The 61,031-nt window shown below is 47.4% G+C and overlaps 4 protein-coding genes across 4 annotated transcripts; 1 reads left to right on the top strand and 3 right to left on the bottom strand.

Moving 5' to 3' along the window:
- Positions 1–8,082: 8,082 nt before the first annotated feature.
- On the bottom strand, positions 8,083–8,796 carry LOC133898665 (serine/threonine-protein phosphatase 7 long form homolog). The gene is made up of 3 exons (XM_062339344.1): positions 8,583–8,796; positions 8,267–8,504; positions 8,083–8,178 (listed from the first exon to the last, which is right to left on the bottom strand). Exons 1-3 carry the CDS (start codon positions 8,780–8,782, stop codon positions 8,083–8,085), a joined length of 534 nt encoding a protein of 177 aa, XP_062195328.1. The 5' UTR covers positions 8,783–8,796.
- A 7,884-nt stretch (positions 8,797–16,680) lies between these two features.
- LOC133899379 (uncharacterized) lies at positions 16,681–20,344 on the top strand. Its single transcript, XM_062340370.1, has 11 exons — positions 16,681–17,079; positions 17,649–17,743; positions 18,180–18,237; positions 18,352–18,546; positions 18,718–18,794; positions 18,940–19,022; positions 19,125–19,176; positions 19,359–19,427; positions 19,526–19,612; positions 19,782–19,846; positions 19,961–20,344. The coding sequence occupies exons 1-11, from the start codon at positions 16,953–16,955 to the stop codon at positions 20,058–20,060; spliced, it is 1,008 nt and encodes a 335-aa protein (XP_062196354.1). The 5' UTR covers positions 16,681–16,952; the 3' UTR covers positions 20,061–20,344.
- Positions 20,345–21,201: 857 nt separating this feature from the next.
- LOC133899309 (ankyrin repeat domain-containing protein 2A-like) lies at positions 21,202–25,643 on the bottom strand. Its single transcript, XM_062340293.1, has 8 exons — positions 25,452–25,643; positions 24,303–24,412; positions 23,570–23,779; positions 23,305–23,453; positions 23,060–23,231; positions 22,400–22,492; positions 21,701–21,840; positions 21,202–21,624 (listed from the first exon to the last, which is right to left on the bottom strand). Exons 1-8 carry the CDS (start codon positions 25,483–25,485, stop codon positions 21,525–21,527), a joined length of 1,008 nt encoding a protein of 335 aa, XP_062196277.1. The 5' UTR covers positions 25,486–25,643; the 3' UTR covers positions 21,202–21,524.
- A 23,834-nt stretch (positions 25,644–49,477) lies between these two features.
- Positions 49,478–60,261, bottom strand: LOC133898285 (ADP-ribosylation factor GTPase-activating protein AGD3-like). The gene is made up of 19 exons (XM_062338914.1): positions 59,866–60,261; positions 58,700–58,776; positions 58,411–58,511; positions 58,047–58,117; positions 57,387–57,449; positions 57,250–57,294; positions 56,792–56,857; positions 56,655–56,702; positions 56,464–56,559; positions 56,340–56,381; positions 55,039–55,254; positions 54,823–54,954; positions 54,478–54,699; positions 54,303–54,389; positions 53,891–54,226; positions 52,699–52,841; positions 52,507–52,600; positions 50,734–51,230; positions 49,478–49,995 (listed from the first exon to the last, which is right to left on the bottom strand). The coding sequence occupies exons 1-19, from the start codon at positions 59,908–59,910 to the stop codon at positions 49,881–49,883; spliced, it is 2,496 nt and encodes an 831-aa protein (XP_062194898.1). The 5' UTR covers positions 59,911–60,261; the 3' UTR covers positions 49,478–49,880.
- Between the last annotated feature and the right edge of the window lie 770 nt (positions 60,262–61,031).

The following is a 61,031-nucleotide window of genomic DNA, read 5'->3' as shown; positions in this document are numbered from 1 at the left end:
CTCAGTTGCCGAATTCAGTACATCATGTCACTTTCACGTCCTGTCGATGCTTTCGGTGTGTGCGTGCCAGCGGGATGCTGCTTTTGCGCTTAATAAAAGCCCTGGCTCGCAGAAGAGAGAAGGGAGAAGAGAAGAGAGCAGCAAAGGAGAGAAGGGAGAAGAGAAGAGAGCAGCAAAGGAGAGAAGGGAGAAGAAAAGAGAGCAGCAGTGGAGAGAAGAGAGTAGCAACGGAGCAACGCTAGGAGAAGCAGCTCGAGCAGAGGGGGCAGCCGGAGAGGATCAACGCGAGCAGCAGCCGCGCTCAATTTCCTTAAGGTAAGTTTTTAGATTACGTAGTTAATTAGTAATTATAATTAGATTTTTCTTAGTTCGTTCAGAAGTATATTAATCATTTCGTCACTATATTGTTAAATTCATTCAAGTACATTTGATTAATTATATTATTTTGGTAAATTAGAGTATTTAAATTAATGATTTAGTTGGGTTATATAATTTTTATTAGTAAGTGTGATTAGATTCTTTACTTAATATAGTAACATGAATTTACGGGATTTAATCTAGGTAATTAGTTTTATTAAAGTAATATAATTACGTAGTTAATTAGTAATTATAATTAGATTTTTCTTAGTTCGTTCAGAAGTATATTAGTCATTTCGTCAGTATATTGTTAAATTTATTCAAGTACATTTGATTAATTATATTATTTTGGTAAATTAGAGTATTTAAATTAATGATTTAGTTGGGTTATATAAGTTTTATTAGTAAGTGTGATTAGATTCTTTACTTAATATAGTAACATGAATTTACGTGATTTAATCTAGGTAATTAGTTTTATTAAAGTAATATAATTAATCAATTAACTTGATTAATTAGTTTAATCACTTAGGTTTGGTAGAACCGTAGAAGATAGTGTCCAGTAGCAACAAAGATGCATATTAGTTGTATATTGCACTATTTAATTAGTATTATTTTTGTACTTATTATTTATTACATGTATATTTATTTAGAGATACGGTATGATTTTTCATATTTATTATGGAGAACGTCCCACAGTTTTGCACGGGAGACTTGTAACAATTCAGAACTGCCAGCACATAGAGAGTTCGGTTGAGGTACCTATTGATCTAGATGGCCTGAAATCACATATTATGCGTCTTTTGCGTGTGAACCAGCAGTCCCATACTGTTGTCTTAGAGGGTGTACGGCCGCGGCTTGTTCCAAATAGCTCGGTCATTGTCCATACGTTGTTCGAGATGAGTAGGAACAACGCATGGGCTTTGTACTCACGCAAGGCATTGAAGGAGAACTTTGATATGGCGGTGTATGTAAACATAGTGTCACGACTGGTGCAAGGTGATGCAGTGACCACTGTGGAAGGCTCAAGCCAGGAGGTGATGCATGAAGAGGATGGAGGGCATGTCGGGGAGGGCAGTTCCAGTAGAGAGGGAGGTAGAGTGGACCCTGGTGAGGTCGATGCAGGATGCATGGATAATGAAGACGGTGGTAGCGGGGATGAAGAAGCTGCTGACAATGATGACCCGGTCCCGGCGATCCAGTACTTTCGTGGTACTGGGCTCCTGGAGTGTGTCGTCGTTGAGTATAACACCTTATCTAACTGGGGATACCAGAATAGCGACATTCAGGTCGGGCAACAGTTTCGTAACAGAGGGGAGGTCATCCACTTTATTAGCAACTATGCTGTAATAACAAGAAGGGACCACAAGTGCGCCCGGTCTAACCCTACGGAGTATGAGGTCAGGTGTACGAAGCACCCGAATTGCCCTTACTTCGTACGAGCACATCAGCCGAAATATGAGAACTATTTTGTGATTAGTAGACACACCCCACATACATGCAGCGAAGAGGCTATTAGGAATGTGAGCCACGCCGTTGATGCGAGGTTCGTAGCCCAACTCCTCATCACGCTTATTGGCACAGAAATTTGTTTGTCGCCAAAATCGATTATGGGGGAGGTGCACACTAAGACTGGCATGCTTATCAATTACCACACCGCGTGGCGAGCGAAGCAGAAGGCGTTGAAGATGCTGTTTGGAAGCTTCGAAGAGTCATACAACAATGCTCCGAGACTGCTGCAGAAGATTGCCATGACGAATCCAGGGACTCAGTGGGCCATGGCGGATGAGCCGATCAGGCTAGATGATGGGTCATATAGCACCACTGACCGATACCTCATTAGGTTATTCTGGTCCTTTGGACAATGCATCGAAGCATTCAGGCATTGTAGGCCGGTTGTATGCGTGGATGCCACATTTCTAAGCGGCAAGTTCCATGGTACCCTTATGACAGCAATGGCGGCGGATGCAAATAATCAGATCATTCCTCTCGCCTTTGCAATGGTTGAGAGTGAAAACAATGATAGTTGGCTGTGGTTCCTCACCTTGGTAAGGACACGTGTCGTGGGAAATAGGGAACGAGTTTGCGTCATCTCAGACCGCAACAATGGTCTTCTGCATGCGTTGGACGTGCTGCATGATAGCACAAACTGCTCCATTGCATGGCCTGATGTGGAGAGAAGATGGTGCATGCGACACTTGGGCGCGAACCTGTACACAAGGTACCGCAGCAAGTCGCTTGTAAAGAGATTCAAAGGGCTATGTCTTCAGAACCAGCAGGCGAAGTTCAATGAGATATGGAGAGAGTTAAATGAGACCACTCGCAAGATGATGGCAGACCAGCAAGTAGGGGAGGATCAACTGCGGGCGCAAATGGTTGGGGGCCAAACTATCGTTAGTCGTTCACGTGGTACATTTAGCCAGTGGATAACTGTTTGGATGCAAGAAATCCATCTAGAATTTCTCGGCCCTAGGTGTAAGGGTGCGGGCGTGCCAGTGTACCTAAGTACACAGAATGAATAGACAAAAGACAAAAGGTAGGGAACACATTTTATTTATATTAGATAATACAAATATAGGTTCCCATATATGTGCGCGTGCTCCATAGCCTGCTGACGGCAATCTGACTTGGGCGACGTTGTCCTCTAGTTCCCAGGGACTCGAAAGGCTCCTAGTTAATTACATCCGCGAGTCGAGCTCACAGAATACCTCTGATTAAGCTGTGTACGTGATCGTCTTCTTCAGTCTTCGCTTTGCGTTCTCCATGCATGTGATGATGTGGTTGGTGTAGATGAGGGCGTCAGCGTCATCCATGGCCTCGTAGGTCCATGAGCTGATGGTAGCGCAGCTAATGCGTTAGCTGCACCCGCCCTGGTCGTCTGGACTCGTCGGTCGCGAACGACACGTAGTCATTGTAGTAGATGGGAGAACATGCATGGTGATGCTCGGCTTGTCCGATTCGATGACTTGGTAGTGTCATCGGGATGAGAAGATAAGAGAGGCAATTAGTAAAGATGAACATCCGGGGAACACCATCCGGGAAAGCCTGCGGACTCCACTGCTTGACTGTGTGATCTAGTAGCAATACGTGCATGCATGCATGCACTAATACATGCGTATTTGTATATACACATGCACTAGTGTATCTAAATACTGGGCCGGCCTTCAGGTCGTGCGCGATGCCTCCGGCGGCCAGCATGGTGATGTTGAGGTCTCGCCAAACGGTGCGACATCTTGGTAGCCTCGGCATCGTCCCTGACGGTTCACTGTCACCCTTGGTAGCGCCAGCGGCTCCATGACCTGTATAGTCTTAGCGGGATCTTCAACTTCACCTCGGAAGCTGCTTCGCCAGATGGCGCCGTCTTAAGCTTGACAACTTGGACGGCGAGCCTCGGCGGATCACGGACGGGTCATCGTGATGGAGCGCTTCTCTCCGGGCGGCGTGAGGGCGAACTCCATTAGCGTCCGTGGAGGTTGCGAGCATGACGACGTCCTTCTCTAGGAGGGTGGCCTGCGGCTCGGAGTCTCGGCGGCGTCCTTCGCGACAGGCTCAGTGTCCTCGGCTGCAGCATCCACGGCACCATACGGGCAGGCTACATGCGCTCCCATGCATGGATGCGATATGCGAGAGAGAGAGAAAGGAAGAACAGATCATGGGTTGTGCTCACCCATAGCCGACGTGAACATCATCTTCCTCCTTGACTTCACGTGTGCTTCTAGCAGATGGCTTTTCTGCCTTTCGATCCTTGGCAAATCGATCTCCAAGCTCCGGCTGATAGTCCGCGCCTGTGTAGTCGTCCGTCGAGGATGTCGGCTAGTCGGAGATCAGCAGGCTCCCGGCGGCGTGCGCCGTGGTGGTGGCAGGATGACTGCGTGCGCGTAGATGTCAATGCGACGGGCGTGGATGAAAATGGATGTCTTGGGATCTTCTCCTCTCTCCTGGCGTGGAGAGAAGATGTCCTTTTATAAGCAGCAGCTGGGGCAGCCCGTGTGGAGAGGGCATCGCGACGGAGCGCCGCCGCCATTCTGTTTAGCAGGCGCGCGATTCTCGAAGGTAGTTGAGCTAATCCGCTGGACGGTGTGCGAACGAGCCAATCAGATCATGCGTCGAGAGATACGAACAACCCGTCGAGTCGAAAAGCTGGTAGCTTCTCGGTGCTCATCTCATATTGGACGTACGCATGCATGTACACTCTAGCTAGCTCAAACTGCCACACGTAATGCATGTCCCATGCATGAAGTTGCTTTGCTTTTTTTCCTCTCTGCTCATCTCGTATTGGATGTACGCATGCATGTACACTCTAGCTAGCTCAAACTGCCACACGTAATGCATGTCCCATGCATGAAGTTGCTTTGCTTTTTTTCCTTCTCCTTGCTTCGTGCAATCGTGCGCAGGCTAACTCGCGGGTTAAGAACAGGTGCTGTCCCATGACTCCGGCCGTGCTGTACGTATTTGGTATTCATGTACGTATTTTGGAGAGAGAGAGAAAAAAAGAATGTGGTTTGTGAATGCATGCACTCTTTATTATGCATGTACGTGGATGCATGACGAATGACCATGCAAGTGCTTGCTTTCTTTCTTTCTTTTTCCTTGCTTCTTGGATAGCACACATGTGAGTATGCATATCATCTTTTAACACATATATTGATGATAGAATATATCCCAAGGTTATGAACAAAATATCATCAAACAATAACGGGGAAGCCGGCGGAGCGTTGGGCCCTTATCCATGACACTCATGGTGCCAGGTTAGCGCATAGAATTGTAATGATCATATTGTACCGATTCTTATGCAAATAGCCATTCTAAAATTATTGTATCCCATGTTAGGTACTCCATCATGACAACGAACATAGCGGAGGCGTTCAACAATGCCCTGAAGGGAGTACGGGGCCTCCCGTTGTGTGCCATTATTGAGCTCACATTCTACAGAACGGCGGACTACTTTCGAGACCGTGGTAATGCTGCTATGAAGTGCAGCACACGGTTTTCACCTAAGGTGGAGCAAATCATATCAAGAAGGAGGAGCAAGGCACACTTTCATCGGTCGAGGATCTACGACTTGGCCAACAATGACTTTGAGGTCATGTGCCGCCGTAGGTATGCTTCAGGGTATAGCGCCGGGGACACCGTGCAGCAATGTCAACTTGGACCTAACGAGGTGAAGTGCACATGCAATAAGCCAAAACTGCACCATATCCCGTGCTCGCATGTCTTAGCCGCTTGCAGGGACATAGGTGGCAATGACGGATCACAGTACGTATCACCGTACTTCACGATCGATGCATTGAGGAGCACATGGCTTCCAAAGATGCGGTCCTTTAACATCGGAACCAACTACAAATCGATCGAGGGCCCTAAGTGGGTACCTTATCCACGAGCACGACGCACAGATCCTGGAAGGCCTAGATCTACGAGGCTGCAAGGTGACATGGATGCAGCAGATGCTGTTGATGGCCTTCGCAGGTGCAAACTTTGCAAACAACCTGGACATGACAGGAGGACTTGCCCGACCCGTCAGTAAACTATCAGCCCACTGTCAAACTGAACTGTCTTAGAGACTTTGTATTGTAAAATGTTATTCACCTGTTAGTTGTACTACTTATTGTGCATTATGTGGTTTGTACTGTACCCCTTTAGACAAGAAGTGACCATTGTATTGTAAATGTAATTTTATTTATTTATTTCGTGTTTCTTAAATATTCATGGATCCGTGTTTTGATGCAGAGACAGAGCGTAGGTAGTCAGTGAGCAAGAAATCTATGGCGGGATCCTCTAGTACAGGCTTTCCATGGACACCTGCAACGATCGCTATAGCACTTAATGCCTCCTTACAGGTTGTGCGCGAAGGAAACGATGATCCGTTAAAGGAGAACAACATAATCCAAGCCGTGGCGAAATTGCATGCAAGATCCATATGTTCTAGGTTAACCGCGCCACTCCAATGTGTAACCACCGAGGACCTTAGGGCCCTCTTGTATCACCGGCGTCAAATGTATCTGAGGGTCCGCGAACTGGCCGACCATCCTTCTGTGATAGGTTTCTCTAGGAGGCAAAGAACGATAGTAATGTCGCCAGACCAGTATGCATCCCATATTCAGGTATGTCATATAAACATTTGGTCACCCTACTTATCTTATTTCCATTGATTCGAACGGTCCTCTTCTGCGTCAGGCTTTCCCGGAAGACGAACAGTTGATCAACAAAGAAATCTCACACTTCTTGACGATGTGTATGCTCTTCGGCGGGGGTGTGATGCCTGGTTCGCGTAGAAGACGACGACAGTCAGCGAATCAAAGGGGTACAGAGGCGACCTCTACGAATCATCCAGATAATGACGAGGACGAAGACGATGACGATTTCATGCCCCCCATGCCTAGACGTTCGAACAGAAATACAGGAGAAAGTTCTAGGAACACTGCAAGAGGACGTTCACGCACAACATCGAGATGCCATACAACTGATAGGGAAATAGGACGTGGTACCACCTCGGAGAAACCTCAAGATGACGACGACGACGACGATTTCATGCCACAACGACCCCGCCCTCCGAGGCTTCCATCTCCGGAGATGATGGATTTGCTCGTACTCATTTTTACAACTTCCCAGAACCACCTCGGAGACGACAACCATCTTACCCGGATAGCTTTGACCATCGCACCTGAAATTCTTACGCTAATTTGCGTCGCCACTTTCCTTCGCCCTAAGCATCTATTGTAACCCTATATATTTTATTCCCTTAAGGCATGATATTATGTTCTTTAGGCGTATCGTACATGATAATGTTTGTTGTTGTTCGCTCTTTATGTGTAACCTCTGTACCGGGTTCCATGCTACTTATGCTTTACAACTACTATTGTTTTCTCTGTACTGAGAATTTCTTAAATTAACAATACAGTGAATAAGACATAATAGGGATGACCTCGACATTAAAATCAATAATACATGTGTCATGACAAATTGTCCTGGCTACTCAACGGCGACGATGCCTCACACAATCTCCAGGCGTGTAAGCGTCTGGCGGGTGTGTGGCTCTCATCCCAGCAGCCTGCGCAGGCCCCTGCCTTGCGTGACCTTGGTCATCTTCATCATCATCTGCCTGCCCTGTGGGAACCCCACCGAACGTGTATCCCGCCCCGCTTACTCGGCTATGCATGTACCATGCCGAAGGATCCTCGTGCGGAAGTGTGGACGGCCCTAGAACGTGCTCCGATGGAGTCCAGTGTGCCGAAGGCTCGCCATGCTGGTACCAATGTGAACTTTCAGGTTCATTGAGATCATGGGAGGACTGTCCGCCGAGTAGATCAGTGAAGGTGGCGGTCGCATGCATTGCAGCACCCCAGTCAAAAGCATTAGGGTCGCTCCAGCAAGGGGTCTGCTGCGTGTAGTCAACGACGTCCTCATGATGAGTAGATGCTGCAGCCGGAGGTGTCATCGTAGCCGGAGGTGCTAGTGAACCCAGCGTAACCTGCTCGGGCGCAGGAGGCTGCGTGCACTCCTCGGCCTCAGCACCGGAACACGAGACATGACGCGCCGAAGCTGAAGATGTATGTCGTGATTCTGACCGGACGGGTTCCTCACGAGCACTGGATGACCGCCTGCTGTGGGAGGACCGCCTGCTGTGGGAGGCACGAGACTGGTCCATGGCATGTTGGTCGTACCCCCTCCATTGCGGGGCACACCCACCTAGACCACGTATAGCGTTTAGGAAGCGAGATCCTCTTGTCCTCATGTACTCCCGGAGAGGGTTACGATCCCTCTGCGATGATGACCTGCTTGGTTCCCCAAAAGGTTGATCCGCTTGCGTATGCATCTCATACGCCTCTTCAGTTTGTATAAGATGAGGGACATGTCAGTAATACACAGATTTTCCAAAGAAAACCAATATAAGTAACGCATCACTTACCACAACATGAAGTAGGCGGGCACGATCCTCGGGGAAGGGTCTGGGGCCCGGCTGTACAGGTCCGCTGAGTAAGGTGGCACGCGTGCGCGGACGGTACCAAGCAAGGTAGTCCCAGTACGTGGCCTCGTCGTATTGTCCAGCAGTAATGATGACATCCACCGCAGCTGATTCTGTCCACCTCCGTATGTACTCGGCATTCTTGGATGCCCAGTCCTGCGTGCCTCCGCCCCCCTTTGAGCTCCACCTGTACGTGACATAAACAGTTATAATTTGTTAACATGGATAACCAATGTACTAAGGCAACATACAATAACACACTTACTCATGCGCCCGTCCGGCGTCTCGTGGTGCTGGAACAGGCACCACCTGTCGGTACCCGAACTGCCTCTGTACACGTTCTGGAGAATATACTTCCACGCAGTTCATGTACAACAAGAAGCATGTGGTCAACCATAAGTCTGCGTCACGGCTACAAGAGGATGCCAGGAGTCCACCATCTGCAATTTCTTTTACTCGTGCCATACGCCATGGATCCCAATCCACTAGATCAGTGCTAAGGATGTCCAGGTCACTTATCACCCTGGAGTAGTTACCATGGTCTTGCTGCTGACTCCATCTTAGCCTGGCATGAATCCACTGATACCCCATCGTTGGCCTTTTGTCATCTGCAATGCCATCAGAGATGTGAACTGGGTAGTAGCACTTGAGCACCCAAGGTCTAGAAATCGGGAGGTACTCCCAACTCCATAACTGTAAGAGATGTAAGCACCCTGTAATGGTTGCCTTCCTCTTTGTTCGCTGGGTTGCATCACACAATCCTCTGTAGGTTGCAGCCAACACTGCAGATCCCCAACTGTAAGATGTAGGCTCATAAGGATGTGACGCGAGGTGGGTGCTAACCATACAATATGTGGGACGACATAATCGCCTGCCGTGTTGCAGAACATGATGCCTCCGAGCAGGACGTATAAGTACACCTCATAGTGTTGCATAAGTGTATTCTCGTCCGCATTCAGTGGGCATGGACCGAACTGTGTCAGCCCATGAACCCAGGACATGGAGAGGCCAGCATCCTTCCCGTCGTATTGCACACCAAACCTATAAGATGCAGATGGTCAATGACGCTTTAATAGCACTGTAATATTTTAAATGCATTACATAACAAATAATTACCTATCTGCAACATAACCCTTCCACTGCTCCCTTGCGGGTCGCGAAACTATTAACGGGGCACCCCTTATTGGCAGCCCGGTCAGCATGGCCACGTCCCGCAGTGTTACTGCCATCTCACCAAAAGGAAAGTGGAAAGTGTGTGTCTCAGGACGCCAGCGGTCGACGAGACCTGTGAGCAGTGCCTCATCAATTGCCGGGAGAGGTGTCCTACCACCGACCTCCATGGGAGCTCCGGCCATCATGAGAGCGAAAGGTAGTAGTCCCGCCCGTGCGAGTGGCTCGTGGAATCGAGGGTCCAACTCCTTAATCTTGTGCACACTCCGGGCTCGTAACGGACCCAACTGCATGAGTTATCCAATACATGTACAGCGTTAGTTCAAAATTCTCGTACCAATGAAATAGCACATATAAACGTGGTACCTGTTGTCCTGTGAATATCATCCTTCCCCTATGGTTCTCGTCGTACCGCTGCTGAAGAAGCTCGGGAAGACCACCATGAGCCATGATAATGATTTAAGGCTTCATGGTTTAACAAATAGGTGAACAACAAATTGGAATATATTACAAGCTTCATAATATTGTATCTGCTAAACAAAGGTACACGTAATGTTTTCTAATTTTACCGGATAAGGACATTCATATAATTATACTAAGGACACAATCTAATTACAATGTTGAAAGAAATTCATGATATCAAACTAATTAAATAATATAATTATATAGACTAATCAAATTCATATAATCAAACTAAGCATCGTAATTAATTAATCTAAGTACTCTAATTTATCAAATAATTTAATTCATTTAATATAATTAAATAAACTAAGTACTCTAATTAATTAATCTAAGTAATCTAATAACGTAATTAAATAATCTAATTTGTATAATCTAAGTACTCTAATTAAATAAACTAAGTACTCTAATTAAACTCTAAGTACTCTAATAACGTAATTAAATAATCTAATTTATATAATCAAAGTACTCTAATTTATCAAATTAATATAATTAAAAAAATGTAATTGAACGGATTAAACAATCTACTCTTGAAAAACTAATCTACTTCGAAACGGACTAACCAAATAAGCTAATTACTCTAAATAATATTACTAACCTAAGTATTAAATAGGTAATATAAGGACTAACCGGTACGAAAGCTAATTAAGTGCTTGCGTTGCTCCTCTTCTGCTGATGCTTCTCGCGTTCCTCTGCTCCCTTCTCTTCTCCCTTCTCTGCTCTGCTGCTGCTGCGACCTCAATTTATTCAGCAGACCAGCGATCTCTCCGCGTGTGGCGCCAAAACAACACATGCATGCACCGGCCGAAAGCATCACGGGAGGGAAGGGAAAATTGATTGATGTGACGTAAAAGAGATTGATGCGACGCAGCAAAAAGCGGTGGCAAATCGGTCGGCCGGCGTATTCGGCAACTGAGGTGCCGAATACGGCACTGTGGGCCGTATTCGGCACCTCAGTTGCCGAATACGGTGTTTTCGGATTTTCAGTTTCCGAAATTCAAATTTCGGTATTTGAGATACCGAATACGAGTGCTAGATTTGTAAATACGTCGACATGTTGTCTATTTTCGCAAATACGGTCACGTATGTTGTCTAAATTCCCAAATTTGCCGTAGGCTCTTGGGCCCACCTACATGCCACTTATTTTAGTAAGGGCATAATTGCCCTTGGGCCCACTTGCAGGCCCGTCGCTCTCGTCTTGTGTCGGCGGGCGTCGCATCAAACCGGCAGCGCTGCAGATCGTGTCGGCCGGTGCGTCGTCTTCGGCAGTGGCTTCCTCGCGCTGAAGCTTGGAGCAGGAGCTGGACGGCGGCGTGGGCGAGCTCCAGGCGGCGCGGAAATCAGGCGCACGGAGGCGCGCGACAGCGCGAAGAAAGGTGGTGCGACGGGGCCCGCGGCGCCACGACGGCGAGCGCTGTGTGCGATGAACAGATCGGTGCGTGGGCAGGGAGTTACGCTCGGTTGGGAGAGGACGAGCGAGGCCGTCCGCGCGGGCGAGCAGCACGCGGACGGCGTCACGAAATCCGGCGACATCGCAAAATCCGACGAATGGGGCAGACCGACGAAATCCAGGCGGTGCGAAATCCAGCGAGACCTGCGCTTGGCTTGGACAGGGGAGTCACAGTGCGGTCACTCGATGGCAGCGTGACGGAGAAACTTGCCGGTGATGGAGAAAACGGCGGGGGCGTGCTACATCCGACGGGGAATCAGCATGCTTCGGCCGCCCACGGTCGCTCCTCCTCCGCCACCGGCGTCCTCTCCTGCTCGTCCGCGCCTCACCATGGCCCCAGGCCCCCTTCCTCGCCCCAGGCCCCGCCGACCGCCTCTCCATCGCAGCCTTCTCAGGCGCCGCCAAGCGCCTGCTGCCGCTGCGCCAGATGACTAGGCAGGGCTAGCGATCGGCGCACCGGATCGTCGTCCGACTGGTGGTCTGCGCCGCCGCGCAGTGGCAGAAGCAGGCGCATGCCCAAACGCGCGAGCAGGCAGGAGGAGGAGGGGCATTTTGGTCTATACTGAAATACAACCGCCTATAGGTGGCCTAAGGTCGTCGTATAAAATGGCATTTTTTTTAAGCCGCACAAATTTTAATAGCACCAGCCAGGTATCGCCTTTTGTAATGATATTTTTCTAAACAAACGTTTTTATAATGTCATTGAAAAATTTACCCTTACAGTAAAGCCTCGTTCAAATCACTCTCCGTACTTCCAAATCACCATTAAAAAATATACGAGGATTCATCATACCAGGTAGTGCAGTATCCTGTCGTCATGCAAAGTTTTTTTTAATAATGAGTAGGAGCACTCATTTAATAAGAGTGGAAAATATAGTTATTATATAGTCGAGATTACATAAGGAACACTAACACACTCGATTAGAAGAAACATAAAAGAGCAGACTATCCTACCAACAGTTGCCTATACGCCAAAGAGTATAGCGATCTCTTCCTTAATTTACCTGAATACCTCTACTAGTTGTATGAAGCTGCCATCAAAGACACATCTATTCCGCTCTTTCCATACGTTCCAAAGTGTGAACATGATGATTGCTACCATTGTCCTTCGCTATTTATGATGAACCTCCTTCATCACTTGGCACCGCCATTCTTTGAAGCTTTGATCCAGCTGCTGAGCTACCTTGAAAGCATCCTGCGACCACTCTCTGGCCAGCTTCCAGCTTCCAGACTTCTCCTCTGCAGGGGAGAAGACAATGTATTTACCGTAGCAACTGAACAGTAAATGTGGGTAGGTGAATAGTTACTTGCAGTGGCACTGTAGCCAAAACACTGTAGCAACAATATTTCATTATGCTGTAGCAACGTTTTTATTGTTCATGGGTACTGTAGCAGCCGATCTAATCTTGTTAGTTTTTATCTGAAGGTTAAAGAGGGATCCTAATGCATTTTACTGTAGCCATCTGTAGTTGCTAGTTACAACTGCAGAGGATCCCGATCGCCTTGACGTGGCTACACTGCATGCAAATATGAGTAGCAGTTTCTTGCTCTTGGTCGCACAAAGCACATGTCTAATTGCATGGCTAATTTCTTCTCACAAGTTTGTCTGCTGTCAGGATTTGGTTTTGCACTGCCAACCAAGTAAAGAACTTGTGTTTGCCCGCTGTGTGTGCCCGCCAGATTGCTTTAGCGTTGAAAGCGTTGTATGAACCTTGGCATTGGGTCAGGTAGGCTGACCTGGCTGAGTACTGCACGCTTGTCGTCCATCTCCATATGATGGTGTCTGGCTGCTCTGTTAAGGTGACTTGGTCCACCAGACACCAGAGCATGACAAGCTCTGCCATCTCTTTAGTGCTCGTCATGCGCAGCAGGCCTCTTGTCTAACCGTGTCCCTCTGGTTCATCCTGTACAAAATCAGTTCTTTCTCCAAGCCAACTTGTATAAGCGTGGTGCAATGTCCATCAGAGCACGGCCATTTACCCAGGTTGATTGCCAGAAACGAGCCTTTCGTCTATCTCCAAACTTTATAGTAGTGCTCACCCTGAAGAGTTGATGATCAATGCTATCACATGGCAGGTTTGCTCCGACCCATGGTCTCTCTTCATCGACCCATTGGTACCAAAGCTATCTAAACCTGAGTGCCCTGCTAAACATCTCTAGGTCAAGTATACATAGGTCTCCTTACTTCTTAGGCCTGCACACTCGCTTCCAGTTAACCAAACAATGTCCACCATTGCCCTGTTTCAAGCCCTTCCATAGGAAGTTTCTTCGAATACGGTCAATTTTCTTGATTGCCCACTTCTTTGGCGTGAAAACAGTGATGTCATAGATCAGGATTGCTGATAGAACCATGGACACCAATGTGAGCCTGTACGATTTGTTGAGGAGTTTCCTTTTCCATGAAGGTAGTTTGGCTGCAATGTTATCAATGACCGGTTGCACATCTCTCTTTGTCAGTTTTTTTATGCTCAATGGAAGCCCTAAGGATTTGAACGGAAAGCTTTTCACAGCGTATGGGAATGATTCCATGACCTCTGTTAGGTGCACTTCCTCATAGCGAATTGGATATACTGCACACTTGGCCAAATTCGTTTGCAGTCTTGATATGTTGCCGAAAATCTGCAACAAGTCACTGATCACCTAGATTTCCTCTTTTACTGGGTTGGCGAAAATGGCAGCAGCATCAGCATACATGCTAATGCGCAGCTTCGCAGCCCTATGTTGGATCGGTTGCAGCATGCGTGTCTTCGTGGCTATCTCCAAGAGTCTCTGTAAAGGGTTTATTGCTAAGATGAAGAGCATGTGAGATAGTGAGTCTCCCTGTCGCAAGCCGGTTCAACGGTGAAGACTTTTGCATCGGGTTCCATTGAGCAGGACCGATGATGAGGCTGAAGACAGAAGGGCTGAGACCCATTCCCTCCATCTCACTCTAAAGCCCATCCTTTCCAAAACTTTCAGCAGGTAATCCTATCTTACTGTGTCAAAGGCTTTAGCTAAGTCAATTTCAGGAGGAGGGCAGGTATCTTGGCGTGGTGCAATTCTTTTATTAGATTATGGGTGTAAAAAAGTTGTCATGAATGCTCCGCTTCTTTATGAAAGCACACTGGCTCCGTGACATAATGGATCCGAGGCAGGCTGCCAGTCTGGTTGCAAGCACTTTTGAGATGACCTTGGCAATGCTATGTGTCAGGTTAATCGGCCAAGAATCTGAGATGCATTGTGCACCCGCACATTTGGGAATGAGAACCACATGCCCTGTGTTTAAAAGTTTCAGGTGCTGCTTGTGTTGATTGTAGAAAAGTTCCATGACAGACATGACATCTTCTTCGATTAAATCCCAATTTCCTTTGAAGAACAGACCAATGTATCCGTCCAGGCCTGGCGCCTTCTCTAAATGCAGATCGCTGATCGCTGCCTGTACTTCCTCTTCCGTGAAAGGAACCTCTAGGTGGTCGAGGTTGTGTCTTGGTATGTTGATCTGATCCCAGTCAAGTGTGTTCTGTCTCGTTGGTGGAGGTCCGAGGAGCTCGCTAAAATGATCATAAATGGCGGCCGCTTTGCTTGAGTACTGGTGAACCTGTCCTGAAGGCGTGTTTAAACTCTGTATGAAGTTCTTTCTCCGTCTCCCGTTTATCTTGAGGAAAAATAATTTCAATCCAACATCCCCTGCCTTTATCCAAGTGAGCCTGGACTGTTGTCTCGCCCTAAGTTTCTCAATTACCGTCATACCCAAGAATCTTTGTTTGAGTTCCCTCTTAAAAATCAGTTGTTCTTCGCTCAGTTGTCAGTATTCCTGTACAACATCAAAGATCCAAATTAGCTGCTTCGCTGCCTCGAGAAGGAGCTTGTTTCGCCCGACTTTCTATCTAGCCCACTGCCTTAATTCCTTCCCAGTACACTGCAGCTTTATATGCAGGTTCAGGAATCCATTGAACACTGATGTGGATTTGGTCCAAATTTTCTGCACCACCTCTCGATAACCAGGTAATTTGGTCCAGAAAGACTCAAAACGGAAGCCTCTGTATATTTTCTGTGCCACATGATAAAAGATTATTTTCTATTCTTGTGATTGTAAGCTTTCGAGGACTTGTGTCCTCGAAGAAATCTTTGGAAAATAACTTCACTGTATATATCCCGTCCGTGGAATAAAATGAGTTTGGGTTTATCATTATACTTTTGTCAGTGGAAGAACATGATTTTGGAGTGCGACAGTGAGAGTGCAATGACTTTTCACTTTTTAGTTCCCAGCATAAAATAAAAGAACAAAACACGTCGTTGTGGATCTTGTGGCGGTGGGACAAAACTTTTGACCTTGAAAAGCTTTTAGAGTATGCAGTGCAGTCGCAGGGTCAAAGTCTCAAAAGAGCATCTTGCCGCACGTCTCATGTCTCAAACGCAATCATGAAAGCAAGACCACACCATCCGATCATTCTTCACCTGCAAAACCAACCCTTTCAAAGTATTTTGATCCCTCTTGTGATTGTGAGTTTGTCCAGCTTCTGCACGTCTACGACGTACTGACAACGCTTGTTCACCCTTGTAATCTCTGTCGCTTGCAGAGTCTGATTCCAACCAACCCTTTTTACCTTCTGTTTACGTGATGTCTTTCATCGATTCGACTGATTTTTGCTGCTGCTGAGTTGCACCCCTAGACACAGATTTCTTATCTAAATGAATCAAAAGTTACTGGTGCCATCTGCTAATGCCAGGGGCGATCTGAATGAACCCCACGGCCGCACTGGTAGGCGGGAGCCTTAACCATCTCTAACTATATTTTTTTCATCTCGTTTTTTTTCTTAATTTTTTTCTATTTTTATTTTTTTTATTTTGTCTTATCTGTAATAATTTATTTTTGAAGGGATTTGTGAAAGAAAATAAAAGAGAATACTGTTCTGAATGGAACGACTAGGAATCTTTTTGTGCCGAAAATCGTAAAAAAAAATCGTTAAAAACCCTGAAAACAACGAAAATCACTTCGTGAAAAAATTCTAAACTTTGATGAGAATCAGTTAGAGACGATCTAAATCTCCCTCGCGGCGTGGAAGAGAGAGAAATAGAAGAAGAGAGCGCACTGGATTCGTCACGGACTAATGCAAACCGCGGTGGTGGTGCCTCGACCGCCCAAGGAGCTCGTCTGTCAGTCACGCAGGGATAGAAGATCCGACGGTTGTCGCCATCCATCGGGCACCACAATCCCCGAGCCGTCAAACTCCATCACCCACCTAACCCTCCGATGCGTCCCTCCAATAATGCCCCGCGCCAACCCCATCTCATCCTTCCTGCCTGTTCGCAAGCGACGGCAGCCCAGCGCACGGCAGCCCAGCGCAGGACGCAGCCCAGCCTCAAGACTCGCCAGGGCACAGCGCGGTACATACATCTCACGCACGCGCGCGGGCTGGCTGCTAGTCGGACCTGGCTGTTTGTTCGCTTCCCACCCCGCGAGGGGAAGGGTGCGAGGAGTGCCTGCATCTGCTGATCTTGGCGGGAGGCGGGAGACGGCTAGGAGGTAGGAGCAGAGGAAGCGTGCGCCGAGAAGGCTGTAGCAGGGGAGAGTTAATGGCGCCGCCTGATCAGGGCGGCGGCGGGGCGCGGCGGCAGGTGCTGCTGGGTCTCGCGCTGGGGCAGTTCGTCTCGCTGCTCATCACCTCCACCGGCTTCTCCTCCTCCGAGCTCGCCCGCCGAGGTGCGTACCTCCACTACACACCGCGTCAACTTGCCTTTGCCTGCCTCCGTCATGATGCCTGGCGACGACTAGGCGACTAGCGCATTAGATTGGCTTCCGACCGGCGACGGCGATGAGTGCTCCTTACTGTTGGAGCTTGGTTGGCGGAGGGATCGCACACGTTCAACGATAAAGTTTTGATTTTCATGTGATAAATATCTCCGAAAAGATTGTTCTTTTGACTCTTCGTGCGGTGGGGGGAGAGAGTTTTGGAATCGAGATTGTTTGCCGTCTTGTGGTCTTGAGTCGCGCCGCTTTTACTCGACAGATGATAAACTTTTGTAGCCTTTCGATTAAAAAACATCGGGCTTGCCTTTCCATGACTTATGCAACATCTGATGTGCTGTGCTGCGCTGTGGTTTTCTTTTAATTGATGCCTAGTTCTTTAACGAATCCTTGGATGAAAAGGTGAGTTTTTTAATCAGTTATTTTGTTTCAGTTTGGATGCTGTGACAGTTCAGTTCATTCTTTTTAAAGTGTTTTCAAGTTGAGATAATTCTGAGTTGACACTGCAACCTGAATGTTTGCAGGTATCAACGCACCAACATCGCAGTCCCTCTTGAACTACATCCTCCTTGCTCTCGTCTATGGAGGTGCACTCATCTACCGGCGGCAACCACTCACAGTATGTCCTCCATCCCTGTCCCGGCCTCAACTCCATGAAGTTGTTACGTCAGAATGAACTGTCATATCAGAAAGTTTGTACACAAAAATGTTTAGTGACGTAAAGAACCTGTGGATTCCTGTTCTTGGCTATTTGCGGCCATGAGCACAAGGCCGACCTTTAGTTTATTCTGTTTTGACGAGTAGCTGGCTTTGTTTGTATTGTTCTCCTTCTATATCATAGATGCGTGTAGCCTACAATTTTGGTCTATCTTATTCTTATCTTAGACAGGGCCTATGATTGCTACCTATTATCTATATGTAGGACCAGGACTGATGCTTATTCTGATTCTGTTCTCAATTTAGAGCTTTCTTAGACTGTTCTATGCCGGCACAATTCGTCACAACGTTTACAGGCGGCATAATAATGTGAAATGTCTATCTTTTTTTTTCTGCAGATAAAATGGTACTACTATTTGATCCTTGGAATTATTGATGTGGAAGCTAATTATATCGGTATGTAGTTAACACAAACGAAAATGATGTAATTTCCATCTGTTCTGTTTATGTGACTGCTGATTTTAGTTTACACAGCAGCACTTTTTTGTTTTGGTTTGTTTGTTTATGCAGTTGTGAAGTCATATCAGTACACATCTTTGACAAGCGTGATGCTGTTGGATTGCTGGTCGGTTCCGTGTGTCATTGTTCTTACTTGGATCTTTCTGAAGACAAAGTACGGTCTCAGGAAATTCATTGGAGTCGGAGTTTGTGTGGCTGGCCTTATATTAGTTGTGTTTTCAGATGTGCATGCCTCTGATCGAGCTAGTAAGAATATACTTCTCCTGAAGATATTTTACAGTCCCATACAAGACAACTTTCTTTCAGAGACTACTTTCATAAACTCTGATCAGTACATAATAAATTGTTTAATTTGTGCACTAAAAATTCAGGAGCGTAACATGTATTTCCTTTCCTTGCGTTCTCAACATTTTGCAGAAGGATCTAACCCTTTGAAGGGTGATTTGCTTGTCATTCTTGGTTCCATGCTTTATGCTTGCAGTAATGTTACTGAGGTAAGTAGCGATTTTAACACTCGTAAGATAGTACAAATACTTGGTTGTACTTGCATGTAATAATTATTTGTTCACTTTTTTCTCGTTGGCTGTAAAATAAACCGTACATGAAGAAATTTACCAGTTTTTGTTACTGAAATTTCAGGAGTACGTGGTCAAGAAAAGCAACAGAGTGGAGTTGATGGCAATGTTAGGAATTTTTGGAGCAGTTGTCAGTGGTATACAGATGTATCCTTTGGAAATAATCCATTTATTTTATTTGATCATTTTTTTACATTCTTTTCCCCTCAAAAGAAATTTCAATATTCTTTTTCCTTGACATTCCCACAGAAGTATACTCGAGCGTAAAGAACTTCATTCAATTAAATGGAATGCTGGTGCAGTAAGTCTCTCTCTCCCTCCTCAGTGCTTGAACACAGGCAAATTTATGAGCAGAGTTGGACGACAAATATTCTGGTTTAGGTCCTTCAGATCTGATTGATGCAAATCCTCGATTAACTTTCTTCTACTACCTTCCATAAATTGTTATGATTGTCCTTCTCATGGCCTTTTCTATTGTTTCAGGTGCTCCCTTTTCTTGGATTCGCGTTAGCAATGTTCCTGTTCTACTCAACTGTACCCACAGTACTAAAGGTACTGCCGGATCGCTGAGCTTTGACTGATGAGCCTAGCTATATATTATTCAGATTTGTGAAAACGAACTTCCATCTGTGTTCCCTTGCCTGTTGTAGATATGTGGCGCAACAATGCTGAACCTCTCGCTCCTGACTTCTGACATGTGGGCCGTTCTGATCCGTATCTTTGCTTATCATGAGAAGGTTTGCCAACTGCATTTCTCTACTCATTTCGAGTTTCCGATCAGAATTATAGAGAAAGGCAACTAAATTCGAACCGAAAGGACTCTACTTATCTCTGATCCTGGTTTCCGAGAATTACTCGAACTGAAGAAAGGAAGTGTACTCATCGAGCATGCTTACTCATGGCCAGGTTGACTGGATCTACTTCGTTGCTTTTGCCTGCACGGCAGCCGGCCTCGTCATCTACTCATTCAGGTATGCGCCTTCCCTGTTCTACCGTCATTTCAGCTGTTGCTGCATTCTGGCATGCCTACATGGTTTCCTGTACTCTGCCATTTCCTCACTACTGAGAGCTCTGGTTGCACGCAGGGGCTCCAAGGAAGCAGAGGAGACGGCGCAGGTCGCCGGGGCCGGTGACGATCAGGTCAAGGTGGGTGACGAGGAGGCTGGAACGCAGAACACGGCTTGAAACTCCGGTGCAGGCATTGCAATGGCGGCCCGGCTCCAACAAGAAATTCAGCTGCCGGAGATTACTAGGCAGCTGTGAGTTGTAGCATGCCTTGGACAGCACCTGCATACAGCGCAGGGCGAACAGGCAGCGGCTGAGAGAGTTTAGGCTGGAGAGCAACTTTGTATCGGAACAATTTAACATGTCGACTCGAACAATGTCGACAGGAAGGAAACAAGAATAGTATTGTCTGGGCAGCACTTCAACAGCTCAAAGGACGAACAGCACAGTTTAGTTCCATTTCTCATCCGATCTCGCGCCTACTTGAATTCGGAAACAACAGCAAAATAGCATAAAAACAACGTGATGACCAGCACAGCAACAAAAGGCAAGTCTCGAGACAACAAAAACATACAACACTACGTGCAGAAAAGAGCATCACTGTCGAAGGTGCCGTGCCGGGGTTGGGGTGGGATTTCTCCGCTGCTACATCATCTCCAATCATACTCCTTTCATTTCATTCTCTTTTCGATTCCCTTCCTCATTTTTTTTTCTCAAAGAATCTCATTTTAAAAGGAATAATCTTGAAAAATCTTTCGTGACGAAAACTGTAAAGAAAAACCGTTAGAACACTGAAGGGAACGAAAATCCCTTCGTGAAAGATTTTAGACCTAACAAGAAACCGTTAGAGATGATCTAACGGACCATGCGCCAATCCAATGCCACCTGTAGCGCGGTTCGACTAGTAACAACTTGCTCCCTACCACTAATCCATCTTTTGCTTCCTTTTCAACGTGCTTTCAATCTACTTGCTTCAATCTTTGCTGTTTCTTTTTGGTACTTGCAATGAAACCAATTGCTTCATTTTTTTTTGTTTGAGACCGGGATTTTGGAACTTCGCCAAAAATAAGTTTGAAACTTGACTGAAGCTTGAAACACGCCTGCAACATTGAAAAAAAAAATGGAAACCTGAAACCTACAACACTATGCCTAAATGGAAGATCATACATGACGTGCTCACTACTACTCTGGGTGGTTTTTGGCTTTTTTTTCTAAATGAGTTGATCAATCCGTTGCCAGCGTTGCTTGACCACGTGTTACCTACAATACTATCAATTTATGCGAGATAAATCTTAACTTGTTACTACCGATAACAACTCCATGCAATTTGTCCAGATGACCTTGGACACCAAAATAATTAAACTGGTGTATAAACAATCTGACTGCTCTCGTGAAAACAACATAAACAAATCGGAGGATACACAAGTCACCGTCGACCATAACAGGGCAGTTCTATAGCTGCCCCTTCACTGTAAGCATGAATTGCTGCAGGCTAGCAGCTAGCTAAACCAGATATCAATTCTTACTGAACAGATAAAATGCTGATATGAGCAATCGACAATCCAAATGAAGCCAACCGATGTAAAACATGATCATGCTGGAACCAAAAGTCCATGCGTGATGTGTCTATGAGAGCCATGGGATTTAAAGGAAGGCATCCTTCTCAAGCAACTTGAGAACCTCTTCCTGGTTGTTGAGCTTGGCAACATCGATGGGTGTCTTCCCATCCAAGTTTTGGAGCGTGCTGCAGTGCATTGGAGACAGTCAAAGCAAAATTAAAGGTATCACACTTGGGAAAATAAAGAGCTGATTTAACTTACACAGCAGCACCATGCTTTAAAAGAAGATCGACACACTCCTTGCGGCCATAGCCAGCAGCATAATGCAGTGGGGTGTTTTTGTTCTTATCCAAAGCATCCACTGCAGCACCTGCCTCAAGGAGGATCTGGGCACACTTCAACTGAAATACGAAAGTCCACCAAGCTCATTATTACTGTTATCAGTTAACATACCAAACAGATCAAACAAACGACAAAAAAAAAAAGCAGCTCCCATTTCCCAAATTCATTTTTCATCTCACATTCTAGATTCTACAATGCAGATGATATTATAACAGGCAACAACAAAAAGTGACATCCTGCCATTCATAGATTTTATTATACCAGCATGAACATAACCTTCAAAAGAGAAATGACATTCCTAGGGACGTCCAATTGCAATGATCCCAAACAGTAGGGTTTTGGAACTAGTAGTCTGGCACCAGACCAAGTGTAGGCGGGAAGTGGGCCACAAGCCCATAACCAGCTCTAGGCAAGTTAATGATCAATGGATATAAGTCCAATACTCTGGCTTCACCCCTTCGGCAGAGGGCACCATCCACTGGCTTTTCATCTAAGTAACTTGCCCAAAACTAAGTATATTCTGGCTAAACACTAGCCAGCAAGTTATGTGACTTTTCACTTTACCAATCATCTATTGGAAGTGTTGGTATTAATCCAATAATCACCATATCCACATACCTCACCATATCCACATGCAAAATGTAAGGCCCTTCTTCCCTCGGAGTCCTCTTCATCCTTATCTGCTCCGCCATCTAGAGCCTTCTTCAAACCCTATTGAATGAATTAACTTGTTAAAAGAGAACATCACAATCCAATAGCAACAGATGTAGCAACTGTATTTACTGTGAAGATATAGAAATACTGCTTTGGAACGAAAACAGAAACAAATGACAGTAATTGAATCACCCTGCATACATCTTACTAAAATACAGTTTGTAACCATGTGAACACTGAACACACTATTGCAGACTCAAATGTGAGGTAAAATCCAATAAAGGTACTGCCATCATGTTGGTATGCGAACTGCATCCAGTGACTTTGTTGAGCTTGAGCATAAGAATGTGGATAACCAAGGTCAAGAGCCCTTGTTTCTCCAGATACCAATGAGCATGTTCATATTATTTGAAAACATCAACATGATTATGATAGCTACAAGATTTCTGTATTCCACTAGTATCACTTGGATCAAACATATTGGTAGACTATGATAGGTCGTTATGGACACTGATGAAGTAAATTTATAAAATGAAGCCAAGGCGCCAACATAATATAGAAACATATACGGAAGTTCAAAACAGCTCAAGACAAAAATGAAATTCGAATCCAAAGCTCCATTACCTCGTCATCACCAACACTGGCAGTGTGATGGACCATGGATTCATCTTCATACCCACCTTCCTCCTCAGTTTCTTCAGTACCTGAAGGTTCAGCAGAAGAACCAGCGCCGAATGGGAAGCTAGCTCCCATTGCCTGGCCAATCTTTTGAAGAGTTTCTGGGTCGTTCCAGTACCTAGATGATAAAAGGCAAAAATGTCACAAAAAAAGTTTATAAAGAGAGCATATCCGTAGTGGGTATAACCTACTTCATCATTGCAGCAGGACCACCATTCTCTAACTCATCAAGAATTGGCTTCAAAGCTGGGTCTTCCTTAATGCGAGACATGCGCTCTTCCAGCTGCTCTTTATGTGATGTACTAGAGAAGCTTTCCAGCATATTGGACATAGCAGGATCCTGAGCCAAATAAGTGGAGATATAAAGGGCACTGAACCACTGACACTCTGACAGCCAAATAAGGCAATGGAAACCAGGGGAGACCTTTGGGGGAAGTAGGAAACAAAAAATGGTACCTGCATAAGAGTATTCCCAAGACGCTCTGCCATTGTCATAAACTGGGGGTTCTCCATGACCTTTTGCATTGTTTCCATGTATTGTTGAGGGTCCAATGGAGGCATACCCTGTTCTCCTGCAGTCTGAGCACCTTTCTGTAGCTGCTCAGCCATCTGGTTGAATGCAGGATCCCTTGCAATTTGATCTGCCATCTCCTTTATAGATGGATCCTGCACATCACAAGGGTAAACTTGAAGCAACTCACGAAGAGTCCATTTCATGGAAGACATTGCTGGTTCAGTAAAGCTGGAGTGCAAGCATGCAGGCAGTAGGGAGAATCATGTAAAACTACAGTAATACACTAAGGGTCTGTTTGGTAGAGCTCTCCTTGATCTAAATTCTCTGCAGAGAGTGATTCTCTGGAGGAAGTGATTCTCTAGTAATTCTTTAAAATAGAATATATAGAGGAAGTGATTCTGTATGGAAAATGAATCAGTGGAAACTGCTTTTTTCAGCTCCCCAACTTCTAGTTCATTTCAGACAATCACTCCTACGGATACCACTCAGGGAACTAAAAGTTGAAAGCTGCTGTTTGACAGAGCTCCCCCTAATTCCAGCCGGGAAACTGCTCTAGAAGCTCTGCCAAACAGACCCTAATATACCTAGTGAGTGCACATGTCCATGCTGGAAAAAAAAAATCACTAGGAAAGTTAGCATGTACTGCAGGCTTTTTATGATCGTAGAGGGGTATACATTGAGCAAACTTTGCATCGAAGCAAAATCAAAAGGATTCGAAAAGCCTGCTGGAGGAACCCCTTGACGTTCATTGGATGATCCTTCTGGTTTTGGACTTTTCTTCTCATCTGCAAAAGAAGGGGATGAGAACAGAAACATCAAATGGTAGCTAATTATGACAGCAACGAAAAATGAAATCGCCATTAAAAGAAGCTGAACAAGAGAGCTGTGGATAAATTCAGCATAGTTGAGGCAACAATCTATGTTGGCAATTTTTCCTTTTAGAATGGAAGGAAATTACCCTTTTCCTTTTACAAGGAAACCAAAGTACTCTAGTTGAGATGCGCACACAAAAAAACACCAAATCCCCATCCCTTAGATTGCACATAGAAATTGGCAAATGCTTATGAAATGGTTCAAATGGACCACATATTTTCCAATTCAATTTGCATTAACTTATCAGCGGACAGTCAAATAAACAAACAAGCTACATCAAGAATGTCTGCCAAAACAAGCTATGCCATCGTCAAGCAAGGAAGTTTTTTGCGCACCACACCAGCACCTCCCTTGCCTGCCAGGATAAGAATACGGGGAAGGAAAAAAAAAAGGCTAACAAGGTATCAAGCGTCTTCGTCTTCGATAATGTTTACGACAGAGCACTACAACGCAACAAACAGAGCAAGTGAGCAACCGAAGAGATGAGCAAGGAAGCAAGTCAAACAGAACATTCCATTACCATCAAACAGTTGAGGCAATATACTTCGTTTGATCGATTAGCATCATTGACATGGCTTGCGTGCAGGGGCGGACTAAACGAGGAAGTGAGGGTTCAACTGATCCACCCCAAATTTCGGCAAACAAATTGCTACTAGCAGCGCTAGTGTGGGTAATATACGCCCTAACACTGAGATAGATCATGCGAGCGCGGGCTGCCGCTGAAGAAGCAGCATCACGGAATCGAGCCATGGATGCATGGATTAGATTAGTAATTCCCGACGCAGCAAACAAATCCGCTACTAACTGGATGAACTAGTACTATTTCAAAAAACTGGATGAACTAGGTCATCCGTGGCTATCCCAGCAAGGAAGTTTTGAACACGATTACTCGCAGCACAGCAAAGATCGGAACAAATTAGGACAAACCCAAGCGAGCGAGCAAGCGCTCACCAGCAGATCCGGGTGGATCTCCACTCGACGCCATTCCGGTAGAGCGGGGTAGGAGGACGACTAGGACCAGGAGAGAAGAGTTCGAGGCGAAGCGCTCCGGTGGAGGGCGTGCTCGGCGGCGCTGGTTGACGGTGGCGTGCGAGGGTAGCGATGAGGGGAGGAGGAGGTGGGCCGGGTCGGTGGTAATTCTGGTCGGGCCGACGGCAAACTTGGCCCTGTTGCACACGAAGGCCTATTGCGTGATTTTTTATATTTTTTAAATCCAAAAAATTTCTAATATATACATCTATTTTGAATTTTTGCAAAACTATACTCGAAACACTACATATACCTATCACCTTTCCAACGAGCGATATGTAGTGTTAGCAGTCTTCTGTAGAAATGAGATTTACGACTAGAGGAGATGAATAGACGTCTCAACAAATTTCTTATGAAATTAAAAACCTTCTTCTATTTGTATCACCCAACGCACCTCAAAGTTCAAGAGGAAGAAAAATTAAGAGAATTTTTAACAAGAGAAAATCGAGACAACACAATATCATAGATGGTATATGAACTATAGATTCTATTTAAAATCAATCCATATGTCTTAGCACTCAAAAGATCACAACTAGCAAAGAAACAAGAAAAGAAGAACACTATACAACGAAACTCTCCAAATTAATTATCTAGAGGTAAGAAAATTTAAGATCCCATCACATAAGTATGTATATGTGAATTTTATGCCTCTAGTGATCAGAAGAATGACCTCATAAGATACTAAAATTTCAACCCAAAAACAAAAAACAAAAATAAAAAACGGAAGGAAAAAACTTGCACACAAGACAAAAGAACCAAAAGAGGGAAACTAGAATGAGGGGAATTCAAGCATGTGAAACAAAATAAACTTCATTACTCAAGGAGGTCAGTATTATTTTAGGTAGATTATAAAGATTTTTCTCTCAAAACTCTCACATATTACATAGGCTAAGCACTCATCCTCATCTTCACTAAAACCCTAGCACAATGCTCTCATATAGGTGGCACAAGAGGTTCAAATGACTGATTCATCCTCTACTATAGTCCTAACCCTTTATTTATAGTCCTCTAGCATAGTACTAGTTTTTTCCAAAAATACTCATCTCTTGTAGTACACTTCTACCTACCACTGAGGGTATTTTGGTCTATTTTATTCTCTATTCATCGGACGACCATGATGCTTTTATGACTTAGCTTCGCCTCGATACAAACTTCGTGATGATGTCACATACTCCCCCAATCCTCCTACAGTTTTGAGGCCAAACCGTGAAACCCTAGCACGCTTTTCAAAGTGTGACTAGCCGTCATTTGCTTCCACCTAAAGCAGGCGCTCCGATAATGACATGTGTCCTTCATCTTGCGATCTTAACCGCCGTCAAGTCTCTTCCGCTCACGATTTCTCGGACCGTCTTGTCACTTGCACTGACATCCCCTTCGCTTAACTTTGTTAACACGCGATCTTCATCATCCTTTTCATATTTTGCTTGACCTTCATGTACAGCTAGGATCACCCTTGACTCTGCTCAGTCCTACTTGATCGTTCGGCACCAAGCACCCGCTTAGCTCCGATCAAACGTTGTCGATCGTCAAGTTGCATCCATCACCTGCACACCATGAAATAAGTAAACACATTTCTCCACACTCTAAAACATCTCCAGGTTAGCACAAAATTAAAAACTTCAACTCAGAGCACATTCTGCAGAAAACGTGAACACCGGATATTCCGGTGTATTCTGCTCCTGAACATTGGATCATCTGGTGAGTGTAACATTATTTGTTCTAGGAAAAATTTGCTCTCTGCAAGAAAATGTCTCGTGAAAGCTTCCGGTGATCTCATGTCCATTATCGAATAATCTGGTGTGTATCAATCCACCGAACCACCCTCCTGTAACCTCTCTGCAACAAAAGGTCCGGTGCATTCTCCGGTGTCCACAATTACAGCATCAGACTAACCAGCGTACATAATCAAACTTGGCGCCAAAAATCTCCTCTCTGCAGAAAATACTCCGACGCTATCAAAATCCATCATTAGACCATTCGGTGCTTGCTTTCATTTTTTTCTCCAGCACTGAATATGCTCCAATGATACCCTCCGGTGTACCCACCATATTCACTGGACCTTTCAATGCATTGATCTCCATTTTTGCTCGATAAAATGCTCTCTGCAAGAAATAGTCTGACGAGTATACATTACCCACATCGGAACTTCCGCTGAACATTGGAAGTCCAGAACTTTCGGTGTGTGTAATTTTTCTACGTACAGAGAAGCATTCACCAATTCCAAACATCGCCAACTTAAGTTAGACATGAACAAGAATAATCATCCACAAACATATGCTAACCAAGTTTAAGACCCATCAACTGTTGTCAATACCTCATCACAAGCAAACCAAGATACTTTTCTACTTGGTTTCTCAATATCTCCCTTGATGAGTGCATTGGCAACCCTCAAAGCATAAACATTTGAGATAGAAGAAATGAAGCACATTGAAGTGACTAAAAACTCAAGAAAGAATAAACACAAATCACTTAGCATAAGACAGATTGCAAAAAGCCGAAGATAGGCAAAGACAAGTCAAAACCACAAAAGATAAAGAAAAGCTCAAAAACTTAAAAACAAATGCTCTCCCTTAACGAATGCACATTTTTCATTTTTCTTTGATATTTGTTGCAAAATTTTCTCATTTTTATTTCTTTGTAGCATATTCTCTCCTTTATGCATATGTTCTTCCCATTTGGAAATACAAATATTAAGGATAAAATATTATGCAATGCATGAATATACAAACCTAATGAGCTTTCACAAGTATACCACAAAATATTTGTAAAATCTAAAAATGTCAAAGGGCTTTGGAAAGTAGAAAGTGGAGCTCACAATCGCATAGCAGCTTAAAAAGAGATAGTGACACAAGAACATGAAGTTTTACAAGCAAAACCCGAAGAATTGGTTGGCGCATTGAAATTCACATAGCCAAATCATGTTAAAAGTAACCACTACATAAGTATCCACTCATACCGAGGTAATAAAAGTATTAAGAACTAGCCAACTTCAATCTCAAACTAGCCAAACAGATATTTATGACAATAGGCTTTGCAAACGCTCACATATGAAACCAAAACTTAGATTAATCAAGTGATTAAAAAGAATTAAACAGTTAGGCATATTTCTTTGAATTTCATTTTATCCTTAAGTTGCATCTTATCCAAACAAAGTGTCGCACGACTAGGTACGACAAACACCTTGGGGCCTTAAGACAATCCTATTGGATCACATTTTATCACAAGAGACTTGATTTTTCATGATCACTCGATTCACACAAGTTATCAAGATAGTCACAAGATCAAGTTAAGTAGTGCCTTTGTGACACAAGAAACACATATTCCCCTAAGATTATATCATGAGCTAAGTATTTAACAAAGACAAAAAACAAGAAGTCCTAAAGCAATATATTCATTAGACTAGCCTAACATAAGCATTGACTGAGCCTAAGCAATTACGATCATTATGATCAAGAATGTAGCATTTCATAGCCTATATGATTCATAAAATTGTCAAATTTCATCTTAATAAAAACTAGCTTGCTTGAAATGTATCATGTTAAAGCATCAAGAAGAGTCTAAGATTAAAAGATTGCTTCATACAACTACTTAGCTTAGTCCAAATTCAAGTCTAGCAATCGAAAATGCTAAAAACATACAAGTCAAAGTTCAACTACTATGATTATTTTACATAATAAAATATAAAGTAAATACAACAAAAGTAAGATAGAGTATGTATAAAGGATAATTCTGCCTCACACAATGTCATAGGGATGGTACACACGTAGCTCTCCTCTCAAATAGGCAAATATCACATTTCTTGACTCCCTTGCAAAGTCTGGAAAGTCTTCATCAAATTGCTACCAAGCTTCTCCATCACAAGAGTACACCATCTTACTAGACGTGGAGCGACTGTGCGACCGCATTAGCCTGGAATTGGAAGATAACACAAAACTTTGCGTACAACTTTTTTCGGACCTTCCTCGTAGCGATTGGCATGACAAAAGTCACATGTTTATTTATTCTTGTTATCTTTGTAGAAAAGCACGCAGTTGTTATAACACACATTAATTTTAACATATGGCATACCAAGACTGTCTAACATTTTCTTCGAGTGGTAGAAGTTCCTTGGCAACTTAGAATCTAGAGGAAGGAGTTCATGGATTATGTCTAAGATATCATCATAATGGGCAATTGACATATTGTGCATTGACTTCACCGCAAGCAAGTGAGCTATTACATAAAGAGATGGGTAGGTTGTTTTCTCATACACCAATTCATCTGCACTAGCAACCATTCTATAAAATGCTTGGGTAGAGGATGTTGGTTCATCATCTAGCGTGGGTGGATGTCCACCAACCAGATCAGCTAGCATATCATCCATATGGTCAACTTCATTTAAACCCTCGTCATTAGCTGCAGGGTTACTGTCAGTGACATGGGAACCAGGGGTCCCCAAGTCCTGAGGCCTGGACAGCAGAATGCCGCGTGGCGCTTTCCCTCGGGGACTGTCTCCCCGAGGTCCGAGAAGACCCAGTTCCGGGAGGGCTACTCGGGGCCATGAACAGTGGCCCCCCGAGTACCCGAGTTCCCCGAGGACCTGAGAAGGCAGTTCCGGGAGAGGGCGCTTGGGGCCATGAACAGTGGTCCCCGAGTACCCGAGGACCCGAGAAGGCAGTTTCGGGAGAGGACGCTCGGGGCCATGAACAGTGATCCCCGAGTACCCAAATTCCCCGAGGACCGAGAAGAGACATATCCAGGAGAGGGCGCTCGGGGCTATGAACAGTAGTCCCCGAGCACCCATAGTCCCCCAAGGACCTGAGAAGCCCCTTGCCGATGGACCCTATAAGGACTCAACGGTGAGGTGTCAATTGGTGAGAGGTTTGATGCTGCATTTAAGAAGGAGCATGGCCTGTCACTTCCAACCACTCCCTCCACGCCTGTTGTCAGTCCCTGCCATCACCTGGTAGGAATGCGTGGGGATATTTAATGCGACGGGTCCCATCACGCGTCATCCAGCGCGGCTTGGAGATATCGTCACTGGGCTCGAGGCATATCTCCTACTGCCATGCTGTGTCAGGCCTGCTCTAACCGGGCCAGCACGTGGGGTTGCTCGGTGGCTGCCCGGTGGGCCCTCCTGCTGCACCCGCTAAAAGGTGGCGTGATGACGACAGGACCGATCGGGGACGCATTTTCAACCCTCCGTAACATCAAACTGCAGTCCCATGATGGTTGCTTTCTATTTATGGCTCATGGGGACTCGTGCCCTCCTTTCTGGGTACGCCAAGCCTCCCCGACAGGATATAAAAGGGGGAGCGCACCCCGGAGAAGAAAGACCCGGAGGCAGACCCGAACCTAGACTCAGACAAGCCAAAGTTCAACGGATGTCTTAGAAGACTGAAGGTGAAGCTCAAGCACAAGTCTGAGAAGCCGAGACCGAAGCTCTAGATTTAGACAGAAAACCTTGTAATATAAGAGATCCAGAGAAAGGCATTCCCAGAGCATTTATAGCATACTGTCGGTGTATTAGGAACCAGGGGTCCCTGAGTCCCGAGACCGGACCGGCCGTCCGCCACATGTCACCATCCCGCGGGGTCCACCCTGCAGAAGAAGAAGAAATTAAGCCCCGGGGGAAGGTGCTCGGGGCCGTAGCCTCTAGGTTCCCGAGCACCCCGGTTCGCCGATGATCCGCAGAGTCCGAATACCGGGAAGGAAGTGCTCATCCAAGTGCTTGGGAGAGAGTGCTCGGGGCTGCACGTGGCAGCCCCCGAGGACTCGGTTCCCCAAAGGTCTCATCCAAGTGCTCGGGAGAGAGTGCTCGGGGCTGCACGTGGCAGCCCCCGAGGACTCGGTTCCCCGAAGGTCTCATCCAAGTGCTCGGGAGAGAGTGCTCGGGGCTGCACGTGGCAGCCCCCGAGGACTCGGTTCCCCGAAGGTCTCACCCAAGTACTCGGGAGAGAGTGCTCGGGGCTGCACGTGGCAGTCCCCGAGGACTCAGTTCCCCGAAGATCTCACCCAAGTACTTGGGAGAGAGTGCTCGGGGCTGCACGTGGCAGCCCCCGAGGACTCGGTTCCCCGAAGGTTCGCGCAAGATCGTTCGACGACTCGAAGGGTCCCATCGTCGGGGTGTCAGCCAGTCAAGGGCCCAATGCCGCATTTAATAGGCACGCGCGGCCTAACATCCTGACATCCTGACATTCTCAGCTGCCCACGCCCCAGTGTCAGACCCTGCCATGCACTGGCAGGGGGGCGTGGGTCCATTAAATGCACGGGTCCCGTCCCGTTTCATTTGGATGCCTCGGGATAACGTTGCCAGAATCGAAGCGCTCCGCCTGCCACCCTGCCCTGGCAGAAGAACAAGACAGGGTGGGCGCACCGGGCACCTCTGAGGCTGCCCGGTGGGCCCCCTTAATGGCGCCGGAGGGCATCCACAGTGGCGGGTGGTCGGATGCGCGCCGCATTTTTCCACCGCCCCTGTCACTTCGCCAAGACGGAATGATGACGCCTTTCTCCGTGGCACCTTGGTATTTGCGCCCCTTCTTTCCCATTCTGGATAAGTCAAGGTCGGTGCGCCTATAAAAGGAAAGGATAGAGAGCCCTCGGAAAGGAGACGAAAAAACAAGGAGAACAAGGCAAGGAAGCCCAGATAAAAAGGCGAAGAACATCACAAACAAGCAAAAGCCAAGCTAAACACGAGAGCCTCAAACTCTCTGTAGGTAGCTCACCCCTATAACAGATACATTCTTGAAGAATTCCCTTCAAGAAGAGGTATAACACACACACACAGGAGTAGGGTGTTACGCCTCCGTGCGGCCCGAACCTGTCTAAACCCCTGTGCACCCATCTTTCTCGCACTAGGGCGATCATCTCCCACCAGCCACTGCATTTATTTTCGTTCCCGCTTATTTCCCAAACAAGCTTATCCAGGATCATCCCCCTGGCCGAATCTCTAAAAAGGGGTCTCTCGGGATCCCTGCGACAGGAGTTCATCCTCCGACAGCTGGCGCGCCAGGTAGGGGGGAATATCCCTGGATTGTTTGTTTCGCTTTCTTCACACAGGAAAAGATGGCCGGTGGGCATCGCCTCCAGCGTTCCGGCTCCACTTCCAGTGACGGGGCGCTGCCCGACGCCAGAGGAGGCCCAGTCGCTGCTGCGTACCAGCAATAGCCACCATCCACGTGCGCGGTTTTTCCCGCTCAAGGGGATCAAGACGCTGGGCCCATCAGGGCCGCCGCCGTCGCTGCCGACGCACTTTCCGACCCCCAGCAGGTGGTCGGGACCCCGGCCGCCAGGTCCGCCTCTGGACCGCGTCGGGTGCCACCACGACGCGGGCTCGCTTTCAGCGAGGCCAGCCCAGGGAGCGCGCTGCTTGCAGCACATGCTCTCCTTAGGCACCCGCCCGTTCAGGCCACGCCGAACACTCCGGAAGGTCGGTGGATACAAGATGTCGTCGCTTTGGTCGGCACTGCTCGTCGCTAGGTGCAGGCCGGGAGTCCTCGCACCACTTCCAGGCATGGTGCCGCCAGAGCCGGCTCCTCAACGGGCAACACCCGCACGGGCCGAGGGGTCTCCAGGCGGAGTGCCATCCCCCTGGTCGTGTCTGAAGCCCGGGACCTTCGTTTGCGCCTTGACGAGCAGAGGGACCACGAGGATGCCCGAGTTACTCTCGAGCGTCAGCGGGAGACCCGGCAGGGGGTCGGGGCAGAGGACCAGGCTTCCTCTCTCCCGGCCCAAGGCCACCGGGGATCCCCGGCTCGCCGCCACTCGCCACCGAGGACCCCCGCTCGCGCTGCGGGGTACGGCACCGGCTGCCGTGCCTTCACCGCTGAGCTCCGCCGGGTCAGGTGGCCTTCCAAGTTCCGCCGCAAGCTGCCGGAGAAGTACGACGGGTCCATCGACCCCGTCGAGTTCCTCCAGATCTACACAACGGCCGTCCAAGCTGCCGGAGGCAGCGAAAAGGTGATGGCAAACTACTTTCATGTTGCCCTGAGGGGCTCCGCCCGCTCTTGGCTTATGAACTTACCCCCAGGGTCTATCGGCTTCTGGGATGACCTGTGCCACCAGTTTGTGGCCAACTTTCAGGGCACGTTTACGCGTCCCGGTTTGGAGTGCGACCTTCACGCCGTCCAACAGCAGGAAGGGGAGACGCTACGGTGCTTTATACAGCGTTTCAGCCAGGTTCGCAACACCATTCCACGAGTGGCCCCCCATGCTGTTATTGTTGCTTTCCGGCAGGGCGTGCCGCAAGAGCTCGATCACCGGCAAGGGCGCCGGCCGGATGTCGATCGATGCCCCGTCAGGGCCCCTGCTCGGGCTCCTCCTCGGGCCTCCGTGCCTACGAGGGCCCCGGCTCCAGCAAGGGCACCAGCTCCAGCGAGAGCCCCGGCCCCTGGCCGAGCTCCCGCTCCAGCAAGGGCCCCCGCTCCCGTGGGGCCTGAGCCAGGTAAATGGTGTCCCATACACCAGACCAGATGGCACGACCTCACGGAGTGTCGTACGGTCAAAGGACTCATGGAGCAGCGCCAAAGGGAGCGCGACGAGTCCCGTGGAGGAGGCGATACTGAGGTCGCCCCCAACAACGCCGAGCTCGGCTTCCAGGAGCCCGAGCACACCGTCGCCTTCATCGACAGGGGCGCGTATACGCCTTCCTTGCGCCGTGGCATCAAGGTCATGCGACGCGAGGTGTGCTCGGCAACCCCGAGCGAGGAGGCCGCAAGGCCCCTAAGGTGGTCGGATACTTCGATCACGTTCAGCATTGCTGATCACCCCGCCAGTACTGCAGTCGTGGGGCGACTACCTTTGGTAGTGTCCCCCACTGTCTGCAATGTCAAGGTCGGCAGGGTGCTGATCGACGGTGGTGCCGGCCTCAACCTCCTTTCCAAGGAGGCTTTTGAGAAGCTGCAGGTGTCTTCCCGACGCCTAAAGCCGTCGCTCCCTTTCTGTGGAGGACGTGTTTGCCTGGCAACCATCCGACATGCCCGGGATCCCTAGGGAGGTGATCGAGCATCACTTGGCGGTGCGTCCGGACGCCCGCCCGGTGAAGCAGAAGGTCCGGCGACAGGCGCCAGAGCTCCAGGAGTTTATCCGCGAACAGGTCAGCAAGCTCCTCAACGCCGGATTCATCCGAGAAGTCCTCCACCCTGACTGGCTAGCAAACCCAGTCATTGTCCCGAAGGCCAATGGCAAGCTCCGCATGTGCGTGGACTACACCGACCTAAATAAGGCTTGCCCTAAAGATCCATTCCCCTTACCTCGCATTGATCAAATTATAGATTCAACTGCGGGATGCGATCTTTTATGCTTTCTAGATGCAAACTCTGGGTATCACCAGATTCGCATGGCCGTAGGGGACGAGGAAAAAACTGCTTTTACCACCCCGGTGGGGACTTATTGCTACATGTCAATGCCTTTCGGCCTGCGCAACGCTGGATCATCCTTCCAGCGCGCTATTCGTATTACTCTTGACTCGCAGGTTGGCCGTAACGTCGAGGCTTACATCGACGATCTCGTGGTCAAAACCCGAGACCGTGCCACCCTGCTCGAGGACCTTGCCGAGACTTTCAACAGTCTCCGTTCTACCCGCCTCAAGCTCAACCCGGAGAAGTGTGTCTTCGGGGTGCCGGCGGGCAAGCTCCTTGGTTTCTTGGTCTCTGGCTGAGGGATCGAGGTCAATCCAGAGAAGATCTGGGCCATCGAGCAGATGCGACCCCCGGTTCGACTCAAGGAGGTCCAGCGCCTCGCCGGCTGCATGGCAGCCCTCGGGCGCTTCATCTCCAAGCTCGGGGAGCGAGGGCTCCCCCCTTCAAGCTTCTGAAGAAATCCGGTCGTTTTGACTGGACGCCAGAGGCCGAGCAGGCCTTCCGCGACTTAAAGAAGTACCTTACTTCGCCACTCGTGTTGGTGGCTCCCTCTCAAGGTGAGCCCATAGTACTCTACGTTTCGGCCACTCCTCATGTCGTGAGCATAGTGCTGGTGGTGGAGCGCGACGAGTGTTTGGGGCCGGGTGCTGGGTCCCAGCTCCCAGAGGCCCCCGACCACTCACTTGTCCTCGCGGCTCCCCCTGGGCAAGGGGTCGAGCCCGAGCACACTGCTCTTCCCAGCCAGGGAGTCGAGCCCGAGTGCCCGGCCAGCCCCGACCGTGCCGCCAAGCCTGGGGGCTACGGCAGCCCCCCGGGTGGAGCCGCCGTCCGGGCTCGCCGGGTGCAGCGACCGGTGTACTTCGTCAGCGAAGTCCTCCGGGAAGCCAAGACAAGATATCCCCAGGCGCAAAAGCTACTCTATGCCGTGCTCGTCGCCTCCCGGAAGCTGCGCCACTACTTCCAGGCGCACAAGGTCTCGGTGGTTACCGCTTATCCACTGGGACCCATTCTCCGGAACCGGGAAGGCACCGGGCGCGTTGTCAAATGGGCGGTCGAGCTGGCGGAGTTCGACCTACACTTCATCAGTAGCCAGGCAATCAAAAGCCAGGCGCTCTTCGACTTCCTGGCAGAATGGACGCCCGTCCCCTGCATTGTCCCGGAAGAAATCTCTGCCTATCCCGGGCACGACGCGCCCGGGTACTGGGTCATGCACTTCGACGGCTCCCTCTCGCTGAAAGGCGCAGGGGCCGGAGTGGTTCTCACCTCCCCAACGGGTGAAGAGCTCCGGTACGTTGTACAGTTGCAGTTCCGCGCATCCAACAACATGACGGAGTATGAAGGTCTCATCGCCGGCCTCCGGGCTGTGGTGGGGCTCGGGATTCGTCGCCTCCTGGTCAAAGGGGACTCCCAACTGGTCATCAACCAGGTATCCAAGGAGTACCAGTGCACGGATCCTCAAATGGCGGCGTACGTGGCTGCAGTCAGGAAGCTCGAGAGACGCTTCGACGGCCTCGAATTGCGGCATATCCCTCGCCGCGACAATGCTCCGGCCGACGAGCTCTCTCGCCTGGCCTCCTCACGTGTGCGCGTCCCTGCCGGAGTCTTTGAAGAAAGACTCGCACGGCCTTCCGTCCTGCCTGCCGAACAGGATGAAGGGGAAACCTCGAACTCAATTCAGGGGACCCCGGCGGTGCCCTCAGTGGGAAGCCCCGTCAGGGCGCCGCCGTCCGGCGAGTGCGCTGTGCTCGCCGAATGTTCTCAAGATGCCTCGTGGATGTCTCACATCCGAGCGTACTTGAAAGAAAAGTTCCTACCCGAGGATGAGGCGTCTGCCGAAAGAGTTGCTCGGCAGTCCAGACGCTATGCCATAGTAGATGGGGATCTCTACCGGCGTAGCGCAGGAGGTGTCCTCCTGAAATGCATCTCCCGGGCAGAAGGCGGCGATCTTCTCGGTGAGGTCCACGAGGGCGAGTGTGGTGGCCATTCATCGTTCCGCACGTTGGTCGGGAAGGCCTTCCGGCAAGGTTTCTACTGGCCTACAGCTCTCCAGGATGCTTCCGAGCTGGTTCGGTGCTGCAGGGCGTGCCAGTTCCATGCAAAGCAGATTCACCAGCCAGCTCAGGCTCTTCATACCATTCCCCTGTCATGGCCTTTCGCGGTCTGGGGTTTGGACATTCTGGGTCCATTCCCCCGAGCAGTCGGGGGCTATGCATACCTATATGTCGCTATCGACAAGTTCACCAAGTGGCCGGAGGCGGTCCCAGTCATCAAGGTGACCAAAAATACGGCGCTCCAGTTTATCCGCGGCATCACCAGCCGCTTTGGCGTCCCGAACCGGATCATCACCGACAACGGCACCCAGTTCACTAGCGCCTTGTTTGGGGACTATTGCGAAGATATCGGCATCAAGCTCTGCTTCGCTTCCGTCGCTCATCCTCGGAGTAACGGGCAGGTCGAGCGCGCCAATGCGGAGATACTGAAGGGTCTCAAAACCCGAACCTATAACGTGCTCGCTAAGCACGGAAAGGGATGGGTGGACGAGCTGCCAGCCGTGCTGTGGGCTAATCGGACTACGCCAAGCCGCGCCACCGGGGAGACTCCGTTCTTCCTCGTCTATGGCGCCGAAGCAGTCCTCCCCTCCGAGCTCACTCTGGGCTCCCCTCGAGTACATGCATACTCTGAGGGTGAGCAGGAACGGCAAAGACGCGACGACGTGGACTACCTGGAAGAGCGCCGGCGGCGTGCCGCTGTCCGGGCGACTCGGTACCAGCAGAGTCTACGGCGTTATCATCTGCGCCATGTCCGGGCCCGGTCTCTCGAGGTGGGAGACCTAGTTCTCCGACGCGTCCAGTCGCGCGAAGGAATGAATAAGCTATCCCCTGTGTGGGAAGGTCCCTTCACCGTGATCGCGATCCCCCGGGCGGGTTCTTTCAGGTTAGCGACGGAAGAGGGACAGCCACTCCCAAATCCGTGGAATATCGAGCATCTCCAACGCTTCTACCCGTAGAATGGTCGTGCTCGCAGCTCAGGCCGGCAAGGCCGGGGGCTTCTCCCCGTCCAAGTAGTCCAAGGGCTCCGACCCCTTGGGTAAGTCTCTATCACCCAACCTTGTAAATATTGTACATTCAGTATTTCAATAAGCAATCGCTGTGTCGAAATACTTTTTTTGGATTCCGTATGTTTAATCTATCTGGTGAGGTGCTCGATTGTGCGAGAAAAAGTTCGCTCTCTCTCTTTTTCCCCGCTGATAAAAAAATCCCGATCGGTGTGCATGCGAGCAGTCGACACTGACTTACGTCCGGCATGGTAGGCTGTGGTGTTCGGTGTCATGGCAGGCTCCCGGGCACTACCGAGTTTTGGGGTGCTCTGGGTAATCCCATCACTCGAGCTGCTCGAGTAGTCCGGAGCTCGGGCCCCCGGAGCGGGCTGTCGGTGCTCGGTCTGGTCTGTCATACCCGGGCGCCATCGAACCGTAGGACCTCTGGGTTATGCCTCTGCCCGCTCTTGTCCGCCGGTTTGGGTGTTCGAGAGGTCTCGGGTCGAAAACGAGAGCAGTCTATAGCAAGTACCGCACTAGCAGAGCGCACCAGACAAAGAAATTCTATTTTCTCTCTTAAGTCACAGGCTGGCAATCGCGAGCAGTTCGGCCGCGAGGGTTTCAATGCCCCGGTCTCTGGTCGGCCCCAAGGGTCCTCGGGTGGTCCTACCACTTAGGCATGGGTGGTCGAGATCACCCGACCCCAGGAGCCTCATATGCCTCTTGGCACTCGGGCGCTCCGTTGGAAGAATCAAGTTCCCGGGCACCCGAGCTCGGAAGCACGTCCCTCCTGGATCGGTGGGCCGGAAGGCCGACAGCTGTCCGGTGAGTGGTTACATTCAGGCAAGTCTGCTTTCGGTAAATTTATCTTCCCGAGTCATTCTCGGGGGCTCTCGCGCCTTAATCTGTTCGGTGAGGTGGTTTCCTCGCACGCAAAAACCCTGCCGCGCGTCTACTTTTTCCCAGAACGACAGAACGGTTTGCAGAAAGGAGTAGCGCGCGTGCGGTAATGTCTAACCGAAGCCCTTCGTGGTGGTCCTGGTGTTCGGTCCGCTTTTAAGGACCCCGAGCACTACCGAGTCCTCGGGTACCCTGGGTAATCCTATCGCTCGAGCTGCTCGGGTAGTCCGGAGCTCAGGTCTCGGGGGCGGGCTGTCAGTGCTCGGTCCGGCCCGTTTTAAGCCCGAGCACCACTGGACCGCGAGGACTCTTGGTCACATTCTCGCCCGCACGCGTCTCCCTTCTACTAACTGAGTGGTCGCAAAGTGAAAAAGTGTTCACTAGGCACGGCGTGTTCCGAGCGGGATTGATCCATCTCCCGGGCAAGGAAGTCTGTGTCTTTGTTCTTAACTTAGGCAATGCGGACTCGCGAGAGCTCGAAGGCCGACTGCGCCAGCAACAGCGATCAGGACCACTTTATCCTTGGGGACGGGAAGGTCGGGAACGGCCCGACTGAGTACTCCCCGGGACTTCAAGATGAAACTCCAGAAGAAGCATCAAACACTCAGAGAAATTGGAGTTGCGAGCTCAAGGAAAAACTGCCATTAATATTCACAGGATATATACAAGGCATTTTCTAAGAGTTCACTCCTACATCTACATTCATCAAGACAACAAAAGAAAAAAGACTACAAAAGATCTAGTCGGACGCAGAGGCGTCGGCTGAATCCTCTGAGTCGTCCCCGGGGGCTGGTGGCGGCGGCACCTCTCCCCTGAAGCCGGCCGCCACCACGGCGGCGGTACTCCGGACCGCTACCCGGGCGGCCTCTCCCTCAGCCTCGACCACTCCCTCCCGCGCCGGCTCCAGCGGGAAGTTTGGGTCCCTGCTTCGGTAGCAGGCCAGAACGTGCTCGGCCACTGCATGTGCCAAGCCACGTCCCTCCCGGGCGGCGAGTTCCTGGACTGCCCAAGGCAGGGCCTCGAGGCGCTCGCAGACCTGCTGCAGCCCCAACACTTGTCGTGCGGGGCCATCGCCCTTCTCGCCTTCAACGAGCCGTCCGAGACCACCCTTCTCTACGGCCCGCCGCATCCGCCGGAGTATGTCTTCCAGCATATGCTCGAGGTTGACCCGCGAGACAAAGGCGGTCTCGAGCTTCTCCTTAGCGGCCCGCAGCTGCGCCTCGAGTCCCTGGTTCCCGACCGGACCGGAAGAACCGCCAACTGCTGCGGGGGCGGCAGCCTGCTTCGTCTTGGCCACCATCTCGGATAAAGCGCGTTCGCGGGCGGCCAGTTCCGCCTCATGCTTCGCGTTCTGCTCCGCCCTGGTCGCCATGGCCGCCGCCGCCGCGTCAGCCTCGCCTTCTCGACGACTCAGTTCGCCTTCTCGGTGACTCAGCTCGCCCTCCCGCCGGGCCAGCGCGTCCTCCTTCTGGGCCACCGAATTCTCCCGGGCGTCGAGGTCCGACGCCGACAACTCATTGTCCACCTCCCGGATGGAGACGTTCTCCTCCCAGCGGTGGATCTCTTCTCTGATCTTCCGGAGGTCGTCTTCCCAGCGCTGGAGGTCGGCGCGCGTCTTCTCGGCCGCGCCCTCCCGGCAGGTCAGCTCGGCTTGCCGCTCCTCCGCCGCCTGCTCCCGAGCTGCGACTGCCATCTCCCTCTCCTGCGCCTGCCCCATCCTGGCAAGGGCCTCGGCAGCTTGCTGCTTCGACGCCTCAGCCAGGCGGGCGGCGTCTTCTCGTTCCCGCGCGGCCTCTGCCCGCACGGTCTTCAAAATTTCTTGTTCCCGCGCGGCTTCTGCGCGGATGTCTTCTAAAAGCTTCTGCTCCCGCGCGGCCGCCGCACGGGCCTCCTCCTGGGCGCCCGCCAGCTGCGCCTTCTCCAACGCCAGGCGGGCGCGCTCAGCTTCAAGCTCCCCCTCCTTAGCATCCACCGCTGCGCCCAGCCGCCCGACCGCTACTTTGACGCCTTCAATGGCGGCCAGGAAAGGGTCGGCGGGCTGGCCGGGCGCCGGTGGGGCCCAGGCTTCTCCGCAGAGTGCCTCCAGGGGGGCTGAGCTCTCTGCAGGGCCCCGCGCTGCCATCCGCCCCGGGCTCTGCCTGCCCGGGGTAGGCTCCGCCGGCGCCAAAGACTCGGACAGCGGCCGCATTCCCGCATCGGCCGCCCTGTCCGTCGACCCCGGCAGGGCATCCACCTCCACCATCATCCGCCCCGGGCTCTCCGCGCCTGGGGTAGGTTCCGCAGGCGCCAAAGATTCGGATGGCTGCTCCTTCTCTCTCCCACTGGCCGTCGCCTCCGCCTCTCTTCCGCTGGCCGCCACGACGATTGGCGCCTCCGCCGTTCCGGTGCCCGCCTCCGTCGGAGCTGCAGGCGGGCTCGGTTCTGGTCTCGGCACCCGCGCCTCCCCCGTCGCAGTAGCGCCTACGGCCGGCCTACGGGAGATAAATGAAAAATGCCGAAGCTTAGTTCGGGCCAGAAATGCCCATGGAAAAGCAAGAAAGGAGACTCACCGATATCACCATTTGGCCGCTGGGAGCCTGATGTCCGGGTCCGGCGCCGTCGGTCCGGACTCCTCCCGCCGCCTCTTCCGCTGGGGGCTCGGCTGAACCGCTGCGCGGGCCTCGGGCGCCACCGGGCGGGCCTCGTGTGACGCCGCGCGGGTCTCGGTTTCCGCCATGCGGGTCGCGGGCGCTGGTGCAGGCCCCATCCGCACCAGACGCGGTGCCAGCACTGGAAATGCCGCGCTGCCGTTGGCGACGGCGGAGAGTCTGGCACTAGGATCAGGGCCCGGGGACGCTTTCCCCGATCTCCCGGCGCCACCTCTTCGACAACTTCAGTCGCGCCCTCCTCCCTGGCACGGCGGCTGCTACCTGTGGTGACCCCTTCACCAGCCCGTGCCGAGCTGCCAGCGACCTCCTCGCCAAGTAGCTCCTCCAGCCCGGGGAGTTCGGAGGCCTCGGAGTTGGGGCTTAGGTGCACCAGCTGAATGCCGTACGTCTCCAACACTTGCAAGAAGAAGGTGGAGAACGGCGGCACCAACCCCGCCACCACAAAAGAAGTGAAGAGGACGATCCGCCCAGGGACGGTCGTCGCCGGCGTCAGAGTCGCCGGCCTCACCACCACAACACCTTCTTGCCCCTCCGGCACCAGCAGCTTCCTGATTTTGTCCGCCGCCTCCTCGTTCCTCAGACGAGACTCCGGCAAGATGCTGACCGAAGCCTTGTCCCGGCGTCCTCCTCCAACCCTCGTCATCTCGGCAAGGATGGAAGGTATTTTGGTGGTGGAAAGAGAGAGAGAAGGAAGAATGCCCCGGTCGCCTGAGAATTTCCTAAGGGCTTCGGAGCACAAAGAAGGCAAGAGCACGAGTGCAAGAAAGCGTAAAAGAGGGGAACGGACCGATCCATTCCCCCTTTTATATCTCAAAATTCAAAAACTGCCGCCCAAACGGTTCGCTCGGCGAAGCGTCGCCTCGATCGACGCAACTGCCGGGCGAATCTCCCGCCGATCACGCGATATCAGCGTCTGCCAGGAATATTTTTCTCGATCTGCGCGGTGACCGCGCGTGCCGCTCGTATGGTCATCATACCCTTCGGAAGTTGTGTGGACACGCGTCCACTCTTTTTCCCGTTGGGGCGTACTTGAGGTCTGGGTCCGCAAGGGCCACCTCTCAAAAGCTTGCCACGTGACGTCTGCACCAGCCTCGGCCTCGGCCGCGACGAAGGGCCCATTCGCAGTCTCCGTCCCGTCGCCTACCAATGGACCCGGTGGCTACTGTCGGTGTATTAGGAACCAGGGGTCCCTGAGTCCCGAGACCGGACCGGCCGTCCGCCACATGTCACCATCCCGCGGGGTCCACCCTGCAGAAGAAGAAGAAATTAAGTCCCGGGGGAAGGTGCTCGGGGCCGTAGCCTCTAGGTTCCCGAGCACCCCGGTTCGCCGATGATCCGCAGAGTCCGAATACCGGGAAGGAAGTGCTCATCCAAGTGCTCGGGAGAGAGTGCTCGGGGCTGCACGTGGCAGCCCCCGAGGACTCGGTTCCCCGAAGGTCTCATCCAAGTGCTCGGGAGAGAGTGCTCGGGGCTGCACGTGGCAGCCCCCGAGGACTCGGTTCCCCGAAGGTCTCATCCAAGTGCTCGGGAGAGAGTGCTCGGGGCTGCACGTGGCAGCCCCCGAGGACTCGGTTCCCCGAAGGTCTCATCCAAGTGCTCGGGAGAGAGTGCTCGAGGCTGCACGTGGCAGCCCCCGAGGACTCGGTTCCCCGAAGGTCTCATCCAAATGCTCGGGAGAGAGTGCTCGGGGCTGCACGTGGCAGCCCCCGAGGACTCGGTTCCCCGAAGGTCTCATCCAAGTGCTCGAGAGAGAGTGCTCGGGGCTGCACATGGCAGCCCCCGAGGACTCGGTTCCCCGAAGGTCTCACCCAAGTACTCGGGAGAGAGTGCTCGGGGTTGCACGTGGCAGCCCCCGAGGACTCAGTTCCCCGAAGATCTCACCCAAGTACTCTGGAGAGAGTGCTCGGGGCTGCACGTGGCAGCCCCCGAGGACTCGGTTCCCCGAAGGTTCGCGCAAGATCGTCCGACGACTCGAAGGGTCCCATCGTCGGGGTGTCAGCCAGTCAAGGGCCCAATGCCGCATTTAATAGGCACGCGCGGCCTGACATCCTGACATCCTGACATTCTCAGCTGCCCACGCCCCAGTGTCAGACCCTGCCATGCACTGGCAGGGGGGCGTGGGTCCATTAAATGCACGGGTCCCGTCCCGTTTCATTTGGATGCCTCGAGATAACGTTGCCAGAATCGAAGCGCTCCGCCTGCCACCCTGCCCTGGCAGAAGAACAAGACAGGGTGGGCGCACCGGGCACCTCTGAGGCTGCCCGGTGGGCCCTCTTAATGGCGCCGGAGGGCATCCACAGTGGCGGGTGGTCGGATGCGCGCCGCATTTTTCCACCGCCCCTGTCACTTCGCCAAGACGGAATGATGACGCCTTTCTCCGTGGCACCTTGGTATTTGCGCCCCTTCTTTCCCATTCTGGATAAGTCAAGGTTGGCGCACCTATAAAAGGAAAGGATAGAGAGCCCTCGGAAAGGAGACGGAAAAACAAGGAGAACAAGGCAAGGAAGCCCAGATAAAAAGGCGAAGAACATCACAAACAAGCAAAAGCCAAGCTAAACACGAGAGCCTCAAACTCTCTGTAGGTAGCTCACCCCTGTAACAGATACATTCTTGAAGAATTCCCTTCAAGAAGAGGTATAACACACACACACACACAGGAGTAGGGTGTTACGCCTCCGTGCGGCCCGAACCTGTCTAAACCCCGGTGCACCCATCTTTCTCGCACTAGGGCGATCATCTCCCACCAGCCACTGCATTTATTTCCGTTCCCGCTTATTTCCCAAACAAGCTTATCCAGGATCATCCCCCCGGCCGAATCTCTAAAAAGGGGTCTCTCGGGATCCCTGCGACAGGAGTTCATCCTCCGACACATACACACAGAAGTAGGGTATTACTTTTCGTGCGGCCTGAACCTGTCTAAAATCCCTCGAGTATTTACTCCCACTAGCATCCGATCATCCGTCCCGCCTACATCTCATTTACTCTCATTAATTCACGTACGAGGTAAATTCAGAATCATCCCTCCAGTCAAATCTCAAAGGGGGTCCCTCAGGATCCCCACTTGAGGAGTTCATCCTTCGACAGCTACATTCATCATGACTAATAGGACTCTCACCATGCTCCGTCCATATTTCATAGCCTTCTCTAAAACCATATTTACACAATACACAGGTGAATCTCTATAGTATGCCTTTTGTATCTAAAGTAGTTCCGGCACATGGACACTATATCATTTTCAACCACACCCGTAAAAGAGAATGCATGATTCAAGAATTGAGTGATTTGATCAATCCATTCACTAGAAGAAGCTTTACCACGTTGCCGACCACTATAAATCCATGAGCGTGACATGTGAACTATCTCTATGGTTCAAAGATAAAAATACAATTATTGAGTTATCTCATTGCTGGCTACAACACATTGCATTCAAACAAAAAGCCAAGCTTCACAAAATACTGTATGCACCATTTGAACCACTTGATACCACAGCACAAAACAAAAGAGAAAGGCAAACACAACATCTCAACTATATATATCTCAATCAGCCACAGCACATTCATAAATATACCAAAAAGGAAGACTTTACCTTGAATTGGGAGGGCAATTGAAGGTACCAATATCTTTAAGGACTATGTTTATGGACCACTGTAGCTTTCAACCTTCCTCCTTATGTTTGAAGTCCTGATATGCAACATTAAACTGCAAACCAAAAGGCCAAACAAATAATGCATGGTTAATTAGTTGGTTGACTGCAACACAAGTCCTCAGCACCTAAATGCACTATTTCAGTAATTATCACATGTTTCGATCATGTCATCAACCATGCTAGCAGCTGTCCTTTGTAATCACTTATTCGATGCACTACCTGCATCCACAATGACACGAATAAGGTTATATATCAAGAAACATCCATTTATAGAATACTTCAACTTCCTGTCCAATCAAACTTGAGACCAACCTGAAATTTCCTCGTTCCAACAGGGGCAACATAAACAAGTTAGATAATTTTATCGATTTTCATCATGGTGGAAAGATGTACATTGAAATGTATACTGCATTATATCATTATTATTTTTTCTTAAGTTGGTGCTTACTTGGCCAAACAGTAAGACTCATAAAGGTAAAGTTACATACTTTTAAAGTGAAAAATATTTTAGCATTTAGCCTAATCATCTCATTCTAATAGGGCAACATCACCAGGCTAGAGAATTAATCTACATGCAAATGATTAGCAAGCTGCTCCCAAAAACTATCAGTAGGCATTTTACCTCTCTTGACGTTCATATCTGGTGTGCAAGGTGCTCTGCACACAGCCGAAGAGGAGGTGGTCGTCAGGGGTACTGCATAGGAGGCCAAATTGGTGTGCAGACAGTATGAGGAGCTGGTTGTCGAGCCTCTTGTTCTACTGCATAGGAGGCAGGAGAAGGGGGTCGTCAGCTTGCTGTCCAGCGACTAGAGGAGGTCATGGGTTGGAGGAATGGAGCCAGCGGGCAGAGCAGGTCGTGGGTGGAGGGGATGGAGCTAGTGGGCAGAGGAGGCTGCCAGAATAGCAGACCGAGGAGGATCCGGATCAGCAGGGGCCGCTGGAGGTGGCACCCGCAGCTGGAGCTGGAGGAAACGACAACCGAAGCTGCGGCCCCACGAGGTGGCGAGGTGGATGTTGGAGGGGGCGGATTAGTTGGATGCTAGAAATTGAATCAAATCGTGCAGATGAATATAAGTGTCCTAGTTTTGGTTTGATATATATGTCTCCTTTGCTAGGCTTTTCCATGTTTATTTCTGCTTAGTTTCCATCAGGAGTTTTTTTTTTTTTGGGACAGTTTCCATCAGGAGTTGATAAGCTTAATTAGGCTATGTAATGTGACGTCTGTGACGATAGAAAAGGGATCGAAGAACAGCAGGAAATAAAAAGAGCAAAAGGACGTCAAGTTGCGATGAAATACGTTGGAAAAGTCTCTACGCGGTATCGTGCTCCTCCTCGTGTTCGTGTGTGGGTGTTCATTATCTAAGGCTCAAATTAAACCAAATCCTTCTATATATACACACCTATTGCTCGGTGAAACATTCTAGCCCTTTCCTTTTTTTCGATAGCACACAACAGGAAAACAACCTTGATTATTGGCATGAGCAGCCCCAACCTGAAACTAAGAGCAATGTTAAGGCTCTTGACCGGCTGGAAAAAATTATTGGGACCGACGATGATATATATAGCCGATCCAGCCGATTATTTGCGGCTACCCTAAAATTTTGGTCAAAATCCTTTGGTTTAAGAAAATTGGAGGAATTTTGACTGAAATATAATTTGGCAAAAATAATAACTAACATTGATCAAGATTTGTCAAGACCACATATATACCGGTGTCAATACGATTAGACCTTACCATTGGCCGCTGATAACCCGTGGTTATTGGCCGATAGCATGAACCCTGCTTGAGAGTCGTAATCGTACACAAGCAATGGAAATTAAGCGAAGTAGTCTTGTACCGCATGCAGGAAATTGGACGATATTATACAGTGCTGCCCTTATCATATTCATCACATTTTCAGTTGGTGTTTACATTATTTTCCGAAGGACAAGTGTTTCGTTTGATTATTAATCAGCCACTTCCATTAAAGATAAGCCAGCATACAAGCGAATACTCATACCTTAATTCATTAGTTCCCATGTCATATAGAAACAAAACTTCCAATAATTAATACAAATTGTAACTCTCATAAAACACATAAAATTTGATTCAGTGACAAAATATTCTAATTGTTTTTACAGATTTGCTAGTTTTCATCTCGTAATAACTTCCATGTCGCCAGGCTACAGCTGAGTCGTGAAGCCAGGGCATCCCATTGACAAGACAGTGCACGTCTGCAGGGTCGACGTGGCAGCACTGGACGCAACAGCACCGCACGGTGCTGTCGTCGTTGCGGAGCAGGCACGCGAGGCAGAGCTCCACGTCGTCGTGGTCGGGGCACTGGTACGACCACGCCGCCGTCCGCCCGGTCGCGGCAGTCCTCCCACACTCGAGGTAGGCAGCTGTGCCGACGTCGTTCACCGTCTTTGCTGTTCCCACCCGATGGCGGGCGCAGGACGAGCTTCGTGCTGATCATGTCCGGTGGAAGGTTGCAGCTAGCAGAGCGGGTGCGCGTGGAAGCCACCGGCGCACCCGCGGTCGCTGCAGCTGTACGCGAAGGCCGGCGCGTCGAGCCGCTGGGCACAGAGGCTGCACGAGGGGCTGTCCCGAGCGGCGGCGCGGAGGGTGAGGCGGTGCTGCGGGTGCCCGAAGTGGCGCTTGATGGTCTCCGGGAGTCGGTAGCAGGCGTCGTGGAGGTGGAAGGGGGGCACCGGCCGGGTCTCCGAGCAACAGTAGGCCGCCGCGTTGAGCTTGATGTCGAGATGGCACATCCCGCATGCACTTCGCCGGGGAGGTGCTGTTGCGGTCGACGCGCTTGCGGTGCTCGGGGTGGGAGAAGTGGCCGGAGACGGAATTCCCCATGACTGACGCACGAGCTAAGGCAACGACGACGAACAGCTGTTAATCGATCCATCGATGGAAATAGCTCAAGCCTCAGCAGATACCAGCCGCAGGCGTATATATACACTCGGTCACACGTACGAGCCACAAGCAAGCTCGATCGGTTTGTTCCCGCGGCCATGATGATACGACTCGGTACGTAGTTGCTCGGTTGCTTCCATGCATGCACCATGAGGTCCATAACGGACCGCTCAAGCTCAGAGGAATCTATACAGCTCCGAAGCAAATTCTATAAAATTATATTAAAAAAAAATCTTATAAAAACTTATCTATATTATTTATTCTGTGATCTAATGATTAAATTGAAGATGATAAAAAGATCAGACACGTGTAACAGAAGCGTATATGAGGAAAATCTAGGAAGGAGTGCATCTCGAATTAAAGCGTGTCGAGGATTCGACCTATCACCAAGTCATGATCGAGTTCTGACAGCTACTAGTATGGTATAAATATTTACCACGGGCATAGTTACATACCAGCATCCAAACAATACTTACAGTAATATAAAGAGAAGGACAACGACAAGAAGGGGATGAGACCCAGGACACCCGACAGCATCCAACTCCATCCGACGCGCAACGCACCCGACTAGAGCTTAGGCTTCCTCTGAACCCATGATCGAAACAAGCTTACCGATGTAATCATGACATCCAATACAAAGATCACATGAATGGTATGAACTGGTACATGAAAAGTCCTAAAAATAAGAGTGAATTATATAAAACTATAATTATTATATTATTTATAATATAAAATTATAAGTATCGTGTTTAATAACATAAAACTACAAATATTATGTTCATATAAAATCCGATTTTAATTAGATTCAACTAAAAAATGACTTGAATTTTTTATACGTGTTCATAATTCATGTACAATCCATTTTAATTAAATTCATAAAAAAATTTATGTAAAATTTAAACTAAAATTCTCTTAAAAAAAACTATTTTTATAACTCCTAACCATCTTTATAACTCCTAACAATCGTTAGTCTCAAATAAAATTTCAAAAATATGAAAAAATTTAATAATATTCTTCTTATAGGATGTACTAATATTTAAAATTATTTTCATTCCTAGATTATATGGTAAAAAAATGAGTTCTTTTGTAATACTCTATTTATATATTTAAAAAAAACTCATTTTTCACCATATAACTTAGGACTAAAAATAATTTTAAAAATTAGTTCATCATATAAAAAATATTAGTGTTTTTTTCATATTTTTAAGATTTTATTTGAAACCTAACAATTGATACAAGTTATAAAAGTAACCTTATATACAAGATTTTTTAATGAATCCAATTAAAATGAGTTATACATAAATTATAGAACCATTTTTTAAGTAAATCTAATTAAAATCAGATTTTATATAAAATTAATACACAATACTTATAGATCTACGTTACTGGACACAATACTTATAGTTTTATATTACAAATAACATAATACTTGTAATTTTAAGGTACAATGTGGTCCAACTGTCCAAACACGCATAGATGGAGCAAGGTATATCAATGACATATACTATCCACACCACGCTAATATTTCATAGATCACAACGGCACATCTCGAAGGGCAGCAACTTCATGATGAAGGATGACGAGAATAAAGAGAAGCAACTCGATTTACAAACTTACTATGAATCATCTGCAAACGAAACTAAACCGTTTGCGAGATGAATAAATAAAGACCACTGATGCTAAAGAAAGAAAAAAGAAAGAAAAAAACACAGGCGCATCATGTTGCAGAAGCTCCAGAATGACATGTACATAAATTGCTTTCATGTCTCAAGCTAGAATTATCAGCAAGACAAGCAGGGACTGGGAGGGACTGGAGCCATGTTAGTTGAGTCGACTGCACCAAGAGGGGAGTTTGATTTACTGAAGGTGTGATTGCAAGATTATCTGCTATGGTCCTCTAATAAAACAAGAATATCTTCATCGCTTGTTCCACCGTCGATTGCATACTGTAATGCTGTCCTACCATCTCGGTCGGTAGCTTGTGAATCAGCCCCCCTGCATAGAAACAGAAAAGGAAAGTGAGACGTACAATTTGCAATTTTGCAGCTTGATAGATCATTCCCAATGCTCTACGCATGGAGAAAAGCATAAAGAAGACCAATTGCTAAGAAAAAGAGAGCTCTGGTAATAGTGATATAGTATTTACTAGTAGTGATTTGAATACTGCCATTTGGAATTTGAAAAGATATGTTCTCATGTTCTCTAAACTGACAGAAACCAAGGGTGAACGAACCAGCTTTTCATGGTATCCGTATGAAAAACACTAGAGGTTCTGCACAAATGCTTACAAAACAGGTAGCTTAAAAAACAGAAACAAAAAATGCTTGCCAGAAACAGAACACTAGAGGGGTCCATATTTGATCTGGTAGAAGCTTTTAAGACCTAATCATGCCAGCAATGTATTAAATACAATGTTTCAAAAGGTTCCTTCAATAAATACTGTGTAACAAAACATTTCTAAAAAGTATTTTGTTGTGTTGATTCTTCTTGAAAAATCCACAGAACTTTTATGAAGTCATTTTCTGCACGGTAAGTTCAGGGTACTAGTATCCACAAATGGAATGTTAGTTCACCATCCCTACAATTGGTAAAACTGTCCAGGATATCATCTAAGATTTAAAACAGGTCCTAACAGGAATCAGGAAGAATTGATATCAGTCTAAGTCTATGCAATTCAGTTTTCCTACCATTTTCTTGAAAAATAAATGTTGGTGCATATAGGTTCTTCCATACCTGGAGAGGAGAAGCTTGGCATGGAGATGTCTTCCTTTCAAAATGCAGTGATGAAGGGGTGTCCGACCCCTTGAATCAGTCATATTTACACTAGCGCCATACTGTAAAAGTAATTCAACCATCCCAATATCTGCAACACGGCATGCGAGATGAAGCAAGGAGAAACCTTCACAACAGTCCTCCACATCATCTATGCGTGAACTCGTGCTAGCAGGAGAAAGGGGCTCTCTAGGAGAAATCTTTTCATGTGAACTGCAATCGAAAAATCTAGGACTTCCATCAGAAGGTGAAGCTGGTTGCTCTTGCAGAAGTGCTTTTCCAAGCGTCAAACATGAGCCAGATGACATCTCTCCATAAACTAAATTTACATTGGCATGTGATCGCACAATGAGACTGTATGCAGCTTTCTTGTCATTTGCAGTTACACTATTCCACATCTGCTGAGCTAGCTGAATCTCATCCGTGCTATGGTTCTGTACAAACTCTCTGTCTACATACTGGAATACTCGCACCATAAAGGGAAAAAACTCAGCATACTACATTGGAATGTGATGCTAAAATATATGCTGAAATTGAAGATCTTCACGTAGGCCTACATATGAGCTATACAGATTCTGGTTCATGCAGTGTGATTTTCAGAGTTTCATGGGCATGCCATCATTCATGAGCATTGGGTAGTGCCTAAGGAAATTTGTTATGAAACTGCAAGCTTATTGCCAAGCATATACTCATTCCAGCCACAGTTAAGTGTCATTTTGCAATACATCATCTCCAAATACAACTTTGATCACCAATTTCTATTGTAATATATTTTTAAAACATGAAAAAAAATAAAACGGAAGTTATTTTTGAGGCAAGCTTACTTGTATCATTTCTGCATGGCCAATGTAAATATTAATAAAGATATCATTAATCAGAGTTAGAATAGTTTGACTGAACACATTCTTGGACGACACTTGCTTTTTGACTGAAGAGAGCATCAGCCAAAACACCCAGAAAAATGTTGATATGAACTATTGTAGGATGAACCATTGTTTTCCTTTCCCCTTCATCATTTACTTTTTACTTTTTATAACATCAAGAAAAATAACTTAGGCAGTTCACTTATAGCATGTAATGTAAAGGAAGTTCATGAAGTAGGTGTACAATTACTAAGGGGGGAATGCACTATATAGGCCAGGAAACTAGATAAAATCATCTGATCAACTTCACAAGCGATTCCAACCTAGTAAGCCTTGGAAGATTTTAAGAACTAAGGTATAGGGGCATGCCGTCTCTACAACAGTCTATGTTGGCCTCAACATACATCCTTGGTTTATCTTTGTCAGGTTTGAGAATCCAATAATGGAGTAGGTTCTTGCGCAGAACACTAACAAAAAGCAGCATGTAGTAGGCCTCCATGGGGTGAGATTTTCTTATGATAAGTGGCAAGGTTCTGTAAGCAGTGAGCTTCCTCGCTTAATAATCTTTATGCGATGCAAGCTACTTGTGTGATCTGGGAGAAACAAAGCCTTCTTTTTAAAAAAAATATATATATAAAATACATGTGAACGTCTTCTAGTAATATGCAAAGGACTTGGACCAACAGAAGGGAGATACAGAACTGGCGGCACATCCTAATAAGCAACGTTCATGTTCAGACTAAAGTTCTCTAGGTAGTAAACCATAATGAATCATGTTTATTCCATCATTCTTTGCATGGAGATCCTTGGAGGCCACTTGGTTTTCAATATCCATTTGCTAATAGAAGCAATTGCAAAATGTAGCGAGTACCTTGGCATGAATAAACTTCTCTTTGGCAGAGAAGGCATCTTTGTGTTTAGGCTTGCTAACAGCGAGGTATTGTGTTGTGTCTGATCCATCAGAACTGCAAAACAAACAAGGTTGCAAATTCGTTACATGGAGAGCAACAGAAAAAATACACTGAATATTTTATAAAGAGACCCAAAACATTCGTAGCATTACCTTAAATTGTCATCAGAACGACCATTATTTGATGAAGGCAACATCTCTTCCCAAATATTGTTGACAAACATGTTGCCTAATGACTGAAAGAGATTGATTACAGATGGCTCCCAAACTCTGACATCAAGTGTCAGAGATCTTACCTGCCAATAGCATGTATAAGTCATTAGTCATGCGCACGCTACCTATAACACTGAAGATATATCCAAACATGCAACCAAATAACAGTGCAGTATATCCATTGAACCAGGTAGACACTGCTAGAATTCTAGTTGGTAATATATGCACATAAATGGACGCCTGCAGGAAGAAACTACTTTTATCTGTTAGATATATATTGTCTTTTGTGTAATATCCCCGTCTTATAAGGGTTTTTATTGCATATTACCACATGTATATATATATGGCCTCCGGAGAATACAAGTTACTATTCCTAACATGGTATCAGAGCTAGTTTTTTCTTTGGAGACACAGCAACTCGTCCCGATCTAACCCACCCGCCCATCCTGATCTCTCCCTGTCTCTCCCCATCGGCTGCTCTCCCCTTCACTGCCACCAATTCCCGGCTAGAGCCATCTCTCCATCAGTTGGATCCACCTCTCTCCGGAGCTGTGCTCCTCTTCCCGATCTCCAACTCGTCCTGCCCAGGCCGCTCCGCCCCAGCCGGAACCAATGCAGCCCGCGCTGCCCTGCTTCGGCTCCGTCTCCGCGCGTCGTCGCTGTGCCTGCTTGCCTGCACACCCTCCCGCCACCACGGTGACCGTCTCCCGATTCGGCCTTCCTCCGGCCGGATCCGCCCCGCCACCGCCAGATAAATATGTAGTTTTCCTAAAGTATCCATAGTAAAATGATACTCAGCTATAAGAAGAAGATCTACATTAAGTGCTTATAGTCTTTATGAGTTTGGAAATAATTCTTTCGGATTTCAGGTTTATACTTTAGAGTTTTATCATCTTAAGTTTCTTCTTTTTGGGCCAAAAGTACAATCATGCCCTGCTCTAAATAGCAAAACATGTGTCACAGCTATATGTGTAATAGAAGCAGAGCCCCAAATTATGTGATATCATGCACAGGCTGAAATCTTCTTCTAGACTTATAAGATTATATGCATGCAGCAATCAATCTATGTGTCCATCCCATAAAAAAGCAGGCCTTTTATAATAATGAATTACAGATAAAGTTTCTTAGTTACCTTCGATATATGCACTCCAAGATTTCTGTGTACCCCAGAACACTCTATGCATAGAAGAGCACCAAGGTTTAAAGATGCCCAATCAGGTTCTGAAGCACCACAATCAGCACACATATTGTTGCCATCAACTTTCCTAAGCAAGTCAATTGGTTTTTCAGGTTTCGTGCTGGTTCTGTAATGATGTGTGCCTCTGACATCATGATGACCATTTCCAGAGTTCTTCTCCAGTATTAAATCATCGCTTATGGAAGGTTCAAAGTCCACCGAACTCGTAAAGGAGCTGCTCTCACTGGTACTCCGATCATGGCCAGTGCACTTAGGGCTTGACATAAAACACTGAAACGGAACACCAAATTTTTGTAAATTGAATCCAAATACATAAACAATCGAACCGGGATCATCCATTACTAACCTGTTCTGGGGATTGTGAGCTCAGCAAAGAGGCAATAACACCAGTTATCTTTTCAATCCAATCCATCTGATCTACTGCACTCTCTGCCTGCATAAATATCAGATTGTGTTCATAAGTAGGAAATACTAATTATATTCAACAGGATGACAGTCTTCTCCATAATCTTGTGCTATACCTGCAATGTGTAGACCTTTGTGGGTGAAATAATTCTAAAGCAGAACCTCAAATCTGATTGTTCAGCATCAACTTTAATGGTTGATGTCAACAAATTTACAGTATGACGTGCAACAGACTTCTCATCGTGTGCAATACCATGGTAATGAGACGAGAATAATCTGCTCAACAACCCAGAACCATGTTCGGGGGGGTTGACACTTCTTTGGCTGGAACAACCACCCTATAAGATCGAAGATGAATGGTTGAGGAAAGGATGGGGACTAAAATATATCATACATGCATGGAATAAAAACACGCCAACTTAATGAGTATTTCAACTCCAAATGTTATGACAGGGACCTACAGGTGGCCTAGTAATTTGTTTGCGATAGTAGTACAACATTCCTCGGCTATCAAGTACGAAAAACCTTCTTTTCCAGTCGCCTCTCAAGTTTGAAGATCTCTTTGAGAGGTAACCTTGACGAATGGTCTGAACCTGAAAGTAGTGCATCATAATATTAACTTTCTTTTACGAATTGTGGTACCTGCTTTCCATTTCCACTGGATCAGAATATCTTACCTTGCCTTTTGAGGAAGATTGCATCACTGCCTCGATCATTTTATGTGAACTTCTACCGATCGTTTGTATTCCGTCACCATTATGAGAATCATTCAAACCATTTGCAGAAGACCGACTTTCCAGGTCTATCTGCCTTTTGTACTCATGCATCTTCTCTACAAGAGAAGCCTGTTCCTTGTTTGCCCTTTCTCTTGATTGCTGTGCATAAGCAAGAACCTGCAGAAGAATCCAAAAGCAGATTAAAGGAAAAAATACTTTGTCAACTTCATATTATGAGTAGTTTAAGTACAAGCAACATTGAAGAAACAAGTAACAAACTGTGCTGCATCTTAACAAAACAAAGCATAAATAAACAAATCTCTGTCACAATGAAATTCCCAGTCAGCATGGCACAATGACATAATAAAGTTTAGGTTATAATACCGGTAAATAATACAACAGGTAAAAGCAACATAAAATTAAAGAGTTGCCAATCAAGTAGGTGGCAATCAATAAGCCCATTAGATAACAAATTCCCAGTTAGCATGTCTGATTAAAATAATAAAAATTTGGCTATAATGCTGGTATATAACAAGGAAATGCAACATAAAGTGGCTCTGGTAGTCCAGAATGCAGCGTCGGACGTTCTACTCTCCCTACACCAGGCTAGCAACCCAGCTGACCATGCAGCTCTCAGAGCTTGGGGTTTAGATTTAGCAGGGAGAATTACGTGACCTCGTTTTGATGTAACCTCTCATCTACCCTAGTTTTCTCAAATTCAAGGTGTAAACACTTTATTTCCATTTTTGCAATATAATATTCAGGTCACAAAATATAAAATAAACAAATAAATAAAGTTAAAGAGTTATCAATTAGGTAGGCGCTAGTCAATAAGCCTCAAAGACAATAAATCTTCAGTCAAAAGCAACAAAGTCTTTCGTTATACATTAATCCATGTAATTTTTCCTTTGGAAAAAGTGGCAACTCTTAGCTGCTTGTGAACGACTTAGATCCAATAATTTGATCATCTAAATGTGTTTTCTCATAATCAAGATCAACATCAGTATAGATAAGTGACTGAGATGCACCGAGCACTGAAGAACTGGACTCATGTGACGGTCACATGTGCTCAGCATGGAGCACAAGGACAGTGAATGACACATTGGCCTCAGAACTTCTTGGCACACTGTAGTGACTTGAAAGCAGAACTGTGGGACGGTAATATTTTTCTTGTTAGGGTTACGTAACTACTCGAACAAAGCATTCAGATACATACTAAGCTAGTAATATTATATTACAAAGGGAAACGATTTAAGAGTAACCTGATTAATATATGGCTCCATTTGATGCAATAGTTCATATCCCTGATGAATAGCAATTGATACGATTAATCTCATTTTGTGCATAACATAGCTACACCATGAGGTAAAGTATACAAGGCGGTACTTGTTTGAAATATCGAAGATGTGAGTCCATCGTCGCACTAACAGCCTCCAAAAATTCAAATCTCTTCTTTGCCTCGACATGGGAAAGTGCAGTGACCTGAGAAATTAATATGGATATGGCAAACAATGGCATGATAAGCGTGTAAGCACGGTGAAACTAGGGAGCAAAATTAGGGCCAATACTGCTCATACCAAGTTGAAACGTGCCTGCTCAAACAAAGATCTAGCACTGTGGAGCTCCTGGTTATTACCAAATGTAAGTTAGATAGGAGGGAAACTGCCTTAACTTCTGTGTAAAACTGTAAATGTTGAAAAAGAAAGGTTTTTACATCTTCAATCGCAGTTGTTACGTCCGGTCGTGTACCTTTCTTCAAAGATAGGTACTTCTCACGAACCTATAACCAAATCAATCAGTTTGCAAGTCTAAAGCTTCCTCTCTCTGAAAATTTAAAAAAACAATAATACTGCAATTCTGCAACAAAGCAAGTATGGCAGAAAATTCAAGGAAAGAATAGCAAATCAGCAGAAAAATAACAGAACAGTAGCAAGAACTGAGAACATCTGGTACAGAACCATTCTCAACTTCAGTCAGCTGACTCGTTATCGATCACTAAACAGACAATATATTAATAGCATGCACATACTATTGCCTGGCGGAAACTTGTCATATCCCACAAATATTGATGAGTGAAGAAAAAGGGAACTATCCGTCATTATTTATGACAAGATGCAAAAAAAATGTTAGAAATGTATTACAAACATGAAACAACATAATAAGATGACTTGCCTGGTCATATGAGAGGCTAGCCTTATCAAAACGCTTATGAGCATCCTGAAAAATGTATTAAGCAGGAAACTATGTCATTCAATTATTCTCAGTGCGAATTTTCAAGATTTTGTGTCAATTGCAAATAATACTGGTACCTTAACATCATGCAAATCAACGTCCACAAAATTCAGCAATCTGTCATTTAGCATATGCTCAACCTGCCAGAAAACCGAATCAGAAATTATACCACCTAAATTACTAAAAGTTTGACATACCATGAAACGAGAGAAGTTGGATTTTCCATTAAGGAAGCATCAAATATAATATGCCATTCTAAACATAGTACTGTGTAGTTTCAACGTAAAATAGCGCTTGGGAAACCAAGTTCTTGCATGAAGTGTGTAGGACAAGGAATAGGAAACTTTAAGTAACATAATATTTCCTCTTCATTAATATCATCTGGTAACTCGCAGTTGACATCAATAGTTCAAAAACAGGCTGTAGGGCCATATGAAAACAAGGTGGAAATATAGGCCATATCCCTTCATTGTGGCAATAACATCCAACCAGAATGATCACAGAAGACTTAAAAATGTATTTTCATGATATTCATTGATCAAGATGTCTGAAGTTTTGAAGAAAAAACACAAAAGGTAAGAAATACAATAATGCTCCAAAAAATCAAAAAAATAAAAGAAAAGAAAAGGCAATCAGTACAAATCTAAGTTAGTTTGATAAGCACCTCATGAAGAGAGAACATCAGAATTTGGCGGAAGCAATGCACATAATCACATTCTAAATAAGAAGTACGCTACCTGGGAGCGCAGAACTTCCTTGTATGTTCCAATTTCTCTCAAGGCAATTGTAAATTTGGTCATGACAGGTCCTGGAAAGGAGACAAATTCAGTATGCTTAGTGAAGGAACTGACCCACACTAAGCTCCGCTCCACTCCTATGTCAGGGAAAGTGTAATAAAGGAATCGGTGAAAAATACTAAAGAAGGAAAACATTCTTTTCCTCATGCACACAGACATGGTTTCCAGAACAACTAAGCAACAACAACAACAACAACAAAGCCTTTCAGTCCCAAACAAGTTGGGGTAGGCTAGAGAACTCATATGATAAGATTATACATAAATGCTGTTGGAAGTATCAGGTGAAAAAAATAACATGACTAACCACCAAAAGCAACACTAATTGGATCATTGTGGCCTCCTCCAAATGTTTCAAGTGAGCTTGCAAATGCAATATCTCCATCATATGCTTCCCCTAGTCCTTCACTGAAACAAAAGTTTAGGTAGGTGTATGAATTATTGTATCCAACATAGCAGCAAGAAGACATTAAAAAAAAGTAAGCAGAAAGTAGGTACTTCTAAGAAACCGAAGGGAATAATGTAAGGGAGAGAATTACAGCTGAACCATATTCTCTATAAGAAAATACATCAATGAGCTTCGAATGATCACTTACGTGTACTTGCGACAACCTTTCTGGAACTTCAAGCATCTCTCTCTAAGCAATTCAGCACTCTCCTCGAGTAATTGTATCTGTTTCAGAAGGCCAAAAAAGGCAAACAGTTATTCATTGACCAAAGAAAGCTAAGTTTCATTCATCAGTGCAACCAGTAAAACAACAAGTACGGCATTTCTTTCTTTCATATTAATAAGTTGAACTTCAATGTAAAAGATATAATTTTTTTCTGCTACAAATGCCTACTAATTGGATAACATTATCACATCTCTTCGAAGAAGCAATTTTTTTACTTTTACGTTCCAAAAAAATAGAAGTGCTTTGCAAGTTCATTAATCTATACACTGAATGGGAGACCGTTGTTAATTAACTTCAAGAAAATAAATAAAACTGCCTCAGAGCCCATACTGATGGGCAGTTCACACTCCACATCAAACTAGAGCCATTTATACTTAAAAATTCTGCAGCTGACACAGATGCACCTACAGTCTCAGCAATGTGCAACAATAGTTCGTGATGCCCCTTCATAGAATTAAAAGAAAAGCATTCCTTTTTCTCTAGAAATCAAACTGATTTTGAACCACTCATTGTGCTGCCACGAAAAATCCGCATCATAATTGCAAAGAGAAATCAACACACACACCAACCTGACAAGTGACAATTCAACAACATGCATCAACACAGATACAGATAATAAACCACATACGGTCACAGATAGTTAAAACAAGAAGGTGCGACAATACAGAGACGAATAATAAAATGAACCACATGCTACAATGCGGACTTGACGATTCGCTGAAGCCAAATCACAAGATTCACAACGCACGGATTAAGTTTTCCACGTGCATTCGCAAAAAAAAAAGGGGAAACTCTGGGCACGCGCGGCGCATCAACCATCTGGAGAAGAAACGCCGCGGCAACTTAACAATATGTCCCGCAATCCCCAGCCATGTGCAAAAACGCCAACGACGCGACCCAGAAAAAAATTGGCCGAAGACACGCACGGATCAAACGCGCCCACCGTGACAGGATTCAGAAGCCGCTGCGAGTTTCGCACTGTACCCAAAAGTTATACCCACGCGCGTGCCACCGCGCAACCGCCGCGCCCGCACGATCATCCCGACACCGAAACCCTAGGAACCGAGATCCACCGAGGCTCGTCTCACCTGCGTCCGGAACATGGGCGAGTCATCGAGCTTGGCGAAATGCATGGCTGCCACCGCCACAATCACCGCCGCCGCCACCGCACTGCCTCCACCTTCCTACCACCCCATCCACACCTCAAGCAGCGCCCTCCGTGTGCTCCACCTCGCGCCTCACCTCCGTGACTTCCTCCGGCCGCCGCCGCCGGGAGCCGTTTCCGTCGCGCGGGGAGGGAGGCCCGGTGCCAGCGCCGCGAGCCCCTTGTCGCCGGAGCCGGGGGAATGGCGGCGATCTGGGCGGGGTGGAGAGGAGGCGAATGGGTCGGGTGGCTCGGCGAGAAGAGAGGAGAGGAGAGGGAAAGGGAATGGGGAGGGAAAGAGCGGGGCAGTAGAGCGAGGTGGTCTCTCTCTCTCTCCTCGCCTCCTCGGGGAAGGAGGAGAGAGAAAAAGGCGAGGTGGCGACCGGCGAGTTGTTCGGTCTTTGTCCGTTGCGTAGGATGTGTTTGTTTGGTTCGACTAAGTTGGATGGTCTGCTGATTGGGGATGGTTTTTTATTATAAGTAGGTTGTTTGATTAGATGTATAGGATAAGTATAGAAATGTATTTGTTTAGATATATTGGATGAAAAAAAATATGTTTAGTTATTTAAAAGTTATGTGTTATATTTATATATAACTTAATTATTTTAAAGAAATAATAATTTTTATATTATTATTATTAACAAATTATGCCCATTAGTATTAATGATTATTAATTTCAATTAATTATAATTTAAATTATCGATAATCATCACTAAATATCTATAATCATAATACGTTATGGTTAATAATATCTAATTATAATTAATGTTTAACTAAAAATCTTTAATAACCACTGATAATCGCTAATCATCACTAATCGCGAGTGATTAGCGGAGTTGATAGAACATGTATTTTGTGATTTAGCCGATTTTGCGGCACGGCTTGGTAGAGCATCTTCTCGATATATTTTAAGAATCTGAATCATCTTATCTTGAACAGAATGATGTGATTCAACGAATCAAACAACAGGACGTGCTTAGATTCCGCACCAACTCATACATATATCAATCCATTCAACCAACCAAACACGCCCTTAATAACTATAATTAATTAAGTTATTTGCATTTTAATTTGCATTTCGTTTGGGCTTAACTACAGTGGATGGTGGCC

The sequence above is a fragment of the Phragmites australis genome, chromosome 18, assembly GCF_958298935.1.
Source record: "Phragmites australis chromosome 18, lpPhrAust1.1, whole genome shotgun sequence".
Taxonomy (NCBI): domain Eukaryota; kingdom Viridiplantae; phylum Streptophyta; class Magnoliopsida; order Poales; family Poaceae; genus Phragmites; species Phragmites australis.
Note: the sequence above shows the minus strand (reverse complement) of the source record. Positions and strands in the feature narration are given on the sequence as shown.

Coding starts and splice junctions, on each gene's coding strand:
- LOC133898665 (XM_062339344.1), bottom strand. CDS start 8,782: ATGGCACGAGTAAAAGAAATTGCAGATGGTGGACTCCTGGCATCCTCT. Junction 8,505..8,582: donor GACGCCGGACGGGCGCATGA/GTAAGTGTGTTA, acceptor TGTCACGTACAG/GTGGAGCTCAAAGGGGGGCG. Junction 8,179..8,266: donor ATCGTGCCCGCCTACTTCAT/GTTGTGGTAAGT, acceptor TACAAACTGAAG/AGGCGTATGAGATGCATACG.
- LOC133899379 (XM_062340370.1), top strand. CDS start 16,953: ATGGCGCCGCCTGATCAGGGCGGCGGCGGGGCGCGGCGGCAGGTGCTG. Junction 18,547..18,717: donor GCATGCCTCTGATCGAGCTA/GTAAGAATATAC, acceptor AACATTTTGCAG/AAGGATCTAACCCTTTGAAG. Junction 18,795..18,939: donor CTTGCAGTAATGTTACTGAG/GTAAGTAGCGAT, acceptor CTGAAATTTCAG/GAGTACGTGGTCAAGAAAAG.
- LOC133899309 (XM_062340293.1), bottom strand. CDS start 25,485: ATGGCGTCGAGTGGAGATCCACCCGGATCTGCTG. Junction 23,454..23,569: donor TTGGGAATACTCTTATGCAG/GTACCATTTTTT, acceptor TATTTGGCTCAG/GATCCTGCTATGTCCAATAT. Junction 23,232..23,304: donor GGTCCTGCTGCAATGATGAA/GTAGGTTATACC, acceptor TTTATCATCTAG/GTACTGGAACGACCCAGAAA.
- LOC133898285 (XM_062338914.1), bottom strand. CDS start 59,910: ATGCATTTCGCCAAGCTCGATGACTCGCCCATGTTCCGGACGCAG. Junction 58,512..58,699: donor AAAGGTTGTCGCAAGTACAC/GTAAGTGATCAT, acceptor CTTTTGTTTCAG/TGAAGGACTAGGGGAAGCAT. Junction 58,118..58,410: donor AATTAGTGTTGCTTTTGGTG/GTTAGTCATGTT, acceptor TCTCCTTTCCAG/GACCTGTCATGACCAAATTT.